This window comes from Heloderma suspectum, chromosome 5, assembly GCF_057233095.1.
Source record: "Heloderma suspectum isolate Gila_16-S chromosome 5, 16-S_ref, whole genome shotgun sequence".
NCBI classification, from domain to species: Eukaryota; Metazoa; Chordata; class Lepidosauria; order Squamata; family Helodermatidae; genus Heloderma; species Heloderma suspectum.
This window is the reverse complement of record NC_139462.1, coordinates 220,481,981-220,554,069: the sequence shown is the minus strand read 5'-3', so window position 1 is coordinate 220,554,069 and position 72,089 is coordinate 220,481,981. Positions and strand designations below refer to the sequence as shown.

General features: G+C 43.2%; 1 protein-coding gene across 5 annotated transcripts; it reads left to right on the top strand.

The window, feature by feature from the left end:
• Positions 1-20,255: 20,255 nt before the first annotated feature.
• ACTR3B (actin related protein 3B) lies at positions 20,256-67,373 on the top strand. 5 transcript variants are annotated; one of them, XM_084859332.1, is made up of 13 exons: positions 20,256-20,442; positions 29,954-30,009; positions 30,500-30,624; positions 32,014-32,172; positions 32,951-33,061; positions 38,233-38,328; positions 40,059-40,166; positions 42,206-42,349; positions 45,476-45,649; positions 46,434-46,526; positions 62,033-62,158; positions 63,233-63,316; positions 64,670-65,676. In XM_084859332.1, exons 1-13 carry the CDS (start codon positions 20,399-20,401, stop codon positions 64,763-64,765), a joined length of 1,416 nt encoding a protein of 471 aa, XP_084715458.1. In that variant the 5' UTR covers positions 20,256-20,398; the 3' UTR covers positions 64,766-65,676. The 5 variants fall into 5 exon arrangements, with proteins under 5 accessions (XP_084715458.1, XP_084715460.1, XP_084715459.1 ...); XM_084859334.1 differs by lacking the exon at positions 32,014-32,172 and having other exon boundaries at positions 64,670-67,373; XM_084859333.1 differs by lacking the exon at positions 32,014-32,172 and having other exon boundaries at positions 64,674-65,670.
• Positions 67,374-72,089: the final 4,716 nt, after the last annotated feature.

Sequence of the window (72,089 nt, the reverse complement as noted above, 5' to 3'; positions counted from 1 at the left end):
AGAAGTTCCAGAGCACATGCCCTGGTATGCCTATTCTAACAATACCCATGCCTCCAAGTTAGATTACTACAATGTGCTCTGCATGGGGCTGCCCTTGAAGAGTGTTTGGAGGTTGCAGCTTGTGCAAAATGCAGGGATTGATAGCAGGAACCAGAAGGTCTGAGCATATAATGCCGATGCTGGCCTGTTTGCATTGGCTGCATGTACATTTTCAAGCCCAGTTCAAGATGCTGATTTTAACCTATAAAGCCTTACATGGCTTGGGACCACAATATCTGACAGAGTGCCTCTCCTGATATAAACCTACCCGTACATGACGATCAACATCTGAGGCCCTCCTATGACAGCCCCCTCTGAGGGAGGTTCGGAAGATGGCAACAAGGGAGACGGCCTTCTCAGTGATAGTCTTGATTGTGAAATGCTCTCCCCGCTGAGATCTGCCTGGCACCAACATTGTCATCTTCTGGCTCCAGGTTGAAATTTTTCTCTACTCCCAGGCATTTGATGGCATAATGGGATTTTTAGCTATTTTATTGGGTTTGGGCATTTTATTGTGTTTTCATCTGTTTTTAAAAAATGTTTTAACCTTTGTATGTTAAACGTTATATTATGTTTCATTATGTTGTATTTGGGGCTGTACGTTTTGTGAACCACCCAGAGAGCTTTGGCTATTGGGTGGTATAGAAATGGAATGAATGAATGATTTCAGAGGGACTTACTCCCAAGAAAATGTGTATAAGGATTGCAGGCTTAAAACAGCAAATCCCTAACTTACAACGTTACAACAGCTCTCACAGCTGGGATTATGACATGGATATTCAGTTCAGAGTGTGATGTTTCCTGGAAAGCATGAGCTCTTGAAATTATGGAGCATGCCCATCACCTTTTAAAAGAGCGTGTGTGTTTTCCTGCACACACTGCTGGTCTGTTATTGTGTGCCGTCTGCTCCCCTGTGGGATTTGTGTTTATCTGACTTTTACCTTTAGAGGGCATTAAACAGATTCTCACCTAAAGCATTACATTAGGCAGGGATGCTGAGGAGTTTCACACAGCCTGCAGCAGCGCAATCACAGAACTTGACAGCAGCAGCTCTGAATTAATATTTAGAACCCACATGGTCTCTGCTTCCAACCTGCCATGAACAGAAAGTTAACTCACAGTCAGAGAAACTTACCAATCATCTTAACAAAGGCTGAGTTTGGTTCAAGATTTGTGTACTTAGCTGCGAAGGGGGAAATGAACTTTGAAATTTCTTTTTAACTGGTCATCATAAGATGATCATCATAATCAGTGCAGTTGTTATTCTTTGTATAATTTACTATTACTGCTCCTTCCTGTGTGTGAGAGAAGGATGCCTCTTCAATGACAGCACCCCTATAGTTTTTATAAGATTATAAAAAATAATATAAAATATTATTTAAATATTTAATCAAATATTTAAATATTAAAATAGTTATTTAAAAGAACTGCTGCCTGTTTAATCACAGGCACCATTTTAATCAGTCAAAACGATTTTTAAGTAATCAGTCTGAACAATAAGTTGACTAACATCACAATCCTGTACATGTGTACTCAGAAGTAAAACCCATTAAATTCAGTGGGGTTTATTCCTAGTTAAGTAGGTATAGAATTGCAGACTAAGTGTTGCGGCCCTAATTTAAATAGAAGTGCATATAGCACTTAACAGAATTATATAAACCAGGGGTGCAGAACATGTGGCCCTCCAGATGTTCTTGTGCAGCAACTCCCAAGCATAGCCAACAGTGAGAGATAATGGGAGTTGCAGTCCAACAACATCTGGAGGGCCACACATTCCCTATCCCTGATATGAGAAATATAAGACAGACCCCTGCTGCAAGAAGCTTACAATCAAATGGTTGACATGGTCAGGGAAGATCCATAATAACTCCATGAAATGCTGCAGTACAATGTGCATTTTGCTTTTGCACAGAAAGCACCTGCATGTAGGAAAACACATGAAACTCGCATACATTTACATATGAGAATCCAACACATGCATATTTCTTATTGCAGCCTTCCCCAACCTGGCACCCTGCAGACGTTTTGGACTTAAACTCCCCTTAGCCCCAATCAGCATGGGCAATGGTCTGGAATGCTGGGAGTTGTAGTCCAAACATCTGGAGGGCACCAGGTTGGGGAAAGCTGTCATATTGCACATATGCTATACAATGCTGGGGGAACTGGCAAAGAAGCTGGCTACTTGAAGCTTTTAAACACATATACCACAATAAATGTACATGTAAGAGTAGAAACTCTATTTTAACTGCTGCTGCTCAGTGACTGGAAGAAGGGAGCCTAGCTTTGCTCACCTCCCAGAGACTTGGGACGTCTCCACACAGAGGGTTTTTATCCCATGATTTTACCGGGGCTTCTGCTTCTGGATTCTTTGCGGGATTAAGATCAGCCCTTTACATGCTCTTCCCCTTCCCCCCTTTGTTCTCACTTTATCTGCGAGTTCTTTATGTTTCATTATACAGCCACCGGATGGCTCTGTTATAGCGCCACTTCCTCTTTAAACAGTCAAATTCAACCCGATTCAAAGTGCTTCTTTTTATTAGCTCATTATTTCCATTTCAAATTAAGCTGCAGAAATGGTTGGAAACCACAGAAGAGGCTCTGGAGGTTGAGGAGATCATGTAAAGGACCCACAAACTGCAGTGAGTAACTAATCGCAATCGCAGGATAAAAGCCCCATGTATGGTGTAGCCAGTGTGGTGTTGTGGCTAGAGTGTTGGACTGGGAGTCAGGAGATTCGAGTTCTAGTCCCCACTCGGCCATGAAAACTCACTGGGTGATTTTGGTCCAGTCACAGACTCTCAGCCCAACCCATCTCACAGGGTTGTTGTTGTGAGGATAAAAGGGAGGAGGAGGAGGATTATGTATGCCGCCTTGGGCTCCTTAAGGAAGAAAAAAAGTGGGATAGCATACAGAAGAAGCATATTCAGATGGAATTGGCAAGGGTGGAACATAGGAAGCGGGGGGCTTTCCCAGCCCTACCTGGAGATGCTGAGGATTGAACCTGGGATCTTCTGCAGGCCAAGTAGGTGCTCTGCCACATTGCTCTGGAGAAGTTCAAAGAGCAGCCAATGAAGCTGACAACAGAGCACCTAAAGGAAAAATAATATCCATTGAGCAACAGCAGAAGAATGGATGAGTTTCAAAGTACAACAGTGTCCCATTCACATGAAGATTCATTATGGTAAGGTGCTTTGACTTGGAGAGGAAACGCATAAAAACACATTCTAAATAAATAAATTAAATTAAACAAGTACATAGAATCATTACCTATGGCTATCCACATGCAAATATCATGATTTATTATCCTATATGCAAGTGCTGTCCATGTATGAAATGAATAACATGTGAAGCAGCACTGCGTTAGAAGTCTGGTCTTGCTTGAACAGAAGTTTATGTAACTCAAGAACATCTTTCCCTCTTTTTATTCTAGTAGATCTGACAGATTATCTCTATAGCTACTTATAATTTATACTTTCTAATCTAACTTATGGTGACACTTCACTTCCCAATATCCAACTGACATTTTTGATGTTTCTTTTGGACTGTTGCCTAAGTACATTTGCAAATAGTTTAGCGCTTGATTTAAAATGAATTCACTCCCAGAATTCCTTTTGCAATCTATTATTTATGGCTTACAAACGTTACAATCAAAAAGAAAAGAATCAGATGTATATTACAGTGTGGCATATGGCCCACTGGGATTACAAACCCCCAGAAACTTTAATGCTAAATTCTGTAAAAAGGAGAATTCATCTCTCTCCTGAAAATTCCAGAGTATGTTGCATTTCTTTACAAGGGGGAAAATCTATTCTTCTTGTGTTTTATCCACAGGCAAGAAAAAGTACACTTGACTACCCTATATTTATTTTATACACCACTAAATGAACCATTAGGGCAAATGTTATCCTTCTACATGCTCATCTATGTACATACTTGTGGGCCAAATTTAACCATTTGATAAATCTCTTACTCGCCTTACTGTGAAAGGTTCAAAGAGAAGTGTGTAATAATATCCCCGCCCTCTGTGTGTGTGTGTTTGTGTGTGTGTATATAGGTTGAACACAGAGCTTGTCACATTGCTTGGACTAGTTTAAATGTATTTCCTCCATCTAGCAAGGTAGCTCCAGTTGTGCAGCTGAGATAGGTATACATCTGGATATACATTTATATTGCCATGCTCATCTGTTCCGCACTGAATTTGCTGGCTGTGTCTGATGCAGATGTGGATAGGCATCTCCATCCAAGACCACTAGACACAAATTGTTACTAACAGAGATGGATGAGCTCTCCAGGAATTTTCAGGGTGGGGGGATGGGAAAATTAAAAAAAAAACTAATCTTACACTAATCTGAGGTTTTCGAAAACTGTCATCCCCATGCTAGTCCCTTCATTCCCAAACACACTACCCTCCTTTCCTTCCATTAAATTGGCAGCAGCATAGGAGTAGTGTAAAAGTGAGTGATACTAGAAGAACAAAGTCCCCCCCCCCCCGCCCCATTGCCCTGTTGTGCCAGCTAACAGCATGCTGGGGCATGGGGGACTGTGGGAGATGTAGTTCTGCCAAGGGCTCCTGCCATTGCATTGTGTTGGAAGACAGTGTTGGGGGGCAATTTTGGGAATATGGGAGGGCTGCTGAGGTGGGTAGGGAGCAGGGAATTATTTTTGAGCTTGGATTATAATCCAAGCTGGAAAAGAATTTGGAGACTTGTAAAGCTGACCTCTCATTTGGGGATGGGCTTTATGAGCTCCCAAAGTTCCTTTCTGAGCATGGCTCAGAACTTTGCAAGCCTCTTTAGCATTAGAGCTACTGTGGCTATTTTCTCCACACACCTCTCAGTTTCTTCAGCTTCCGTACCCCTGCCAGACATTCCAACCTCTGCACAGCTTTTGTGAATGAAATGAATTACATAAGATAATTTCAGGTCTTTATTTAATTGATTTTGATGATAGGATTTGGCTTTGCTGATTGCAATAGTTTGGATGTATTTGTGTAAAAATCTATACCTTGCATCAACACTTCTCAGAGATCAGGTCGAGAAGATCATGGAAAATGACATGAAAGAGTTGCATCATGAAAAAGCTCTGGAGAACTTTAACAATAGCCACATCAACTGTACCTTCATTGCTTGCCTGAGGACTTCATTTCTGTTGAATCCTCATTATCATTTCTCTATGATAAGCCCTAATTAGCAGTGCCAGGCCTGGCGTTTCACAACTTTGAAAGATGGGAAGATGAGATAAAATCTAATTTCATTTCTAGAATCATTCTTGGGGATTTCCCCACCAACTTAATACATTATTGGACTAATCAAGACATTGAATTGTTGGTGTGGCTGGAGATAAGTGCTTTGGAATCTGAAGATGAATTAGAATCAGTGTGCTTTGTTAGAATTCAGCTGAAGTACATGTATGGAGAATTTCCTGCAATAAAGTTGCTTCCCCATCAGTGTTAATAGTCTGAATTCACCGTTTGTTTACCTCCAAAGTGTGCTCCCCATCCCTTCGCTCTCTGTGCAAGTAAAGTTCTACCTTGCATCCACTGGTTAAATCCATTCCCACCCCCACACCCCCACCTATAAAGCACAAATATTTGCTAGCCTGGATTCCATGGAAACCAGTAGCTGTCATCAAGAGCAAATTTAGGGAGCAATCCTATCTGGATTGACGGTCGCCTCCGAGCCTGGGGGCGACCACCTGTCCAGTGCTGGAAGAGGGGAGTGGTGAGGAGCAGATCTCCTCCTTGCTCCCCCAACCCTGCTTTAAAGGCTAGACAGCTGATTTTGGCTGTCTAGCCATGGGACCTCAGAGCATGGGAAGTGGCAGCTGGACAACACATATGTCATACCGGCATTTCTGACGTCCCCGCCCCAGCCTGCCCCTGGGAATGTCCCATTTTCGCCGCTCTGTGTTGCTCTTCTGAGCGTGGGGCTGATCTGTGCTGCCTGTGAGGCAGCTCGGGGGGGGGGGTCGGTTTTCCGGGAACCGATCTATCTTATGGCTGTCTAGCCACTGACTAACGGCCATAGGATTGTGCCCCTGGATGATCAGAAAAAAGTGGCATAGTCCTCCTGGGACTCTGCCACTTCAGACTGCACTTGATATATGGGAAACCACCCCTGCCTTGGGCATGAAATTACTGACAGATGGAAAGACTTTTCTTAACTCTAGTAGTAGGTATGATGCATGCCTGTGCTTAGCTTAGTGATTTATCTGATCAGTTCCAATAATGAACAAGGCTTTGGCATGCAAACTCGTGCAAGCCTCAAATGTAAGTTATTTCTTCTTCCCATTTATGTTGGTTACTGTTTTATCTTCTGTTCCCCATTTCTGTTTTATTTTGTTGATTGTTACTTTGCTGTATGATGTCATATTATGAAATGCAAATCCCATGTGTTTAATTATAAATAATTAAAAATTTGGAAATATAAATAAATAAGTAAAATAAGTAATTTTAAACAAGTAAAAAATAGTAATTGGCTTAAACTCACATAAAGATGCATGCTGACTCACAATAAATTCTGGGTAACTGGCATAAAAAAATAGTTGTCAAAATGACCTGGATGGTTATCCAAAAAGAAAATGCAGAGTTAAAGTCCTATCACTTGGGCCAAAAGGTTGAGCAATGAACAGGTGTGAGACTGTATTATTCCAGGTCAATGTGTACTTTAAAGTTCTTGCTTATCAGTTAATGAGCAAAGAACATCGTGTAAGGTATACACATAAAAAAACTTGGTATACAGATATCTAGAAAAATTTATAGACTTAAGTTTAATGAGCAAATTTTGAGTAAGGAGTTATCTCCTCAAATTATTATTCGGAACTGGTGTCATTTAGCCTGAAAGGTATATTGTAAGCCATTTTTGTATGTTTTAATTTGGGGGGAATGTTGAGTAACAACAAGATAATTAAGGGTGCAATCCTATGCATGTTTAGACAGAAAAAAGTCCTACAACTCCTGGCATTCCCCAACCAGCTGGGAGTTGTAGGATTTTTTTAAATATCTAAACATGCATAGGACTGTGCCCTAAGACCATGAGCCCTAATTTATGGGACAGTTGCTAATATTAGCTATGAGGTAATCTCTACACAAAAAGGGTATAAGCATGTGCTGATTTTAGAATGAGGTAGCTTCTTATTAGAAGCTTACTGGGGTTGCGTACCTGTCAGCTAAGTATCTTACTCCGAACTGAATGGAGAACTTGGTACTTAGAATGAGAGCTCTCCTTTTTAAGTAGGGATGGGCGGATGGCTTACCTGCCATTCTGGGGGGGGGGGGTGTCCACAGGGGGGAGGGGATCCGTCCCACCCAGCCCCGGAATCTTGGCCGGCTGGATGCATTTAGCTTAAACTAAGACCTTTATGCCCGCTAAACTGCATTTAGCTTAAACATAAATGGCTGCATTTAGCTTAAACTAAGTCCTTTATGGCCGCAAGTGGCATAGTGGATGCCATGTGTGTCCACAGTCAATCAGCCCAGCCAGCAATGGCAGCCGTATCGCTGGCGCTTTGGAGCCGGCGGGTGGGGAAGATCCGGCTGGGGAGGATTCCTCCAGGAGGCAGAGGTAAGTCTTCCGATCCTCCACGGCCTCTGGATGCCAGATTCTTTTGAATCCGGCCTCACTAGGGTCTGCGGAGGATTTCTCCCCCATCCCTATTTTTAAGCTATTAAGGGTGTAATCATATGGCTGGGGAATGCTGGGAGTTGTAAGACTTTTTTTGTCTAAAAAAAGTATGCATGTATAGGATTCTGCCCTCAGACTAGAAGACTAAGACTTCCCCATTAGACTACTGCAATGCACTTTATGTGGGGCTGCCCTTGAAGATGACTCAGAAGTTGCAGCTAGTGCAAAATGTAGCAGCTAGAATGCTGATGAGAACACCTTATACAGATCATATAACACCTGTTTTAAAGGAATTGCACTGGCTGCCAATACGCTTCTGGTCAGAATTCAAGGTTTTGGTAATGACATTTAAAGCCCTAAGCGGCTTGGGGCCTCGATATTTGAGGGAGTGCCTCTCCCTATATATGCCTGCCCGAGGACTGAGATCTGTTGGAGGGGCCCTCCTCTGTGGACCACTAGTACAGGACATACACTATGGTGGGACGTGGGAGAGGGCCTTCTCTGCTGTGGCACCCCGGTTGTGGAATGCCCTCCCCGTGGAGGCCCAATTGACACTAGTCTCATTTCGGCACCAAGTAAAAACATGGCTTTTTACCCAAGCCTTTGAAGGCTAAATGCATTCCCTAGCACATCGTTTTAACTGTTTTGTTGTTTTAGATTGTAACTGGTATTAGCTTGTTTAATAGTTTAATATGTTTTTAGGTGTTTAAATTGATTTTATCTATACACCACCTTGAGATCTTAAGGCGGGATAGAAATTTGTTAAATAAATAAATTGAAATCTATGTAGCCACATCTTTTTTATTTTGTTGAAATTTTACAGTAAATAATAAATTTGAAAAAAGTTCAGGTCCCAATAAATCCATTCAGGTTTAAGGAGCAACAATACTATCGTCTCAATGTAGTACAGTTATTGTTTTGTTGTTGCTTTAAAAGCCCCTAACATATAACAGTAGTCATAATAAATAAATAATAAACAGAACTGTTTTAGTGGTTTTATACCTTCATTCTGTTTTATTTTGCTACTAATTTTACTTTCGTTTTATGAACTGCATTGTTTTTACCCTTTGTTGGTTTTATCTTTAGTATGTACAGTTTTTGTCATTGTTTATTACTTTATTTTTAAGAAATTGGTAACTCACAAAAGATACTTTTAATATTTTCTTTATCTTTATTATCGTTATGCTTTTTATTTTGTTTTAAAAAATCCTTTACCTGTACACTGTCCAAAAATTGTAGTTATTGGGTGATCTATAAGTGGACAAAATTAAATACCTTTGAAAGAAGTAGTACACATAGTAGTACTCAAAACAAATATTACAAATGCAAAGTACTATGACATTAACTGACATCTTTTCATGGACTTTAGAGTTGCAATCCTATACATACTTGCCTGGAAGTAAGTCCCATTGAAGTCAGTGGAGTTTTACTTCTGAGTAGACACATATATTAGTGCATTGTTAGTGACCAGATGCAAAGGAGACAGAGGCCCTGCACAATGCTGTATATTTCTTTCTAGGAATAAGTGGGAGTCAGCTCTATCAGGAAGCAGCTCCTAATCTGGAAGCAGTTCCCTTAATCCTTCATGTACTCGTCAATATACTGTTGAACTCACTCAGGCACATTAACCTGCTCTTTCTTTCTATGTTCTGGTCTGAGTCCTGGCGTTAAAAACAGGCCCTGACACATATGAAGCTCTAATCCTCTACCTGAATTAGTTGTGCAGAAAAAGAAATAAATGTTAGGCCCTGCAGTCTCCCCTCTCACTTTCATGTATTCTATATGTCTGTGATTGAACATGCATCAATAGTATAACTTTGGCTAAAATTTGGGAGAATGTTGGCTTTGCCTCTTGAAATGGAAGACTACGCCTCCAACAGTGAAAGTTATATTCCCAAACAAGAGGGTTCCTTATCCACACAGACACTTCCATAATAATTATGTATACTGAGGCCCAATGAATGGCCTGGGAGGGCCAAATGCTGCAGTATTGCTTAAGTTAAGAAGGTTTGGATCTGTTTCATTCCCTGAATGGGAGACCACTGGAAGCCCCTTGCAAGAATAAAAAAAGGACGGTATGAAACATTAATTTTCTATGAACAATGATACATGCATTGACCAGTAAGTAAGGATTGTATGTATTGTTTTAAAACAAATGACAACAGAAAGGGGTGGCCACGTAACCACTCAACACAATTTTCAATAGTTTTCGACAGTTTCAAGTAAATTTAGTAAGTCTGGTGACTACAGCCCCACAAGGAGGCAGCAGGTGATATTAACTATATATATTACGGATTTGGCCTTTGCGGAGTGTTTCAAAATATAGGTCCACTGGGTTATTGTTATTGTTTTTGAACCTTAGCAGCTCCTGTAGAGTTGGGAGTAGCAATAGTGGGTGGAGCTTATGCTAACTTCTTCACTTCTGTTTGTGCTGAATAAAGAGTGGTTGTGTTTGAGGCTTGCTGATTCCTGCAAGCATTCCTACTACCAATACAACACCTTGGCTGCCAGTTAACTATCTACAGCTAATTAATACACTTCAAACAAAGGGTACACCAGACTTTGCTCTAGGTGGATTCAATTTTGGTTGTATACTGTTAAGGAAATATCCAAGGCAGGTTAGGTTGAACAGTCAGAAATGTATTAAAGCACATCACGGCCATGGGAGAGGCAGATGAAACTGTGTCTCTCTCCCCCCTCCCCCCAAAAAGAAAAGAGGATGCATTTATACAGACTGAAAGTTGGAGGACAAAAAAAAAACACACTACGCATGCTCAGAAACCAATTAGTACTCAGCACAGTCTTATCAGCGCAGTGGCCTTATCTTTAGGGATGAGTTACTTAGGTGGACAGGAATTTCTTGCTTATGAGCAAATTATAACTACCTTCTCATGGTCACACATGTGACACACACACACTCCATGCCATCAGGCACTTCGCCTGAACCAAACTACTTACGAGGCCTACTCAGGCCTACTTCCACAATCTCCCCTTTGAGCCTATCAGGCTCACCATCTATGCTTGCATTGTTATCAGTTGTTTGATCTCTTTACTGCCGTCTTTCTGTTCTTTTCACATTTCTCTTTGCATTCTATTGACCATCGGGTGCAGTTCAGCTTTACGTATAGTTTTTGTAAGGAATTTGATACAACATTTAATCAAAGCAATGATCACATGGAACAAAACAATATAAACAACAATTATGCTTATTACATTGCACATCTTGCTAGGTGGCTGTTTCTGGTAGATCTAGGTAATAGGGCTTAATCATTTTAGTCTCATTTTGTGGAATTGGGATCATTGGTATGCTTCTATGAGCATGGACTGGCACATGGCTGCAGATCTAGCAGCTGGACACATTCAAGTCTACTTGAATCTGGTTCACTACTTTCAGGAAAGTATTCTTTGCTTTCATGCAACTAAAGATGTCACGCAGGAGCAGGATGCAGTTGGGTCACATCATGAAAATGTGTCTCTGGTGGAGGCTGAGACAACTCTTTTTTCACTAACAGGAGCTGGGCTCACTGTTAGGCTTATGCACACCTCACTAGCAAGTGCTTGGCTCATTACTGGTCCTTTAGAGGTGGCTATTTTGTAATCCTGCAAAGAAGGGCGATGCCAAAGAGTGTTCAAACTACCGTACAATTGTGCTCATTTCACATGCCAGCAAGGCGATGCTCAAAATCCTACAAGCTAGGCTTCAGCAGCATGTCAACCGAGAACTACCGGAAGTACAAGCTGGGTTTCAAAGAGGCAGAGGAACTAGTGATCAAATCGCCAACATTCGCTGGATCATGGAGAAAGCAAGAGAATTCCAGAAAAACGTCTATTTCTGCTTCATTGACTATGCTAAAGCCTTGGATTGTGTGGATCACAACAAACTGTGGCAAATTCTGAAAGAGATGGGAGTACCAGACCACCTTACCTGTCTCCTGAGAAACCTGTACGAGGGTCAAGAAGCAACAGTAAGAACCGGACATGGAACAACCGACTGGTTCAAAATTGGGAAAGGAGTACGACAAGGCTGTATATTGTTGTCCTGCTTATTTAACTTATATGCAGAGTACATCACGAGAAGCGCGGGGTTGGATGAATCACAGGTCGGAATTAAGATTGCTGGGAGAATTATCAACAACCTCAGATATGCAGATGATACCACCCTAATGGCAGAAAGCGAAGAGGATCTCAAGAGCCTCTTGTTGAGGGTGAAAGAGGAGAGTGCAAAAGCTGGTTTGAAACTCAACATTAAAAAAACGAAGATCATGGCATCTGGCCCCATCACTTCCTGGCATATAGAAGGGGAAGAAATGGAAGCAGTGACAGATTTTATTTTCTTGGGCTCCAAGATCACCGCCGACAGTGACTGTAGCCATGAAATTAAAAGACGCTTGCTCCTTGGGAGGAAAGCCATGGCAAACCTAGACAGCATAGTCAGAAGCAGAGACATCATCTTGCCGACAAAGGTCCGTCTAATGAAAGCTATGGTTTTCCCAGTAGTAACGTATGGCCGTGAGAGCTGGACTATAAGGAAGGCTGAGCGCCGAAGAATTGATGCTTTCGAACTGTGGTGCTGGAGAAGACTCTTACGAGTCCCCTGGACTGCAAGGAGGATAAATCAGTCAATCCTAAAGGAAATCAACCCTGAGTGCTCATTGGAAGGACAGATACTGAAGCTGAAGCTCAAATATTTTGGCCACCTAATGCGAAGAGAAAACTCCCTGGAAAAGACCCTGATGCTGGGAAAGATTGAAGGCAAAAGGAGATGGGAATGGCAGAGGATGAGATGGCTAGGTAGCATCACCGATGCAATTAATATGAACTTCAGCACACTCCGGGAGAGAGTGGAGGACAGGAAGGTGTGCTATGGTCCATGGGGTCACGAAGAGTCGGACACGACTTAACGACTGAACAACAACAACAACAATTTTGTAATCCAGAGGGTGGCTCTTTTGTAATCCAGAGGAGGCCAAAGTGCCCGAAGTCTAAAAAGATCTCACAAGATAGCAGGAAAAAGGGCAACAAGCTAGTACCACGACGGTGACCAGAGAGTTCTTCGCTTTCCAGGTCTAAAATGACTCAAAAGGCTGATGAACTCTGTGTTAGGGCACATCTAACATTGTCTGGTTCTAGGGTATGTAATCTCCAGAAGGCAACACTTTCTTGCAGTGGGATGTAGGGATCCAGGTAGGCTGTCTTTGCAGCTTCACAGTGGTGTGGGTGGTCAACAGCACCTGATGGGATCTTTTCCCATGTGGCCCAAGGGAAGACTTTTTCTGATGGACTCTGATGTAGACTCAATCTCTAGGCTACAGGTTGTGATGCTGTATTGTAGGAACATCTGGAAGCTCCTTTTTAACCTGTGAATGGAAAGCCTTCACACACTTCATTAATGCTTGGCAATAGTTCAACACAGTCTCATCCCTTAAATGCAAGTGAGTAAGATGTTCTTTAATAGGTGCTGAAGATGGGAGTCTCATGGACTTCTTTATAAGGATCTCATGGGCACTGAGCACAGTTTGTTGGTGTGAAGTGGCACGTATGTTTATCAGGGCCAAAGACAGAGCATCTGGCCATTTAAGGCCAGTTTTTAGCACAGATTTTGGCTAATTTGTTCATTAAGACACCATTCTTTTTTTCTTTCTACCAGCCTTGCTGGCTGGGGATGGTAGGGGCACTGGAAATGCTCTTGAATTTGCAGAGCTTTGTACACACAACTATTAATACATATTTAAAAGAACAACATTTCTTCATTTGAATGAAATCTATTTGTATGTTAAAAGAAAGCTTACACATCTCTTACCTCTCAGTTCAGTCCAGGGCTGGTTATCTGAGCAGATGGTGCACCTTCTTTCTCTCAGACTGAGAACAGATAACAGGCTAATTCACTCAGGATTTTATAGAGGAAGTCTCGCTAAGTTAGAAAACTGTCAGAAAGTACACACACTGCTGGCCCCCCTTCACCAAGGCCTTTCTCTTTTGGCAGCAAAATAAGTTTTCTCACAGTACGGAAAGAAATATTCCTTATCAGTTAGAAGGTATACAGTGTGAAGAGTGAGTACGGTGCATTATTTTAGCTTCTGTTAGTAGGAAAAACATGGCTTTCACTCTATGTGAATACAGCTATGAGAACAAACTCTAAAATCATGAAAATTGCTAACTTTTTAGCAAATTGGCGTACTTGTGCTATTGATTACTGCATTATTATTGCATATGATTCTGGGCAAATTCACACCTGACTGCTTGCTATTTTTTTGAAACAATCTAATGTACTCCTCACTTGCATTCTCACAGATTCTATATGCAGTTGTTTATTAAACAATTAAAACAAATTATTTATCGTTAAGCTTGTTAGGCTACATACAAAGCAAAAAGACAAAGCAAGAAAACAACAATAACTAACACAACAATGGGACAATGCACCAAACATAGGATTTCAAATCCACTGTTACCTCAGTGTACAAATATATCTCACCAGTGACTTTCAATAAAAGTTTACACTTACTTAGACCACTTTAACATCTCATTCTTGACAGCATCATTCTAGCACATGCAGCATCCCTCAACAAACATTCAGTTTAGCTTGCGTGTTCTTCTTTGTGAAGTAACATTTACTGATACACACAGAAGGTTGAGCCTAAGCTACAATACATGTTCAAACACATTAGCTAATACATGACCATACAGACGGGCCTCAGCTAACACTCACTCTCTATGGCCAGTCACACACAGTCATTGCATCTTGATTTTTTATACGGGAGAAGCTGATGCTATTTGTAGGTTTTAGGTGGCATATAGGACAATCAGTCTAGCAGACTCAAAGGACAGGCATTTGATGACTAAGAGGAATAAAAAGCTCACACTTTCACATAGCAAGAACAATAGCCACAAATACAGATATAAAAACATTTTCTCTAGAAGCAAAAGCAAAGTTACTGAGTACATTGAACACATTATTCACATTTATGCAACTTGCTTTATCTAAATCATTGCGGCACCTTCACCTCTTCAGGGATTGACTCAATCAACTCTACCCTTCTTATCTGCTACTACAAGGTGGAGACGAAGGACCATGGGCACTACCAGGCGGTCGTCCAGGGAGCACCACAAATGGTCAGTGTACTGAGGGCAACCAGCCAGCCTCTACTTTTTCAACATTTGGGCCTGATTTTGGAGTTGTGCAACATCTTCAAAAGTTGCCATGGGAGACTGGTTTATTGCTGAAAGGCAGTAGCCCTAGAAAGGGCAAAAAGTTCTGCCAGTTAAGCAGAAGTACAGTTAGGCAAAAGAATTTTGTTCTATTACAATATGGGAAGTACACACAGCGTATCTCTTTAGCATTTCTTTGACAAGACCCATCCACAAAATATACACAATCTACATTAGTCAGTGGCTCATCTGACAAGTCTGGACGTGGCTTTGCTAGGTGCTCAGCCACTTCTAAACATCATAAGGGATACTTTCAGAAGCATCAGGCAGCAAAGAAGCAGGATTTAGAGCGGAACAACATTGCACTGTAATATAAATGCTAGAGAGAAGCAAAATGTCATACCTGAAGAGGCGTGACTGAGACAGGTGCTGAGTCTTTGCTTTAAGTAGAAGAGCTGCCACTGAGGTACACAAAAAGTTAAAGGAGAACATAGCACAATATTTTCAGAGGCTTGAACAAGGAAGGCAGCGGCTGCAGAATCAAGGGAAGTACTGTGATATGTTACTGGTCAGTTTTTATTTCCATGCTTTTAGGTAAACACACTAAGAGCACAAGAATTTTTTTATAACAAAAGAGCCCAAGTTATTTAGAACATTGCTTGTTTTGGAGCAGTGGAAGCAGATTCAGCTTCAGAAGACCAGGGAAGTGGCTCAGGAATATCTGAATATACTCTGTCAGGAAACAAAGACAGTGCAACCAAGTTTACACAAAAGGTCTCTAGTCAATAGAAAGAAAAAGTTACAAACCTCTCAGAAGTTTTGAGAAGGAGGGGGGGGAGGGGGAAGCTGCTCAGAGGTGTGAAGTATGTCCGTCAGCTGGCCAGGCTGGTGGGGACACTTATTTTTCTAATGCTCAGCTTGGCTACAGAAAAGTGGCAGCAATGCTTGAATATTTTTTTCAAAAATGTCTTTAGACAATCCATGTAGTCTGCTGTAGTCTCACTTTTGTTTTGCTTACAATTGATGATTTTAAATTTTTTTTTAGCCTAATCAGTTTTCTGCAGCATCTAATGCGCGCTTGGTCTAAAGTATTAAGATCAGCTGGTTCTTGATTTGTCCAGTTTGCTTGTTCCTTTAATCTAGTGCACAGTTCTTGGGGCAAAATAACTCGCATGAGTTGGTTCATGCTAGCACAATTGGGATTTTAACAAGTAATCACTGTTTTTCTAAAAAAAATTGTGGCTTTTCTGACATTTCAAAATTTGACCTGGTCTTTCAGTTTTTCTGGGGAGTCCTTAAGACTCCGCTCCCCGGGACTTAGGTGACTTGTTGTTGTTGTTGTGGTTGTTGTTGATGTCTCAACATACCAATCAAAGGATGCATTCTCATTGAACTCGTGATTCCAAGGCTTGCTTTAAATGCACAGTTCTGTACAAACCAAGGGAAATTGGATGGGTCAAGTGCCATTTATCCAAAACTTGCAAATCTTAGGTCTGTAATTCCTATACATGTACATTGAAGGCATCCCTTTTGGGGCTATGGAATTTCTTTGGAAGAATCCGACCCCATCCTCAATTCACACAGGAGCACACAGGAAATCAAGAGGTCTCCACAGGCTGCAAGAAACGAAAGGTGCTGCCAAATGCCGAGGTACAATCAGAGACCAACTCTCACTGAATTGGAGGCACGATCAGTAACTCACGGTCTAGGGAGCTCATACCATGGCAGGGAATGAAGGAAAGGTCGGGGCACTCATTCCGATCACCGTTCATTCAGGAATTATTTATTCAGGAGGCCCATGCCTTGTCAGCCGGCTCGTACCATGGAGGGAAGGAGGAAAATGCACTCACACAAGGTTCCAGTGACGATAATTTGCCCTGTTCCTTTTTACCTCAATTCATACCAGGCAACTCTCGTTCTATTCTTTTCCTCAGTTCACACAAGGCAACTCTCATTAACCTGATGCCATATCCCATGGACCTCTGTAACCCCCCAAAACAAACAAAAACAAAAACTTACCAAGTGCTTAAATTACTGACTGTCTCTTTAAAGGCAGTATCCCATCAGCCAAGGCAGAATTATCCCACGGGCAGCCTCACACTGAGTCCCAGACTTAGAGATTTCAAAAGGTCTCTTACCTTGGTGTGCGCTTCTGCGATATTCAGTGAATGGCGGTCCAAATTGCTTCGATTTCCTCAGCATTTGGGATCCGAGTCACAGCACCAAATTGTTAAGGAAATATCCAAGGCAGGTTAGGTTGAACAGTCAGAAATTTATTAAAGCACATCACGGACGTGGGAGAAACAGACAAAACTGTGTCTCTTCCCACAAAAGAAAAGAGGATGCATTTATAAAGACTGAAAGTTGGAGAACAAAGAAAAACACACTACACATGCTCAGAAACTAATTAGTACTCAGCACAGTCTTATCAACACAGTGGCTTTCTTATCTTTAGGGATGAGGTACTTAGGTGGATAGGAATTTCTTTTCTATGAGCAAATTATAACTACCTTCTCATGGTCACACATGCGCGTGCACACACAGACACACTCAATCCCATCAGGCACTTCACCTGAACCAAACTATTTATGAGGCCTAGTCAGGCCTACTTTCACAATACTAACAAGAATTAATAAGGGAAAAACCTTTGATCCTTTATTTTTATCAAAAACTAGCTGATATACCTGGCGGTGCCCGGGATGTAATTTTGTCATAGGCGCTATTTGTTAGAAACACATTAAGGAAGGTTTAGGCTTCTTGGAAAAGCCCCATAAGAAAGGTGAAAAGTTGAATCCACCAGACTTGATTTAAAAAGCACAACAATTATAATGAGCAGATTGAATAAGAAACACTACTAAAAATGCAAAAGACTGAATCTGTAAGCACTACTACAATATAATCCACACTGAATCTCATACCACTATTAAAATGTTCAACAGAGGCTTCCTTGCTGGATAAAAAAACACACAAACCCCCCAAAATTCAGCTACATGTAAAACTCCACTATTTTGCCCTTCATTTTGCAATTGCCTTCTCAGTTCCCCCCAGTTCACTCATTTATGGATAAAGCTCTAAGTCTCCACTCCACTGTGTCATCCCAGCCCCTCAGACAGGAGAGCACACACCACACCACATTTCACATTAGTGTTAATCACACACTACTAACAAATACATCTGGCATTGAAAGGGGTAAAGATATTTAACACTAACTTGCTTGCTCGCTGGATATTGGAGGAAGAGGGGAGAGAAACTAAATGCTCTGCACAGTCAGAAAAGAAACCATGAATAAAGGGGAGGGAACAAACAGCAGTCAGCCAATCCAAGATGAAGGAAGTCAGAGTGAATGGGAGAGAGACCAATAGAATGAAAGATGGCCAGTAGGATGACTCATAGCTGAAATCAGAAACCTGGCCTGTACCATGATTGAGAGGGTGTACTTGTTACTAAGGGAAAGTATAAACAAAGTAATAATGTAAGCCAGTGACTCCTGTCATACACTCTGGCTAGTGAGAATATGAAGTAAAAAGGGGCAGCAACTGTAGGGCCCAAATGACAGGCTCAGTGGGCCCCTACAGTGTGATTACACCCAGGGCAATTCCCCCTTATTCCCTGCATTACAGATGGCCCTGCAGCCAGCCACAAACACACACACAATGTTTGGCTTTTATATAGAGAGAAGATATACTTGTAACATCACATCAAAATATAACTTGCATAAAATAAAATAAAAACATTTCTCGTTAAACGGAGCATTCCTAAGGATTCTTAGTTCTTAGACTTTCATAAACTTTTTTTGTTCTTATTTATTTATTTATTTAAAATATTTGTATCCCGCCCTTCTTTCCTCAGCTACTTGTAAAGCCTCATCAGACAGCCACTTGGCTTTCTTGCATTTCGTTTTCTTTGGGATGGATTTCGTTGCTGCCTCCTGAACAATGTTATGAACCTCCGTCCATGGTTCCTCAGGCACTCTGTCTATCAGGTCTAATCCCTTAAATCTATTCATCACCTCCACTGTATATTCATAAGGGATATGATTTAGGTCATACCTGAATGGTTTAGTGGTTTTCCCTACGTTCTTCCATTTAAACCGAAATGTTGCAATAAGAAGCTCAAGATCTGAGCCACAGTCAGCTCCAGGTCTTGTTTTTACTGACTGTATAGAGCTTCTCCATCTTTGGCTGCAAAGGACATAATCAATCTGATTTCGATATTGACCATCTGGTGATGTCCATGTGTAGAGTCGCCTCTTGCGCTGTTGGAAAAGAGTGTTTGCTATGATCAGCGTGTTCTCTTGGCAAAACTCTATTAGCCTTTGTCCTGCTTTATTTTGTACACCAAGGCCATGCCTGCCTGTTATCCCGGTGATTTCTTGGCTTCCTACTTTAGCATTCCAATCCCCTATGATGAAGAGGACATCTTTTTTTGGTGTTAGTTCTAGAAGGTGTTGTAGGTCTTCATAGAACCGATCAACCTCAGATTCTTCAGCCTCAGTGGTTGGGGCGTAGACTTGAATTACTGTGATGCTGAATGGTTTGCCTTGGATTCATTCTGAGATCATTCTATCGTTTTTGAGATTGTACCCCAGTACTGCTTTTCCCACCCTTTTGTTGACTATGAGTGTTACTCCATTTCTTCTAAGAGATTCTTGCCCACAGTAGTAGATAAGATGGTCACCTGAATTCAATTCGCCCATGCCTGTCCATTTTAGTTCGCTGATTCCTAAGATGTCGATGTTCAATCTTGCCATCTCATGTTTGACCACCTCCAGCTTACCTGGATTCACTGATCTTACCTTCCAAGTTCCTAAACAATATTGTTCTTTACAGGGTCGGATTTTCTTTTCACCACCAGACACATCCACAGCTGAGTGTCCTTTCGGCTTTGGCCCAGCCGCTTCACTCTCTCTGGCGCTACTTGGAAATTCCCTCTGCTCTTCCCCAGTAGTATATTGGACACCCTCTGACATGAGGGGCTCATCTTCCGGCATCGTCTCTTTTAGCCTTGTGATATGTTCCATGGGGTTTTCTTGGCAAGAATACTGGAGTGGGTGGCCATTTCCTTCTCCAGCAGACCACATTTTGTCAGAACTCTCCGCCATGACCTGTCCGCCTTGGGTGGCCCTGCACGGCATAGCTTATGGCTTCACTGAGTTACGCAAGCCCCTTCGCCACAGCGAGGCAGTGATCCACGAAGGAGATAGGTAGCAGGTAGATAATTTAAAGACCACGTACATCAGTAAATACGAGGGAGTGTTCCAATACAAAATTCATCCATATACCGCCACCTCTCGCTAGGTGACCACTGACCCCACGTCGGGGAAGGGTTAGAAGAAGGGCAGAAGCCTAGCTGTGCCCATCCCAAAATGGCCGCCAGGGGGGCACCGCAGGTCGCTAACGTGTTTTTTTTTAATCACGTGGATTGGGCGGCGGGGCGGGGCGGGGAGAATGAGAAGCGTGGGTTTGGCGCAAGCGTGTTGCGGCCGGCGCTGTCAGCCCAGTCGGCGGCTCAGGGCTGCTGAGGCGGCGGGTGCGGCCGGGGCTTCCCCGGCAGGGAGGGCTCCCTCTCCTCCTCTTTCCCCCGCCCCGAAAATGGCGAGGCACCTGCCCCCGTGCGTCGTTGACGGCGGCACCGGGTGAGTGACCGCGACCGCGGGCTCCGCGCTTCGCGCGGCACTGCCCGCCTCCTCAGCCCGGGCGCCCGACTGCGCCCTTCGACTCTCCCTTCTCCGCCCGCCCCTGCCCTCGCCCCCTTTCCTTGCCCGGCCCCCGGTTAAGACCTTGCCCCAAACGGGCATCTTGCCTCGGAGAAGCCATGATTTGCCTCTCCCTGTACTAGAACGGGGTGTGTGTGCACCTTTTCCGGGCGGAGCAGCCTTCTTCACCAGCGCTACGGGCTGGCTTTTCCTTGTGACCTTTTCTTCCCCGGAACCAGCTCCCCTAGCCTCCTTCACCTCGGGACGCCTGTTCTGCCCTCTCCCTCCCTATGTGGCGGTTCTCCCGCCTCCCAGGGCCGGTACCGTTTCAGAACCTCACGCAAGAAGAGCTATGCCCATCTTCGTGCGTGTGTTTTAATCCCCCGCCCCCGCGAGTGCTGTTGCTGTCATTGTTGTTGTTGTTCAGTCGTTCAGTCGTGTCCGACTCTTCGTGACCCCATGGACCATAGCACGCCAGGCCTTCCTGTCCTGCGCTCTCTCCCGGAGCGTGCTCAAGTTCATATTCATTGCATCCGTGATGCTATCTAGCCATCTCATCCTCTGCCGTCCCCTTCTCCTTTGGCCTTCAGTCTTTCCCAGCATCAGGGTCTTTTCCAGGGAGTTTTCTCTTCGCATTAGGTGGCCAAAATATTGGAGCTTCAGCTTCAGTATCTGTCCTTCCAATGAGCACTCAGGGTTGATTTCCTTTAGGATGGACTGATTTGACCTCCTTGAAGTCCAGGGGACTCGTAAGAGTCTTCTCCAGCACCACAGTTCGAAAGCATCAATTCTTCGGCGCTCAGCCTTCCTTATAGTCCAGCTCTCACAGCCATACATTACTACTGGGAAAACCATAGCTTTGATTAGACGGACCTTTGTCGGCAAGGTGATGTCTCTGCTTCTTACTATGCTGTCTAGGTTGGCCATAGCTTTCCTCCCCAGGAGCAAGCGTCTTTTAATTTCATGGCTACAGTCACCGTCTGCGGTGATCTTGGAGCCCAAGAAAGTAAAATCTGTCACTGCTTCCATTTCTTCCCCTTCTATATGCCAGGAAGTGATGGGGCCAGATGCCATGATCTTCGTTTGTTGCTGTCATACCGAACAATAACTTGGTATCTGACGCCGTTCTCCTCAGGATTTATTTATGTATTACATCTATATCCCGCCTTTCCTCCTCAAGGAACCCAAGGCGGTGTACCTAATTCTCCTCCTCTCCATTTTATCCTCACAACAGCAACCCTGTGAAGTAGGTTGGGCTGAGAGCCTGTGACTGGCCCAAAGTCACCCAGTGAGCTTCCATGGCTGAGTGGGGACTAGAACCCAGATCTCCGGACTCCCGGTCCGACGCGCTTGTTTTTGTCCTCCCCAGATTCCAGTGCGGGAACAGTCTCGAAAATGGTTTTTGCTCCTTCCGTCCTCTTTCTGTCCCTGGCCCCAACCCTACCCTGTGGTACTTCCCCGTAAGGGTAGGGTACCCTGTAGTACTTCCCTGACAAATTCCCAGCCTCAAAGTGGCAGATCTCTCTTGTTACACCCACCCACACCCATTCCATCAGCTTTTATTGTCTATTCCTTGGAAACAGTTTAGAGAGATTTGGGATGGACTGTACAGTTCTGTCTGTCATTTATGTGTTTATTATATTTATATCCCGCCTTTTTCCCAATACTGGGACTTTTTCCTGTTCTGATGCCCTTAATGATATCCGATACTATCTGCCTCACCTTATCTATTGTTACAACTGCCCCCTGTTCCCCACTCTCTTAAGACACAATTCTTTAGCCTTGTTTTTCCCTCTTTTAAAAAGAATGGACAGATTCTGCAATAATATTTCTTTGTTCTGCCTTTGTTCCTCTGGACCCAACCTGCCCTCTCTTCCCAGGAGTGGTATAATACTTGGGCCCAGTTTGCTCATGGCTTTGAGTCACCCCCAGCCTTGCATGCCTTCTATTGATTTCTTCTGCCTGCCATCCGCAGTTTCACATCTTGAAAATTATCCTGTCTCTAGGGTTTCCACATTACTGATATCCCTTTTATTCTCCTGGTATTTACTACTATAGAGGGTCCCCTGAAGTTTTTCTCACAGCTATATTTTGCAAGCTTTCCTATCCCTTAACTTTTCCTCCAGCCTCACGTTTCACATATTTTGGTGTGATGACGTATATATTCAGAAAATAAGATTTGAGAACATGGTACTTATGTTAATGTGTTGATGGCTCCCCCTTCTCATCTTTGTCAGCTTGTGGGTTTTGTTCTACTTGCCATCTGTTGCATCAGGTTTGTAGTGATCAGATGCAGATGGATGAGGAGTTCATTGTAGGAAGTAGGAACAGTTTTACAAGTGCTCTGGATGCTGTTATGTTTCTCCTCTTCTCCCCCTTCACTTGAGCAAGACAGGGTTAAAGTAGAAATTCATTTCAGAATCCATAAACCAGAATAGAGACGTTCTGTCTTAGATTTCCTGCGCCCTCCCCCAACCTCCATGTTTACTTGCTTAAGGAAAAGAATTACTCCTGTAGAAGAGTATAAGGCTACAGAAGCTGAAGTCTTTGGTTCTCACATTTGTTATCTGATAAATTTCAAGTCAATACTGACCATATTTAATTTATACTTCTGCAGTGTAAATGCTGTAACTACTTGGGGGATGTCTGGAAATGTACACGTATAGCCACAGGTGTATGCCATAGGGTGCATAGCCTGTGGTATATAAATTGGGCGGGGTCTTGTGTATTCAGCTTTCACGTAAAAGAAAAATACCAAGTTTTAACTCATGTGATTTTAAAGAATATTCTGCTAAAGTACTCTTGTGGGGTTTTGTGATGGGTGGGTAAAACCATAGGTGCCCTCCAGATGTTTTGGACTACAACTCCCAGCATTCCTGACCATTGGCAATGCTAGCTGGGGCTGTTGGGAGTTAAAGTCCAAAACCACCTGGACGGCACCAGGGTAGGGAAGCTGAACTAGACTAAATTAGTTACATTTAGGTCCCATTGAAATCAATGGGACTTAAGTTAGCCACAATTGATTTATTTCAGTAGGAACTGAGGGAGATTCCAGATGGGGGACTCCTAGTAATACCAACTGGGAGGTATTCTGCAGCCTTTTTTCCCTTAACAAATTTTCTGTGGTAAGGAAAAAGACAGAAGAAGTGGTAGGAAAATATGGGAGGGTTACAAGTGGATGACATTGTCATCTGCATCCCCTGTAAAATTCTGTGAATGAGATAGGGCGATGGCACCACAAAAGCCTTGTCTGGATGGAAGCACCCCCAGTGCAATTAACCTGTAGAAAATAAGAATCATGGGGTGAATTCAAGTAGTCACAAGATAAGAGATGTTGACAGTATAATTCACCTACACCTAGGATGACCAGATGCGGCAGAGGAAAGGACCTTTAATAGGAAGAGGAACTTCATGTGCAGAAGAACAACTTGGGCGGATGTAGCTTGTCATGTCCTAGTGTTGCCGGGGTGAGAAAAGATACGCCTTCTGGAATTCCCTCTTCACCGCCAAAGGTCCTCTGTTGTATCTGGTCATTAGATGGTCCATGGTCTAGTTCTCCCTGCCCTATAACTTTCCACGTTATAACTTTTCAGAGTTCTCCCCCCCTTTTCCCTCCCCCCTTTCTCTCACACATGTGTGCACACACAAACACAGCCATTCCACCCTCAAATCCCACAACTACAAGTCTTGCCCAGATCTTGCCCTGTCCAACTTAACCCACACACATTCTGCAATTGTATGATCGGGCAGACTCAACAAGAGGTGAAACACCATCAGTCATGAGTTATTCCTGAGCCAGATGTTAGACACTGGCCACTTCCACGCATCTGGCAAATGCTGGATGGGAACATGGATTTCCTGGATGGGCTCACTAGATTTGAGGATTCTGTTAGGAAATACATCTGCCAAGTGTATACCAAAACATTGGCCAATGGCTTTTGGTCAAGATGTTTGGGTGAGCTCTCCCCAAATCAGCTCATGTCCTAGATGAGCAAGTAAGGCAGCATCCTGGGACAATCTTCACCTGCAACTCAGAAGAGCGTATCAAACCCCTAAACACTGTGAAGATGATTGACTTTGATAGCATCTTTGGTATCATGGTTCCTTTGACGCTTTGCCTCTTCCAGCATCTCTCCCTCATTGCTCTGCTACATTTATTTTAGGTCTTTCCCTTTAAACATAACATGACCAATAAATGACTAACCAGTCTGTTTAAAAAAAAATGCCAAGGAAAAAAAGGCCGGGATTTGAATATGTTTATAAGTGCCCTCAACACTTGTCCAATGGAGCTTTTGACTTTTGGCAGCACAGCCCCGAAATATAGACTGCTTTTAAAATTTCACTTCTGAAAGAGGCTTGCCATGCAAGATGGACTGCTCTCTGAAATGTGCAAGTCCAGAGCCCTGCTGAATACACAGAGCTGATTGCACAGTTCTTGAGAGCCAGGCCATTTGGTTTGAAATATGCAAATTAAGTGTAAGCGCACAGTTTGCATAATATTCTGATCTCAGATGTTGGATTTTGTGCTTGCAGACAAAATTGTGGGTTTTTTCTGTTAGTATAGAATTCTGGAGTCCTAGATGCCATAGTTTTGTTCTTTAGATGTCATGTGTAATATGTACACGAGCTGTTCTTGTCCCAAATAAATAATCTGAGTTCTTGGATGGAGAGGGTTTTTTCTTTTCCCGTTAAAGTGGCTGTTCCTATTTCTTCTTCTTCTTCCAAAAATGTGGAGGATCTGTTTATTTTGATATATGGTATTCTTTATCCTGAAGACGCAAGGCAGACAGCATTTTAATAATATAAAGATTTCATTCTGCAGGATAAAACTGCACCAATTCAGTCCCCATCCATCTGCTGATTTAATCCTGATCCCTTAAATCCAGCCTCAAAAGAGAGTTCTTAGAATATTAATGCAAAATTTTCAGGGTTAGACTTGGCGAACTTCCAGTGAGAGGGGTTTCATAAGTGGGAGAGTAACTGAAAATGCCTTTCTGTGTGCCCTTCTATTTGGACAGTGCAAAGATGGCATCTGTGATGGATCTTGGAGATCACAGTGGGACATTATGCACAAAGTACTCTCCCAGGTATGTTAGGCCTAAGCTGTTTAGTCCAGCCTTCCACAACCTGATGCCCTCCAGATGTGTTGGATTGCTGTCTGAGAATGATGGGAGTTGCAGTCCAACACATCTAGAGGATACCAGGTTGGGGGAGAGTGGTTTTAGAGACTAATGCTCAAATTATAAGGGCCCCAGAGGGCTGTAGCCACTACATGACCTGTCAAGTGCTAAGCAGTCCCCAGATGTAAGTCCTGTAGGTTGTAGGCAGGGTATATGCTAATAGCACACACATGTGTTTCATCGGTGGAATCCAAAACTGTTTTGGTGACTGTTTGATCCTTTGATTAATGATCCCTTGTCCTGTATCTAATTCCCAAGCCACAATTGGAATATTTTACAGCTTTTTCTTTCCTTTGTCCAATAATGTTTAGATATCTTTTAATATCTACAAGAACACACTACACTGTCTATTTGGTTGTATAATCCTCTCTGTCCTCTGACAGCTTTCCTTAGCGATCAGTTTACATGCTGACCCTCATGGGACAGAGTGATCTATTTTTAAACTGTCTGGGATGACATGCTTCTCTGATGTTAAAGTCAAACTGTCTTCAGTAGCATTTCATATTCACTTTTAATTTCAGCGAATGGACATATTCCTCGCTATTATAACTTTGGGGGTGTTCTAACTTTGCCATGTTGATGCCCTGCTGCATTTGTGATGAGGGGTATACTCCTGAACATAAACACTTGGGAGCAAGACTCATTGAACTCAGTAGGACTGACTGTGCAGAAGTCAGTGCTCAGGATCATGACGTAAATCAATACAAGTTCTCAAAGTGAAGTTGAAGTATAAGATCAAAGCCCTGTACATCATGATGTACACCATAGACAGCTTTAACTCCAGTGACCAAGTCTTTTGAGAGAGAGAGAGAGAGAGAGAGAGAGATTATATTAGATTGATTTCACATAACATGCCAAAACATCTTTGAGCTTCTCATTCAAAATTTCTGCCACACGCAAAAGTTCTTAGAATTTGGAAGAGAGATTCATTATAAGTTTTCTCTGGTGATGGTTTTGTGTTTGTATAATGATTTCAGTGTGATTTAAGAAAGTCCCAACTTAAGCCTTACATCTGAAAATGCCCTTCAACTTGTTCAGGGTAGCTGTAATGTCTGGAGGCTCTGAAAGCTTGATGGGATAGGATGAGAGGCACAGGGGTCCTTGATGTGACCCTCAGGCTGTCTCTTGAAGAACATGGGGAAACTGTAGCCTTGTGGAATAGTTATAAATTTTTGCCTGGTTGAAAGGTGGTGTTGGTGTTTGAAATAATACTAAGCCATGTGGGAGCATATTATAATGTCAAAACAATAAATCCTACACTTAAAGTTCTGTTGCAACATGAAATTATTCTTGTCTGACTCTTCAGATATGTGGATTCATCCACAGATGAAATTTTTAGAGGCCATAACTCAGTGGTAGAGAACATGTTTTGCATACAGAATGTCCCAAGTTCGATCCCTGTCATTTCTAGTTAGAAGGGTCTCTGAAAAGTCTTGAAAAGATTTATGGACATTGGTGAATTGCTGCCAATCAGCATAGGGAGAACACTGGGCTAGCTGGACCAGTGATGTTAGTGCCACGTATAAAGCTGGTGCTGTACTTTGGTGTCCAAACTAGCCTTGTAAATTTATTTAAAATGTGTATAGGCTGTCTTTTAGGATCAAAGGCAGCTTCCAACAATAAACAAGCAATCCAATTAAAATCATAACACCATGTGTTGGATTTAGGCTAAGTTATATATCCTGATTGCTGGGGCTTAGGGCCCATGAGGGAAGAGGCAAGCTATGTCAGACAGATCTGATTAAATCAAGTAGATTATGTTGAGTCACTGTAATTTAGCAATTCAACCTGGTCACAGTAAGTTGTCATAACTCTGGCTACATCAGGTTAGAGTTGATCAGATCACAATGAGTCAGGACAGGTCAAGACAAGCCAGGTCCACTACTAGCTTAGTGTTGGTAGATTCAGGCAAACAGGACCATGGATAGTTCCCAGTGTCCTCAGTTAGCTGAGCTGGAAAAATGTTGTCTCAGCAAAGGACTGGAGTCAAATGAGGCCTTAAAAAGGTAGGTAGAGCCTGGTCTTCCAGTTGCTTCACTCTTGCTGGATACTGTCTGTAATTCTTAAAGGGCCTGTGGGTGTTTCTGCAGCAGGGGAATCATTCTCAGAGTCAGAAGTTGATGGGAGAGCTGTGTCCTCAGGCTGGGAAGGTATAAAAGGGAGTGCCGCAAGCTCCCCCCATGTGGCCTGTCTGAATGCAAGCCTTTCTTGGGTTGACACTAGGCCTTGGAAGCAGGAGACATGACATCCCATTAAAATCAATGGGGCTTAATTTAGTCCTGGCTAACTTGTCCAATAGATTTTAGTGGGGCTGAAGTATGACTAACTTAGTCTGGATTCAACCCTATAACAATAAAATTAATAATAGACAGGCAATAACAGTAATCACAAAAAATATTCAGTCCACTAGGAACAATTACATCAAATAAATAATTAAAACTAAGCAGCAGCATATCATATAGCAACCTAGTATGATCCTTCTTTATGAGAATGCAATTTTAAACAATTGGGACTTAGGACTCCACTTTAAGGCCTCTAATTATGGGGTCACATGCATTTCAACTGGGACAGAGTTTCACATGTGTGGAGCCACAACTGAGAAAACTCTGTCCCTCATAACTATGAACATAATCTACATCACAGGCAGACACACAAGGAGGGCTTTTGAAGTTTATCTCAGAATGTGGGCAGACTGATAACCAGTGACCTTCAAGTAACCTGCTGCCAAATGTTTAGGGATCTAAAGGTCAATATCAACACTTTAAATTGTTTTTGGAAATGCACTGGCAACCAGTGCAACTAGTACAATGTAGGTGTCGCATATTCCAACCACTTGGCCCCCACCAACATCTGGGTGACTGCATTCCGCACCAGTTGTAGTTTCCAAACCATCTCTAAAGGTAGCCCTTTGTAGAGTGTATTACAGTAGTCTAGCCTAAATGTCACTAGCGCATGACTAACTGAAGCAAGGTCTGTCTTCTCCAGATAGGGCCACAGGTGGTATACCAGGCTAAGCTGGTAAAAAGCACTCCTGGCCACTGCTACCACCAGAGCTTCCCCAGATAGGGCTGAGTCCAGAAGAATTCTCAAACTGTGTGATTAGACCATGTTCTAGCCCCATTCATCTTGGATTCTGTAGAAAGTCATTCAAGTCAGTACAGAGGTGGGTGACTTTATCTGCAACATGCACAGAAATTTTGTCACAGTAGCCCTTCAAGGCTTACCGCTCTTGAATCCCAGAGCCTACGACAAGGGTGGTTACTCACTATTGGCTAGGCTGGCTAGGACTGATGAGAGTTGTAGGTCAAAACATTTGGAGGGCCACAAGTTGCCCACCACTGGCCTATGCCAAAGAAGCCCTTCTTTGGGCTTCTTTGGCATAGGCCAGACACTAAAAAGATCAGCTGGACGACATTGAGCGGATGCAATGGCGATGGAGAAGTAAGATTCCTTTGCCATCATCACTACCACAGAATAATTTTGAAGATGGATTCTCACCTGTGTCCAGTCATATTTGTTAAGAGTCTTCTGCCATTTGTGTTTTAATTATCAGCCTAGTCATTTCATTGCCCTCAGCGCCCAAAGGGCTGGCATGGCTCTATGATGGGATCAAGGACATTTGGAAGCAATCATATTGATAGCCCAAATCATCCCTGCTTTTCAAGTGTAGACCACGGCTTTGGCAGGCTTGCTAGCTAAATCCCCAAGAGACTTCATGAAATTCACTAGATTTATCAGTCTCTGGGGCCAGGCCACAATAAGTCCACAGGAGTTACTAGCTTGCAAATTATTTTTACTATCCTGCTAAGAGGCTAGTAGCCTGCATTTCCATGTTAGGGGGAGCTCACTCCTCCATGGGCAGCATGGATATACAGGATAGCCTCTTTGCAGACTAGCAAAAAATAAATTCTCAAACAAACGAGGGAGGAAGTGAGCTCTCCTTCGTGTGCCAGCCCTCTGTGTTTCTATATGGGTCACAGAGGAAGGAGCTTTCCTTTTTCCATGGCTAGCACAGAAACAAAACAATCTGGCAGAAGAGGGACTGTGTGATTTGTCCCTCTGGCAGCCCGCTCACTGACCTGCATGTAATTTCTGATCACCTGTAGCTACCAGGTTAGTTGCTGATACAAGGCTGGTCCAAACACCATGTGTAGAATAAGTCACTTGTTTTGCTTTGTGCAGTAGATTTGTATAAATGCAGCCTTGTTTCCGCCCCCCCCCCCCCCGGGCCATAATATGCATTTTAAGACTGCTTAACTTTCTTGTTTTAGGTATACAAAACTGGGTTATGCAGGGAATACAGAGCCACAATTCATTCTCCCATCATGTAAGTCATTCTTGCTCTACCTTCTATAATATGTGCTCATTGATAAAAATAGATGACTAATTTGCTGCTCAGCTCTTGAGCTCAGCTTTGTTTGGGTGGGTTGTGTATCTCTCATTCTGGGAAATGGTGTTTACTACGCTAGCGTCCTTGGCTAGTGTATAACTGAAGAGAAAAGCTTGCTTTTCTTCTTGCCAGTACCGGCCCTCATTAAACCATTTTCTGGTTGCTATGACAAGGCCTGTTTCCTTCCTATCTCTATTATGTTGCTGCCAGGGATCTGCCTTAGCAAACAAGTGACTTCCTCTTTACCTGACACCATGGATACAACTTGAATAATCTCATGGGAGTCTTCCGGTCAATTTAAATACTGAATTGCAGATGCCACCTGGCTGTGGGATTGTACATATTTGAACTGGCTAGGATTTTAGAGTTTTAAAAGTTTCCTTATTTGTGTGTTAATGGGATTGTTTCTTGTAATTCTTTAATTTAGGTATTGCAATAAGAGAATCAGCAAAAGTAGGTGACCAAGCACAGAGGAGGCTGACACAGGGAGTTGATGATCTAGACTTTTTCATTGGAGATGAAGCTCTAGATAAGCCCACCTATGCTACAAAGGTAAAGCTGGGGCAAACTTTGAAGCACCCTTCTAAATGAGCCTATTGGTAGGCAGATCTTTACTGTTACAAGATATAGCTAAAGCATTAAATGTTCTGTAGTTTAAACAATCCTGCTCCATGATACATCTTTTATGGATGAATGGCTAGGATGTAATTAGTAACTTCAAAGTGGGTATGACTAATGCACAGAACTGATTTGGATATTTCAGGGTTTCGACTTGATCAGCTTCTGCTGCTCAAATGTCTCTTGCTCCTTTAAGCGACTCCACTCTTTCTCCTTTACTGTCCTTTGTGCTTGCTGTCCCTTCTCAATATGATGTGCCATTTCTCTGCCTTCAAATCTCTCCTCAAAATCCTTGAAGTCTTTAGCTCAACCCCTAGTCCTTTACCCTGACTGAAATGAAGCCAAAGTATGGGTAACTATATTTGTGTATTTTCATCCTCTGTTACCTTGTTTTTTTTTCTTTCCTCCTCCTTTCCTTCCCTCTCCTTCTTGTCTTTCCCACTGTTGCAAGCTCCTTGGTGGCAGGGAACGGTCTATCTGTGTTTCTGTAAAGCACCATGTACAGTGCTGGCTGTAGTCTTAGGTTCAAATTAACATAGACTGTCTCTTGACCAGGCAGATGCCAATCAGTGTCAAGTTTCTCTGCTTCAGTAGTCCTATCTACAGTCTCTGTTCAGGTTTCTCATGCTACTGCTACCATATCTGGGGCTCGTAATTAGGGATGTCAGAGAATTCCACCATGGATCTTGGTGAGGCCAAATGCCAGTGCATGCGGCCCCCTGAAATCTGTGGCGGAATGGCGTGCCGCCCCCCTCCCCGCGGATCCCCCCCGGGACGAGACTTAACTGGGGCGGATGTTCCAGGTGGCGCCAGCAGCAGCTGGTCTTCTGACCAGCTGCCGCCGCCGCCATTTGCAGTCTTGTTGTTGTTGTTGTTGTTGTTTTTTACAGAGACGTGATAGGCTACGTAAAGATTTACGTAGCCTATCACGGCTGGGTTTTAAAAAAAAAAACGCGTACGCAAATGGCGGTGGCTATGGCCGCCGCCATTTGCGTTCCTTATTTTTCGCTGTCTTAGTCTATGTAAATACTTACGTAGACTATTATGGCAAAAATAAAGGGGAACGCAAATAGCGTAGTGGGCGCTATTTGCGTCTCTTTTTGATTCGCCATTTTAGCCTACGTAAATATTTACATAGGCTAAAACGGCGAATCAAAAGGGACGCAAATAGTGCCTGCTACGCTATTTGCGTTCCCCCTTATTTTCGCCATAATAGTCTACATAAGTATTTACGTAGACTAAGACGGCAAAAAATAAGGAACGCAAATGGCGGCGGCTGTAGCCGCCACCATTTGCATACGTGGTTGTGTTTTTTTTACCCAGAGCCCTCCGTGGCTGGAAATCCGGCTGTGGATGGCTCTGGCCTGGGCCTGGCTGGCTGCTCCATGGAGCCGCCGCGGAGCACAGCTGGCCGTCGAGGATTCCAGGGGGGAGGAACGGAACGCCTCCCCCCCCTCCACCATGAACATGATCTGCGGAAAGGTAAGTGACTTTCGTACATCCCTACTCGTAATGCACATGCATCATCTGCTCCTTGGAAGGCATTCACAAAACAGATGATTGAGGAAACAGAGATGTATTTATAGGACTAATGCCAGCTTTTGCGGGGCCTTGAGGAACTTGTCATGAGTGGGGTTAACGGTTGGAAGGAAGATGGTGTTGGTGAGAATCAGAGGGTAGTGGGATGCAGAGACTGAAAGAATGCCTGAGAGCCCCCTAAGCTGTGCTGTTGCGAAGGATGTTGAGAGTGTTCTCATTTAATGTGGGGCCTGGCAAGGTTAGAAGTAGCATGTGGTGCCCCAACCTACTCAGGTTCCTTGCTAATTGAAAGCCAAAAGAATGATGCTAGCTATCAGCTGGCAGCCCCTATAATGGGTATAGGCTCTAGAATTGACCCCTCCCACAATCTCTTGTATTGGCCACTAACCTTTAAACCTAGTAGTAACTTTGTACTATTTTGTTTGGGCTTGCACCTATGCCCTGAAGCTCCACTGAATACACATCAGTCAGAGTTCAGTGCACAGAACTTGGCATGCAAAGGGACTGCTCCCTTCATTTCAGCGTCATGCATGATGTAGTTCCTTACATGGAAGTCAATGGGGCAGGCCCTGCTCGTGATGAGCTTCTTGTGCAAAATATCATCTCTTTATGTACCATGTCTGCTGGACTGAAACAATGGAATAGACCCCTCTCATATTAAGTAAATGTGATATGCTCATTCACTAGTATGCTACCTTGCTTCCATTCATCTTTGCTTCAGTGGCCAGTACGGCATGGCATTGTGGAAGACTGGGATCTTATGGAAAGGTTCATGGAGCAGGTCATTTTTAAATATCTTCGAGCTGAACCAGAGGATCACTATTTCTTAATGGTAAGACTAACAGGTGAATGTTATGTCATTCTTAACTTAGTTTTATAGCCTCAGAGAAGTTTCAAACATTATGCTAAAAAAGGTAAAGGTAAAGGTGTCCCCAACCAGTCATGTCCGACTCTAGGGTGTGGTGCTCATCTCCATTTCTAAGCCGAAGAGCCAGCGTTCTCTGAAGACGCTTCCGTGGTCATGTGGCCGGCATGACTGAACACCGAGGTGCACGGAACGCTGTTACCTTTCCTGCCGAAGCGGTACCTATTTATCTACTTGCAATTTCTTGCTTTCAAAGTGCTAGGTTGGCAGAAGCTGGGACTGAAGACGGGAGCTCACTCTGTCACGCAGCACTCGGATCTAAAACTGCTGTCCTGCCGACCTTCCAGTTTGCAGTTCAGCGTCTGGTTACACCCAAATCTCCTATTGAATCAGCCAGTCCTAACTTCCTGATATATGTACCTGTATGATGTACTTTTTGCAGCATTCACCTGTTACATGTTTATGTGTACAGTTAAAATACCTTATGTGAAGGAGAAGGAGGGGGTTGCTCTTGCTCCTGGCACTGTAGGCTGAGGCAAACAATTACTGAAGTAGGCTGCCACCACCCCTTATGTCCACCCCAGCCTGAGCTGGGGGACTCTCAGAAGACACCCCTAGGGTTTAGAAATAAAGGCTCAAACAGGCACCCTCTGTTTGAAGCCCTAAGCCTGATACTTTAAACAGTAGTGATAACGAAACAGAAGGCTCTGGATTTAGTACCAGGACTTACTGGGAAGGAAGCACACACAACTCTTGAAGTTGGTGTTAAGTTTATTTACATAAGGTAAGGGGGAAAGGGAATTAAAAGGCATACAAGAACCAGAGTAACATTTGGAAACAACACTTCAGGCAAAAATAACAAAAGAAACTCAATCTGCCCTATATGTTACCTAAGTATGGATCTTCCAATAGGACAGGGCCCAACCCAAGATCCAGAGAATCACAAGCCCGAAAGCAAGTGGAAGCATGAAGATAAATGAAACCAAACGAAGACAGAAAACCAACCTTAGCCCCTCTTGCTCTATACCCACAAGCCTTTGACAAATGTGAGGTGAGCCTCTTTAGCCAATCCCTAGCTGGCTGAATAATGTCTTCAGAGGTGAACCTCCTTAGCCAATCCCTAGCTGGCTGAATAATTTCCACAGGCTCGTGGGAGGCAGGGGATGGAAAGTCTCACAGCAGCCCAGCTAAAATCATTCAGTGTAATTTGGCAAGAGGTCTGTTCTGGCTTTGAAGGCCTTGAAGCTAGAACCACATGACATAACACACGCAGGTGGCTTAATGTGTGCGTGCAGGCCCATGTCCACAAAATCAAGTTTTTACAGGCAGCTGCCTGTCAAAAAGAAAATGGATTTCTTGACACCTTAGTTTTACACTAAGTGTATGAAGACCTCCCTCAGAAGGCTTTTCATCGTGTTATGTTTTCATTCACTTTTACTGCTGGAGGAACAATTTATAAAGTCACACGAGAACTGTATTCCAATAAATTTGTTTAGCAGGCCGCTTGGCGTGAGTGCTTTTAATAATAATAAAAAGCTTTGGGTAGCTTGATTAGATTACAGATGCTGCAGGAAGTCATTGGTTGATTTTTACTTAAACAAAGGAGAGCATTACAGCAAAATGGGGCAAAATGTCACTTGCCAATATGCTGTATAGCAGCTATGTCCACAATTATGTATGGCCTTCTGTAAAAGCTTTTCACTGCAGATGATGTGAAATTACATCAATGTAAGATATTTTCTGAAGATGCAATCAGTGATTTTTATGTTTATGTAAGGAAGTAATATGTACAATTAACTCTGCTCTTTAGGTTTTGTTTTTTTTTAATGAATGTATATAAGTAACCAAAGTACCAAATCAGTTCTGCCTTCAGGCTTGTAAATGGCTGCATTTCATTCATCCCCTTTGCTCCCGTTTTGCCCTCTTTTTTCGACATGAATTGACTGCAGCGTTCTTGGGTACTGTAATTGGTCTGTCATTATTTCATAAGAAGAACCTTACCAGATCAGGCCAAAGGTGGATCTAGTTTGTTGTTGTTGTTCAGTCGTTCAGTCGTGTCCGACACTTCGTGACCCCATGGACCATAGCACGCCAGGCCTTCCTGTCCTGCACTCTCTCCCGGAGCATGCTCAAGTTCATCTTCATTGCATCAGTGATGCTATCTAGCCATCTCATCCTCTGCCGTCCCCTTCTCCTTTTGCCCTCAGTCTTTCCCAGCATCAGGGTCTTTTCCAGAGAGTTTTCTCTTCACATTAGGTGGCCAAAATATTTGAGCTTCAGTTTCAGTATCTGCCCTTCCAATGAGCACTCAGGGTTGAGTTCCTTTAGGATGGACTGATTTGACCTCCTTGCAGTCCAGGGGACTCGTAAGAGTCTTCTCCAGCACCACAGTTCGAAAGCATCAATTCTTCGGCGCTCAGCCTTGCTTATAGTCCAGCTCTCACAGCCATACGTTACTACTGGGAAAACCATAGCTTTGATTAGACGGACCTTTGTCGGCAAGGTGATGTCTCTGCTTCTGACTATGCTATCTAGGTTTGCCATAGCTTTCCTCCCAAGGAGCAAGCATCTTTTAATTTCATGGCTACAGTCACCATCTGCGGTGATCTTGGAGCCCAAGAAAATAAAATCTGTCACTGCTTCCATTTCTTCCCCTTCGATATGCCCGGAAGTGATGGGGCCAGATGCCATGATCTTCGTTTTTTTAATGTTGAGTTTCAAACCAGCTTTTGCACTCTCCTCTTTCACCCTCAACAAGAGGCTCTTTAGATCCTCTTCACTTTCTGCCATTAGGGTGGTATCATCTGCGTATCTGAGGTTGTTGATAATTCTCCCGGCAATCTTAATTCCGACCTGTGATTCATCCAACCCGGCGTTTCTCATGATGTACTCTGCATATAAGTTAAATAAGCAGGGCGACAATATGCAGCCTTGTCGTGCTCCTTTCCCAATTTTGAACGAATTGGTTGTTCCATGTCTGGTTCTTACTGTTGCTTCTTGACCCTCGTACAGGTTTCTCAGGAGACAGGTAAGGTGGTCTGGCACCCCCATCTCTTTCAGAATTTGCCAGAGTTTGTTGTGATCTACACAATCAAAGGCTGTAGCGTAGTCAATGAAGCAGAAATAGACGTTTCTCTGGAATTCTCTTGCTTTCTCCATGATCCAGCGAAAGTTGGTGATTTGATCTCTAGTTCCTCTGCCTCTTCGAAACCCAGCTTGTACTTCCGGTAGTTCTCGGTTTGCATACTGCTGAAGCCTAGCTTGTAGGATTGCTGGCCAGACTTCCAAGCTAGGAAGGGTCTTGAAACTCAGATGTAACTTCCGCTCATGTGGCATATGACAAATGCATGCCCCTAAACCCTTGGTTTCTACAGTAGTGTAGATATAGATTTGGGGGAGCATTTGCAGGGGAGGATTGGTTGGAGGGGGTAGATATTCTATCTCCCACTCTGCCCTGCCATATCTCCCCAATCAGTCTTGAAGCTCAGCTGTGGAAAAAACAAGCATAAAAACTGCCTATAGGGTATTTGGAGGGGAGAATCAGTATGTGAGTGTAAAGTTAAACTCTGTCTGCCAACCCTGCAAATGGCTTCCAGTCCACACATTAGTGCTGGGAGACAAACGTTGCATCCCATGACTATTGATTCCATTTGACCTCAAAGTTTATTCATAGACTTTGACTTATACTAGGAGTGGGCAATTGTTTTGCCCCTGACGGCACATGCAATGATGGGTAGTGGGTTGGGGGATGTGCTTGCATACAGTGACGCAGACAGACGTGCACATAGCCTTCCCCTCCCCTGTTATGTTGTCTGAACCGAGCTGCGATAACAAACCATGATTTCTTAACCACAAACAATCCACAGTTCACAACCCAACCACAAGCCATGGTTCTCTTCACGGGTAGTTAGTAGTTAACAAACCATGGTTTGTTAGTGTGGCTGGGTTCAGACAACACGACAACCCACATTTCAATAACAACCCACAGTTCAACGGCAACCCACATTCAACCCATTCTCAACCTTGAGTGTGGTTATCATGTGTGAACCCAGTCAATAAGTTGGAGAACATTAATTCACAAATAACAAAGAAATCTATTCTGGAGGAAGAAGCCTCAACAATGCTTCCTGCTGACCAGCATCTCTATATAGTAACTCAAGGAAGAGTCCGCAACCCTTTTAATTAGCTGAAATAATTATTTTAGGGCAGGGCTGGGCAATCTTTTTGCTTTACCTGCCGCATGCAGTGCCGGGTGGTTAGTTGAAGGCTGCATGCATGTGTGCACATACATGAGTATGCATGTGTGCGCACACACACACTGTTCTGCATATGCACCCATATCTCAGCATGCAGGGGTTTGGAGGTTTAAATCTCCCCTCCCTTCCTGCTGAGATCAGGGGATGGGGTCACTATGGAGGAGTTTACAGACTCTCCCTCCCACCCCCAGCAATCCTGATCCAGATATCTGATTTCCTGCTGCTCATAGCAGCAGGGAACCAGCAATCTGTCCCATGCCCCCCAGCTGATGGCTGATCAGCTGGGTGGTGGGGAAAAGAAGGTGGGACTGTAGGCTGCAGGTTGTCCACCTGTGTTTTAGGAAAGTAGTTTAGAGCCCTATTGTCTTTCCCCAAGTATTCTTTTGATCGGTGCAGACATAAGGAAAGCCATTTGTTTCCGCCCTCCCACAAAAATAACGTCTGCAAGCACTGATAGAATCATTTATGTTTTAGTAAATGGTATCCTCAGGTAAACTTTGTTTATACAGAGAACTGGACCCTGTGTGCCTGATAAAATTCCAAATTCAATATTCTGGCCTGGCTTTTGAGTTACACCGGTTATTGAGGTCAGTAGATTAAGCAGACCTCTAATATTAAATAACAGTCAAACATGTGCCAAAAGTGTATCATTCAAGATCTACCCTTCACACATGCAACCAAATATTTATATATATATTTAGGAACAGTATAAGAACTTTTATTTTTAGACTGGGGATTCACACTCCAGGTTTTACATAGGACTTTCCTGTCCTTCACTTTTTAGTATTCTGAGAACCTCAATAAACTTTCTGGTATCAAGACCAGACTTAATAAAATACGTTTTATATGTCTTTGTAACGTAATAATGTCATTTACAAACAGACTGAACCACCACTGAACACTCCTGAAAACAGAGAATACCTTGCCGAAATCATGTTTGAATCTTTTAATGTACCAGGACTTTACATTGCTGTTCAGGTAAAAAATTAATCTATCTTTTCTGGAGTAATGCCTTAACAGAGGAAAGAATGGACTTTGCTATGCGTATTACCTAAGGAATATCTTATTTTGATGGTGAAACTGTTGCTAAATATGATGATCCTTTAAAAAAATATTATGTATTTGTTTTAAGCATTCTTACCCCGGGCTGCTTCTGGTCTCGAGCCCCTAACTGCAGAGGCATTGCTCTTGTGCGATATGCAGGAAGCAGAATAGCCACTTTGGTTCCACATTGCATCTAATATAGTGCTTTACCCCACAGTAAAGGCAAAAGCGAGTGGGCTCTTTAATCATGTTCTAAAATGGTTTCCTTACTCCTTCCTCTGCATTTCTGGGCTCCTCCCCCACTTCCAATCCAGGAGGATGTTTTATCCACAATAGACAGGGTATCTCCCAGATGGAGTGGGGGTTGAGGGAGACAGGTGGTTGAGGAAGCAAATTTGAGGAGGAGCAGATAGGGTGGAAGAAGGGCTTATTCCTGGGCTTTAAAAAAATTGCACTTCCTTGTTCTGTTGGAGCACAAGTACCACAACAAATTAATATTTGTTTACATTGTTGCACACTTTGAAGCTCCTAGCTGGGAGTGGAGGCTCAGCCAGATGTTTTGTAAACCACTGCAGAGTAGGTACAGGTGAGAGGGATGCCCTCCTCCCTTCTTCAAGCCTTCTCTGACTCTCACAATGCTGAGAATTTTTGAAAGCCCCCTGTCCCCCAATTAGTGCCTCGACAGAGGCTAACGTTTTGAGTCGGTCCCTTTGTGCAGGTGTGGTTAGCCCCCTCCCCTGCCCCCTCCCAAGGCAGTGTCTTGTTAGGTCAAGGCAGTCCGCCTGGTACCACCAATACATGCGCAGAACCAAGATGGAAGGAAGGAGGAGCAGCTCTCTGCTCCAACAGATGCTGCACTAACTGGTATAGGGCAGCATGGGGGGCGGATGCCATGATCCCTTTCTTTACTACTGATGGTGCTGCAACTGCATCTAGAGGCTGTTCTTGTTTTACTTACACTTAGTGAGACTTGTTCTTTGGGGGTGGCACCTATGATACAGTGTTAGCATTGTTGGTGTAAACACGTAAAACAATAAATTTTGCATCTGGGGAGGCCTTGACCCAGATGACATTGTAAATCTAATGATACTGGGGCAGGACCTTCTTAGAATGGCATCACAAGATGCCATTCGAAGAAAATCCCAGTGACTTTCCTGTGGTCCAAACTAGATGTGATGTTAATTGTGTGAATACAATTAATGTGCACATTTTTTGTTATGTTAATAGCAGCCTCAGGACCCTGGGGATGGGAAGGAGAAGTTAACTCTTTGTCTGCCTGCCACTGTCCAGGGAAAGTTTGCCTCTCCAAAGCTGCTATTTGCATTTCAAGAGAAATCTGCATTGGGGCCAATAGAAGTTTCTCTTCAAATGCAAATAGCAGTTTTGGCTGCTCAGGCTTCTCCTTGGCTGGCATTTACACAACAAAAATGTGCAGGTTAATTGAATGCAAACAGTTAGTGTCTAATTTAGCTCTAAGGCTACCTGATAACTGATTCTGGATTTGAACTTGGGGCTTCCTGCTTCACAGCTAGGACTCTTAGACAGTAAGCTATACAAGCTCTCAGGCTTTTAATCTTTATCTGTTGGTTCTTACTTTGGCTGGAAATTTGGGTGATGATTATGGATGTTGTATTGCTGTGGTTGTATTCTTTAATCCCATTCAGGCGGTGTTAGCCTTAGCTGCATCTTGGACTTCACGACAAGTTGGGGATCGTACCTTAACGGGAACAGTCATTGACAGTGGTGATGGTGTGACCCATGTAATTCCAGTGGTATGTGGTATATATGCTCAGCATCATCTGTGTTCAGTGTTTGGGGCTTTGCTTACCATTAGTTAAAAAGCACAGGCTCATTATTTTGTGAATTTGTAGAAGAATAAGAGAAGCAAAGATTTATTAAACGAATGTGTTTAACATTCAGTATAAAAATGCAAGGAACACATATATCAAACAAGATCATAATGTTTTCAAGTTCACTATGCAAACAAATATGAAGTTGTTGTTTGCCCTTTAAAGAATATGAGCATGTATCTTGAAGAAAGAACTCAGTTGTCCAGGATCTAAGCATCTATGCCTTAGATCCATGCATCTAGTGATAATTTGATTTCCTGTTTCTTGAACAGGAGCCTCCCACTTTAAATAGTAAGCAATTTTTGAAGCTCCATTCAGTTTTAAAAGTAGTTTATTTGTTTTACTCCACAAGGGCCCCCAAAATGGCTTCCATTTAAAATTAAAAATTAAGAGCAAATACAATAAATGTTAAGAGTATAAAAAAGCAAAATAAATAATTAAAACTGGAGCCAGCACATTAAACCAAAAACAGCAGAGCAGGAAAAACAATTAGCACAGACCAAATTCCTACATAAATAAAATTGTCTTAACAATGCATGTAAGCTTCGTAACAGAAGGGGCCAACCCACCCTCTTTGGGAAGGGAGTCCCATTGTCTGGGTGCCACAACTGAGAAGTGCAAATCTTGTGTCCCTGACAACAGCACCTTCAAAGCTGGTGGAACATAGACCAGGGTTGCAGATGTTGAATGCGCTGGGCAGACAGATTCATTTAGGAGGAGGTGGTCCTTCATACATCTTAGTCCCAAACAATTTAGTACTTTGTAGGTTATAATAAGCACTTCAACCAGAAGTGACCTAGAAGCAGGGGAGATTGTTCAAAACTGGAGTAATATGCCCCACAAAGCAAGGTCCAGAGTTTGTTTCAGTTGCTGCATTTTGCACCAGCTGTAGTTTCCAAATGCTTTTCAAAGTCAGCCCTACATAGAGTGCACTGCAGTAATTTGTGGTGCAGTATAGGAAAGGGGCCTGCTGGTGAAAGAAAAAGGCAAAAATCCCACTGGGCATATGCAAACCCTTAGGTACTCAAAAAGTAGCTTTTTGGATTCAAGCCCAGGTTGATTAAAATAGCTCTTTCTCCCTTAAGGCGTGCTTTAAAACTGTGTTGCTAGTTTAATTCGTTTGGGACTCTGAAGAAGCTAAAATTCCCTTTGCAGAATGAAAGTCAAATTGGAGTCATATAACCGTACTGCTTGCATCTGCCCCCGACTTTTTAGCCTGAATTACACCGCACATTTGACAAATGGATTGTTCTGATAATTTGTCATGAGCACAAGCCATGTTTTTGCATTCCTGTTGATGCCTGCCTAATTTTCTTTGGTGACACCAATGCCAAATTGAGGTTTCTGGTCATGAGGTGGTATTTCAGGGACTGATATGCTATGGCTGTGGTGCAGTCCAGGTCAGGAGAGAAAACGTTGCCCACCTGCAAGAGTAGTTGTATAAATAGGCTTTCACATAATACCTAGAGAACTTATAGGGGTTTAACAAATAATAACTTTGTGGCTGCGATCCCATACCCACTTGGGAGTAAACCCCATTGAACTAAATAGGATTTACATCTGAGTAGACATATGTAGCCTTGTAAACCCTGAGGAGGTTATATTGCCACCCTCTTTAATGTGCTTCCAATGGGCAGTGAAGATGGTTTCATTCTATAAAGATTTTAATGGTGTTTAACATCTCTCTCTAATTTTAATGTCATTCTTTATTTTTTATATTAATTTTATGGTACTGAAGTATTTTTTTGGACCTATGATTTTATGATTTGAGTTTTATTATTGCATTATTTGATTTCTGTATCACCTTATGTGCCTATTAGGCAGAGGGGCAATTAGTAAATGTATTAATTCAATCAATAATATTAATAAATACTGTCAATGTGGTTTCTTTGAGCTAAGATGGCTAAGTAACAGCAAATGTTGTATTCGTTGCTGTTCATGAAGTTTTTTTCCTCCTATAGGCAGAAGGCTATGTAATTGGCAGTTGCATCAAACATATCCCCATTGCAGGTAGAGATATTACGTATTTCATTCAACATCTCCTCAGGGAGAGGGAGGTGGGAATTCCGCCTGAACAATCGTTGGAGACAGCTAAGGCCATAAAGGTAAACACTTTTGTGAAACTAACCTGATTCCCCAGAAATATCTAAGAGATTGTCAGTGAATCATTTTAATATGAACAACAAAGAGTCTTGTGGCATCTTAAAGACTAACAAATTTATTATGAATTCAGGGGTTAAGTGTAGCGCACATATAGACTAACTATGAACGTTTAGACAGAAAAGAGTCCTACAAGTCCTAGCATTCTCTAGCCAACATGGCTAGCTGGGGAATGCTGGGAGTTGTAGGACTTCTTTCTGTCTAAACATGCATAGGATTGTGGCTGTAGTTGTTCAGATATTTTAATAAATTAACATGAGCTTTGGTGAGTTACATCCCACTTCATCAGATGCTTGTAGGACTTGTTCCACTTGTAGCATCTGATGAAGTGGGTTGTAACCCATGAAAGATCATGCCAGTTTATTAAAATATCTGAACAACTAAAATGGTCTATATGTGTGCTACACTTAACCCTTGAATTTGTAAACAGAATGCTTAGGCGGTTATACTATACATTTATTATGATAATTTGTTAACCCTAAAGGTGCCACAAGACACGGTTGTTTTTGCTGCAAGAGACTAACAAAGAGACTAACCCAACCTCTGGAAATTATTTAAATAAAATAACTTTGTTGTAACTGAACTTCCACTGTTTAGTTCAGTATTTCCCCCACCCCTGAAATATTTTATTAATAGTGGCTGCCTTCTGCCATGGCTGTAGCACAGAGGCAGGCAGTGTCTTTTGGTCCAGGGCTCGATTGCTCCCCCTTCCCGGATCAAGCCAGTGGGCTGGATGATATCAAGAGGGCGTGGCCCTCCCCAAAGCCCTTCCGCAGCAGTGACATCATCTAACCCCACCCTGCATTATTTTCTCCCTTTGTACCTCTCTATGCATGGAGAAAGGGACTTGGCCAGTGTTTGCAAGTCAGCTCCTATGATGCCAGCCTAGTTGGGTGTCTCTTTGTGCTGCTTGTGTCACAATTGGGGCATGAGCCCCGTAGGAAAGGACTTGCCCAGGGCTTGTAGGAACCATCTGAGTCTGGGGGGAATCCCCTTGTTATCTCTGATAACAGGAAAGAATTCCTTTCCCCCACCTCCTCCCCAGGCTTTCAAGCCAGGGGATAGGGTTGGGGAGGGGAGATGCCCATAGAGGGTGCCCAACCCTCCACAGGCCAAATTAGGCTCACAGGCCTTAGGTTGCTCTCCCTGCTGTGCCGTCCATGCTGTTAGAGCTATTGGAACTAGGGGAAAAGAATAGACAGGATCAGCTCCTGTCACCTTGTGTAGAATCTTGTGTCTTTTTTTGGCTCATAAGGAACATGGTTGATAGCAGAAATATGTAACAAAAGGGAAACCATTCTTGAAAGCAAGAGGAGATGGAACCCAAATTGCTGCTATGGGAGAATTTTATTATTTATTTATTACATTTCTGTACTGCCGAATACGAAGATCATGGCATCTGGCCCCATCACTTCCTGGCATATAGAAGGGGAAGAAATGGAAGCTGTGACAGATTTTATTTTCTTGGGCTCCAAGATCACCGCAGGTGGTGACTGTAGCCATGAAATTAAAAGACGCTTGCTCCTTGGGAGGAAAGCTATGGCAAACCTAGACAGCATAGTGAGAAGCAGAGACATCGCCTTGCCGACAAAGGTCCGTCTAATCAAAGCTATGGTTTTCCCAGTAGTAATGTATGGCTGTGAGAGCTGGACTATAAGGAAGGCTGAGCGCCGAAGAATTGATGCTTTCGAACTGTGGTGCTGGAGAAGACTTTTACGAGTCCCCTGGACTGCAAGGAGGTCAAATCAGTCCATCCTAAAGGAACTCAACCCTGAGTGCTCATTGGAAGGACAGATACTGAAGCTGAAGCTCAAATATTTTGGCCACCTAATGCGAAGAGAAAACTCCCTGGAAAAGACCCTGATGCTGGGAAAGACTGAAGGCAAAAGGAGAAGGGGACGGCAGAGGCCAGCGTGGTGTAGTGGTGAGAGTGTTGGACTAGGAGCTGGGAGATCCGGGTTCTAGTCCCCACTTGGCCATGGAAGCTCACTGGGTGACTTTGGGCCAGTCACAGACTCTCAGCCCAACCCACCTCACAGGGTTGTTGTTGTGAGGATAAAATGGAGAGGAGGAGGATAATGTAAGCCACCTTGGGTTCCTTGCAAGAGGAAAAAAGGCGGGGTATAAATGGAATAAATAAATAAATAAATAAACGTGCAAAGTATTTTTGACAAACATATCTCTCTCAAGGGCAATGGGTCTGTATGTTCTATTTCAACAAGATGTCTTCAGAGTTCTAGTCCTTTTGCGCTTTATGATAAAAAGAGATTTTGGTGAGTGTGGCAAAGCCAGCCAGCTAACTTTGTCCCACTTGACAGGCATACTAAAGGACATTAACATCAATGGCACAAGTCCCAACGGTCTTAGGGATCCCGTCACAGTGACAGATATGGCTAGAAGCAATTCATGAATCCATGCGTGCATGTCTGTATTTTTTTTAGCTGCCACAGTCATGGGAATTGCTGCTGGCCAGAATTGCCCATAGGAGCATGTACCCAAGGCTGGTGTGATTGGTATCATGGAGGAAGTATATATTATGTGAACAGACACAAAGATATGCTGCATCTCCACTCACTTTGATGGAAAACTCAATTCTATGCTTAACTTGAGCCAAGGGTTTGAACCCCTGAATTGGATTAGATGGCAAACTCTTGACACTCGAGTTTCCTATATTGCTCTGTTGGATGGGACTATCTCTTTTCTTCATCTGCAGATCACTTGAAGATGATAGTACTTCTTAACATGTGCAGAGTGTGTTTTTCTCACAAGTAGTTGACTGTAGCATATTTCAGCTAGGATGAAAGACGATTGTTTCTAGCTGCTCTGGATCCAGTTGCCTCTCTTTTCTCAGTTGCAAGTCTAGGGCCACAATCCTATGCATACTTACTTGGGAGTAACACTATTGCATTGAAGTGGACTTACTACCAAGTAAACATGCACAGAATATGCAATATTTTCTATTTAAACCTGGTTTGGGCTTCTCCAGCTATGTTTCAGAATCAACCTTTGGCAGACTATCCTTCTAATCCAATAAAATAAATGTATTTCTTCTTCATTGTATTTCTTAACAGGAAAAGTACTGTTACATTTGCCCTGACATAGCAAAAGAATTTGCCAAGTATGATATAGATCCACGCAAGTGGGTAAAGCAATATACAGGCATCCATGCAATCAACAGAAATAAATTTATTATAGATGTTGGCTATGAAAGATTCCTTGGGCCAGAAATCTTCTTTCATCCAGAGGTAAGCCTGCTGCAATAATAGTACTAGTAGTAATATGAAGAGAGATGTAATAGAACCTCTGGAGGCAGAGCACCACCTTGTGGCCAAATAATAGCAAGATGTATTACAAAATGCCCTTCCTCATATTGCTTTAGTTGAAATTACTGCAGATGCATTCTGTGGTGCTTGAACTGATGATAATTCTTGACAGCAGTTAGTTAACAACCTCTGATTATCTATAGGGTGAAACTGTTGGTAGGCCAGCGGTGTTAATGGCTATTATGGCTGTGCATGTGAGGCTTAAGATGCAAAGAGCTGCAATTGCAGAGTCAGCTGGGTAGATCTGATGAAATAGGCTCTTGGCTGCAAATGGTCATGCTGGGACACCTTGTTAGTCTTCAGAATGCCACAGGACTCTTAACTGTGTCTTGGTACAATAGGCTAACACACTCCCCTAGTTTTTGTCTCTTTAACTCAGGCTTGTAAATCAGCCCCCCAAAGTTTCTAGCCTGCACAATATTTTATTAGCTTGCTGGGGTGAGGGACAGGGGAGAGAGATGGCTCTCCTCCAGCAACCCAGCACATTTCTATGCAGTGTGCAGAGAAGGGGGCTTCCTCCTGGCAGCCTGCCTGCTTTCTGTGCCAGCCCACTCATCTGCATGCACCTGTGCCTAATACCTGTTTCATGTGCCTACCAGGGGAGTGCTTAAAAGCAAGGCTTCTCTAGCCTTTTGACTTCTCCTATGTCGCTGTGCTTGTATAATTTAGCCAATCATGGTGTCTCTGCCCACATATATTTTTTTAGTTTGCCAACCCAGACTTCATGGAGTCCATTTCAGATGTGGTTGATGAAGTTATACAGAACTGTCCCATTGATGTTCGGCGCCCTTTATATAAGGTATAGTTTTAGGGTAGATTTTGGGGGGTTGGAGAATTACTAATGTATATTTGGTTGAAAACTGCAAACCCACACTTGGGTTATACTGGCCTCTTAAGCCAGTCCCACACATTTTGAGAAGATGATGACTAGATCATGATTTTCGAAGCATTCATGCCGGTGGAGCTCACTTGATTTCTGTTTCATTCCATCAGTGTGAATAGTTCTGATCACTGCTGGTCTCTAGAGGGCAAGGAGGTAGCTAACAGCTGACTTTCCTCATGCCACAGCAAGCTTCAATATAGTATATCATACATTGATGTGGAAAAAATGCCTGGCTTATTTTACGTATTTTTAGTTGCTTTACTATACATAGTTGCTTACCCAAATTTAGAGTGCTCTCTCGTGTACCTGCTGTACACGAGACTGTACCTGCTGGTGGAAGGAATTAAGGGTGAAGGCCTGGCAGGTCTCCCTAGGGAGCAGGTTCCACAGTGTAAACGCCACCATATTTATTTTTAAAAATTTATTTATTAGATTTATTAGCTGCCCATCTGGCCGGCTATCCGGCCACTCTAGGTGGCGTACAATACAAATAACAATGTGAAATACAATAAATTTACATAATCAACTGAACAAAACAACATTGCTCAAAAAACAAACAAACCCCTAACCCACCCCAAATGCCCACCTGAACAGCCAGGTTTTCAAAGCCCAGCAGAAGGTCATCAAAGAGGGGGCATGTTGGAGGTCACTAGGGAGGGAATTCCACAGAGTGGGGACCACCACAGAAAAGGCCCTCTCCCTAGTCCTCACCAGCCTAGCTGTCCTGGCAGATGGGACAGACAGAAGGTCTTCCAAGGCTGATCTCATTGAGCAGTGTCCCTGGTGTTGTTGGAGGCGCTCCTTAAGATAGACTGGGCCGGAACCATATAGGGTTTTAAAGGTCAATGCCAACACCTTGAATCAGGTGTTGGCATTGACCTTTAATCAGGTGGGCCGCCATGTTCTGCACCAGCTGCAACTTCCGAACCATCTTCAAGGGCAACCGCACGTAGAGTGCATTACAGAGGTCTAGGCGAGAGGAGACGAGGACATGAACTACTGATGGGTGCAGATGGTTAGGGAGGTAGGGGTGCAGCTGCTGTATCAGATGGAGCTGGTGCAGCACCACCTGGCTCACGGCTGACACCTGAGCCTCCATGGACAGCTGGGAATCTAAAATGACCCGCAGACTGCGGACCTGGTCCTTCAGGGGCAGCTGCACCCCACCGAACACCAGGCCAACCTCCCCCAACCTCCCCTTGTCTCCCACAAAAAGTACTTTGGTTTTGTCAGGGTTCAGTTTCAACTTAGTCCTTTCCATCCAGCCACTCACCAACTCCAGTCACTCGGACAGGGTTTCTATAGCCAACCTTGGCGAGGGTTTAAATGAGAGGTAGAGTTGCGTGTCATCTGCATATTAGTGACACTCCACCCCAAACCTCCTGAAAGCCCCCGGCGACTTCACATAGGTGTTAAATAACATCTGGGAGAGAATAGAACCCTGTGGCACCCTGCAAGTGAGCAGCCAAGGGTCTGAAGTCTCCTCCCCCAGAGCTACCCTCTGATACCTGCCAGAGAGGAAGGAACGGAACCACTGTAATACGGTGTCCCCTATGCCCAACCCCTCCAGGCGGTCCAGGAGGACACTGTGGTTGATGGTATCAAAAGCCACTGAGAGATGGAGGAGAACAAGGAAGGAGCATTTGTCCCTATCCAGAGCTTTTCCCATATCATCCACCAAGGCAACCAAGGCTGTTTCTGTCCCATGCCCAAGCCTGAAGCCCAACTGAAATGGATCCAGATAATCAGCTTCTTCCAAGTGTACCTGCAACTGCAAAGCCACCACCCCCTCAATCACCTTGCCCCAAAACGGCAGATTTGAGACTGGGCGAAAGTTGTTCAAGCCTTGGGGATCCAAGGAGGGCTTCTTTAGCAGTGGTCTTATCACCGCCTCCTTGAGGGCTGATGGCATCGCTCCCTCCGCCTTGATCCCCTCCCTAAGTCTCTCCCTGCAGCTTATAATGAGCCAAGATGGGCAAGGATTGAGTAATCTGGTGATCAGCCTTAAAGATGAAAGCACCTTGTCCACTTCCTCAGAAGGAAGAAGCTGGAACCGATCCCACACAACCGGTCTGCCACTGGCCGCCCCTCGTTCACTAACTGTATCCACAGCGCATGGAATAGCACTCCTGATCTGGTCGATTTTATCTGCAAAGTGCTTTGCAAACTCATCACAGGAGGCCTTAGAATGCTCCATAGAGAAAGCTTTGTTCTGTGTCCTAACTGACCTAGTTTATAATGGGATATGGAGCAAGGTCTCATCCACAGATCTCAAAAAGACAGGGAAAGCTGCCTTATACTGATCATTGATCCATCTAGGCAGTATTGTCTACACTGACAGTCTGATTTCGTATTACTTCTACGAGTAATACGAAAGCCATTTGAGGTGAGATGGTCATTTCTGGGTTTCCAGCCTGCAGCTTCTGCCAACCAAAATATGTCCTAAAGTTAATTTTGCAACATGTGTACATACATAAGCACACAAACATTACAGAAGCGTTTGGCTTCTCCATTGACATGGATGCCAGTAATGAGACAATAAACTTCTTAAGGAATCATTGATTTGACTTGTTCATTTCAAACTGACTTGTTATATTTATTAAACATATGTAGAAATTGGATATACAGTAGTTTGACACAGCTGTGTTCTACACAGTGTTACTCAACTAAATTGTTCCAGTAGACCATCCCATCTCCTTCTTGGTGCAGATGCTTCTCAAGATGGTGCCTGGAAGCCAGTACAGGCTGCCATGCTTCCGCAGGATACTTTGCTTACTGGGACTAGGTGACAACTGGGCAGCCATGGGGAGCTCAGATGCAGGTGCATAGAGGGGGAGGCACTGAGGCATAGTGGCTTGATTGGAGAAATGTGATAAGTGGCCTACTGAGGAACAGAGCTTTAAAACATGGTCTTCAGTGGTACTATCTTCTCTTAACAGAAAGTGTACCATCTCTTACATCTATTCTGATGGACTCCTCTGCACTTGGGTAGGGATACCACCAACAGAGTTTCTCTAATCATATAGGGCAATATCCAATGCTTCTACTCTGCTTATACCATTGACATAGTGCTAGTGTAAGTGGCCTCTAGCTCAATGTCAGTAGCGTATGCTGGAGTGATGGATTTTCCAGAAAAATCTGTGGCTCCAGCATATACTATTGGCATTGTGCTACAGGTTGCTTATGCTAGTGCTATGTCACTGGTGCAAGCAGAACGACAGCACTGGATACTCCGCGTTACTCTATGTAGTTAGTGAGAATATGTGTTATGAATTTTGGACTTCACTGAGTGTTGTCAATCTATAGTTCCTGTTAGGAAGCCTTTGGCTGCTGGTTAACCATATATAGATAATTAAGGGTGCAACTCTATTGGATCTGCCCTTGTTACTCATAAGCCTTTGAACTCAGAGACTTATGAGTATCCTGTGCAGAGTGGGAGACTCTATAGTGTCCCACTCTGCACATCTATAACACTATAGATGGTGACGGAGGCAATCATCACCTCTGCTGCGCCTCCCCCTCTGCATTTCAGCAAGATGGGCTTTTTCGTTTGTCTAGCTGAGCTGTCGTAGAGGCGGAGGGAAGGAGGCTGGGGTGGCCTGTGGATATGGCATCAGCCAGCCTCTCCAGTCCCGTCCCCTCCCACAGGGACACCCTTTACCTTCCCTCCGAAGGAGAGGCAGCTGGCACGGTTCTCTCCACTCCAGCTGCAAGGGGAAGGGGGAGGGGGCTTGGATTCCTGGCTCTGAGGTTGGAACAGTGTCTCTGACCTCAGATCCAGGAATCTGAAATATCCTATGGCCCCGCCAGACTCTGTCCACAGCCCATAGGATTGTTCCCCAATACGCTTTAAACAAAGCCTACATCAAAACATGTTTTAGATGAGTTCATCCTCTGGTCTTGTACTAACAAGGGCGAGTAAGGGATTATCTCATATCTACTGTCCCATAAATTAAGGCTCATAGTCTTAATTAACTCATTGTTACTAAACATTCCTATAGAATTAAAACATCTCCCTATAAAGGTCTAAATATATACCTTTCAAGGTAGATAAGATCAATTCTGAATCATACCTTTAAGAAGACAACTCCTTTCTCAAAATTGGCTAATTGAACCTAAGTATATAAATTCTTCTGGACATCTATATATCAAGCTTTTTGGCGTGTATTCCTTATACAAAATTAATAAGCAAAAACTTTAAATACACTTTTGACCTTGAATAATACAGTCTCACACCTCTTCATTACTCAAGTGACTCTTTGACCCAAGTGATGGGGCTTTACAATCCAACGCTGCATGTACGGACAACATGCTCATACATCTCACAACTTATTAAACTAGGATATGATTCACCAAATGCAGTCAGTGGTGCAAAGGGGGGAAGAATTGAAACTTTGACAGATGCTTCACACATTGCTTTTCCTTAAGATGTGTAAGGAAGTAGGTGAAAAATATCTGGAGGAGAGAATAAACTGTAAATTCGACGTGTTTTTGACTGGTTTGCAAGTCACTTCTCCAGGCTGATTCTCAGGGTATTCGTTAGCGTGGTAAACTTGACATATGGCTATTTTTATATTCATATTAATGTGGTGAGTATTTCATGGCATTGTGTGGCAAGATCTCGCATTACCAGCTTACCCCATCACTGAGGTCATCAGATGAAGTGCTCCTGGTAGTTCTGCATGGACCTGCAGTCCATTCGGTATCCATTCGAAGTAGAGATTTCAGTGTATTGGCTCCCTTTTTGTGGAACTCCGTGCCAGCTAATGTCAGGCAGGCGCCAACACTGTTTTGTTTTCGGTGCCAGCTTAAGACATTTTTATTTAAACAAACTTTTCCTGAATGACCAGGCATAGTTTTATTGGCATTAACCTGATTTTAAATATTTTTGTTCTGTATTTTGATTCTTTTTCTCTTTTGATTGTTCACTGCTTGGGAATCTTGCTAGGTACAGACTGGGTTCTCATGATCACCATAGCCACTGTGGGTTGCGGTGCTTGCTAGTGGCCATTTTGAATATTCAAGCCATGGTGGACAGGTGCTTATTGTGTTGTGCGAACCCAGCGAGGGTGGCTTATGTGAGGGTTCAACAACATGGATTGTTTTAGGGTTATGTGAGGGTTGGTTAACCCTTGCATAAGCCAGTCTTGCTGGGTGCACATGACACAATAAGCCACAGCAACCACTTGCCATGGCTTGAATATTCAAAAGGGTGGCCTGCACACTCCTTAACCCACTGTGGCTTAAATAAGCCACAGTGGGCTGCAGTAATCATGCAAACCGGCCCATAGAGTGTTCTATACATTTTGTAAGTAGGTAAATAAATAAATTTGCATGTTTCTGGCTGGCCATGAATTTCTCGTGTAATGTAAACACCAATACTATCTTTCAGGGAACTTACTAAATAGCTGAATGTTCAGAGGTACAGTACCTCTATATGTAGAGGTTCTGTTTACTTACCATGGCTAATAATGGCTGTTGATAGATCTTCCCCACCCCCAATGAATTTGTCTAATTCCACCTAAGCTAGCGGCTATCTTGCGGTAGTGAATTCTATAAGTTAATTATGCATTGTGTGAAGAAGTGGCCTTTGAACTTGTCTGGCTGTTCATGAGTTAGAATTTGCCCATCTCTGGGTGCTATTTGGCCACTTCCCTATATGTGTCTTAAGGATGGAAATAGGGAAAAATAAGATGGAAGGCAGCCCTGAGGGAAAAGAACAGAAGGAATATGAGAGCTTCATTGTCATGTGAACTCTCTGTGAAGAAACTGATTGTTAGCACTTTGGTAATAACAAAGAGTGCTGCTCCTTCCCTGCTGGCAGTCTTTTTTTGCGTTTTAAGTATTTCTGGGGTATGTTAGTCATTTAAATGCTAAATGCTGTATTTGGGAGTCCCACTGCACTCTCCCTAGCTGGAAGCCTAGTAGAGTCTGCTTTTATTAATTTCAGCCTTTCCTTTGATTCCTCTTTCTTCAATCTCTTCCAACTGGGATTAAATTACTTAGGTCTTCCCTGGAGTGCTCCATATTTTTTTTTAATGTTATTCTGCTTTCTGAACAGTGGTCAATGTTCTCTTATGTTTGGCTCACAAAATGTGGTCTTCTGGCCACATGAGGAAGCAATCAAAGGCGATAAATTGAGTTCTGTATCTCAGAGTGGCCCACATCCTCACAACCTTAAGGGGTTCTTGTCACCCTAATTTTTGTCACTGTCTCTCTTCTTTTTTTAAAATACTATTTAAATAGTAATTTATTTGGAAATTGCTGTTACTGTCTGGTCATGAATTTATACAGTAGCAAATGCAAACTTACTGGAGGATCAATTTATTTATTTATTTATTTCATTTCTATACTGCCCAATAGTCGAAGCTTTCTGGGCAGTTCACAAAAATCAAAAAGCACACAGTAAAACAATATAAAATATAAAAACATTAAAACCACAATATAACAATACAACCAGAATAAAACCAGAGTAAAACCTAGCAGCAATGCAGAGATTTAAAATACAGATTTAAAACTGCAAAGCTAAAAGTCTACAAAGCTAAAATGCCTGGGAAAATAAAAAGGTCTTCACCAGAAGGAATACAATGTAGGTGCCAAGTAGGGATGGACGAAAGTCCCTTACCTTATCCCGCAGCTTGCTTCGCGGTGGGGGGGAGGCGCTCCGTCCCTCCCCCTGAAATTCTGGGCGGGGTGGGAGGCACCCCATCCCTCCCCGCCGAAATTCTGGCCAGGGGGGAGGCGCCCCGTCCCTTCGACCGAAATTCTGGCCGGGGGGGAGGCGCCCCGTCCCTCCGGCTGAAATTCTGCCCGGGGGGGAGGCGTCCCGTCCCTCCGGCCGCGAATCTCATCTCCTGCCAGGACACAAATGGCGGCGGCCGTAGCCGCCGCCGTTTGCGTCCCTGCAGTCAGCCGTGATAGGCTACGTAAATCCTTACGTAGCCTGTCATGGCTGACTTTGGGGGGAAAAAAAAGCGTGTACACAAATGGCGGCGCCCATGGGCGCTGCCATTTGCATTCCTTATTTGGGCATGTGTAGTCTACGTAAACATTTACGTAGACTACAGCAAAAACAAGGGCAACGCTATTTGCGTTGCCCTTATTTTCGCCGTAGTCTACGTAAATGTTTACGTAGACTACCTGTGCCCAAATAAGAAACGCAAATGGCGGCGCCCAAGGGCTCCGCCATTTGCGTACGTGCTTCCCCCCCCCTCCCAAAGTCAGCCGTGATAGGCTACGTAAGGATTTACGTAGCCTATCATGGTGTTTTTTGAAAATCTAGCCGTGATAGGCTACGTAAATCTTTACGTAGCCTATCACGTTTGTTGTCGTTGTTTTTTTTTTACTGGGAAATGGTGGCGGCAGCTGGTCGGAAGACGGGCCACCGCCGCCGGGAGCCGCCAGCACCAGGGACATTCGACAAAGGTAAGTCCCATTCCGGGGGGGTGGCGGGGGGATGGCGGACCGTTTCTCCACCAATTTCTCCACCTCCCGGAGATTCGTGGAGAAATTCTCCGACATCCCTAGTGCCAAGCGAACCTCACTAGAGAGCTCATTCCACAGCTGGGGTGCCACAGCAGAAAATGCTCTCCTCCTAGTAGCCACCTGCCTCACTTCCTTTGGCAGGGGCTCACAGAGAAGGGCTGCTGAGGATGATCTTAAGGTCCAGGCAGGCACATATGGGAGGAGGCGATCCTTCACATAACCTGGCCCCAAGCTGTTAAGGGCTTTGAATGTTAATACCAACACTTTGAATCGGGCCTGGAAATGGATTGGCAGCCAGTGCAGCTGGAAAAGTACCAGCGAAATATGAGCTTGTTGGCCAGTCCCTGTTAACAATCTTGCTATCCTGTTTTGGACCAGCTGACGTTTCCAGACCATTTTCAAAGGCAGCCCCATGTATAACACATTGCAGTAATCCAGACGAGAAGTTATCAGAGCATGGATAACTGTATCTAGGCTAACTCTGTCCAGATAAGGGCGTAGTTGGTATACCAGCCTAAGCTCATAAAAAGTGCTCCGTGCCACTGAGTTCACCTGTGCCTCAAGTGACAGTTCTGGGTCCAAGAGCACCCCCAAACTACAAACCTGATTCTTTAGAGGGAGTGCAACCCCCTCCAGAACAGGTTGAATATCTCCTAGCCAGGCAGACGAACCACTCACTAACAGTACCTCCGTCTCATCTGGATTGAGTTTCAGTTTATTCAGATCAACTGCAGCAAGATGTTAGAGGTGAAAAAGCAACAAAACAAGGGAGGATGAATATCATAGTATGAATGGAAATCAATAATATGTATTTGAATTATTTATATACTACCAGGAAAAAAAGGACACAATCCTATGGGATTAATGCTCTGCGGACAGAGGAGTGCTCCATCTGTCTTGCAACGCAGTGGGTTAGGAGCGACAGAGGCATTTTCATTCCCCATTCATTCTCTGTGCAGTTTTTACCTATATGGGCCTTTCAGCCTGTCTAGCTTGCCTACCTTTCCAGGGGTGGGAATGAAAGCCAAGAGGCTTGTGGATGTAGTGGATCCATGTCTGTTCTCTCCTCTCCCCGCCCACCATCACGCCCCATTTTCTCCCTCCCTGACCTCTTCCGAGGTGGCTGTTGCAACCTCAGAAGGTTGCAACAGTGGTTGGGAGGGGGCAGTTGGGCAGATCCCCACTTGGATTCTCTGAGGTCATAGCTCTGTCTATGGCCTCGGGGGGAGGAAGTCCGTCATATCCTATGGCTCCTCAGACACCATCTGAGGAGCTGTATGATTTCACTGTTAGTGGTGAAGTACTAAGGCTGATGACTGATGTCATTAAAAATATACCGTACTTATATCCCTCATTATGAGAGCTGTCTGGGATAGTTATGCTATGAATTTTGGCTTTGCTGGATGTTATCAATGTATAATTCCAGTGTTTAGGAAACCTTAGGCTGCCCATTAACTATAACAAGTGAATACACTGTTACAGAAAAAATGGTTTAAGGTGGGTTTAATTTTGGTTTTGTACTAACAAGGACTAGTAAAAGGAAAATGTTAGAATCCATTTTACCTTCTTATACACACGTCCTGTCCAATAAACATATCAAAATATACATATCAAAATTATTTGTTCCCTGAGTTGAAATATAATTGTTCTTTAGCAAAAATAAATGTTTAAGATTCAAGAACTTGATAGTATAGCAGGAGAGACTACATCTAAGTACCAGCTCATACCCGGCTTTGTTTAAGTTGTTCCACCTGGCAGGTACACAGGCATGATCTTATGAGCGAATATTCTCTAACTTAAGAGCAAATTTATATTTCCTTGTGTACATTACCTCATATTATAATAATCCATTAGCTGTCCTATAAATTAGGCTCATAGCCTTAACCTATTCCTTTGTTGCTAAATATTTGACCAGTTTAGACATATGACACACATTTAATTAGGGTGCTTCCAGACAGATGACTCCTAGTGCTACCAATCAAAAGACATTGTGCTGCTATTCTGTCATTCTGCCTTTTCCTCCTTAACATATTTTTTTGTGGAAAGAAAAATAAATGGAAGAAACGCTGAGAAAACATGGGACGGTTACAAGTGGAAGGCTATGAGATCTTGGCACCCCATAAAATTCTGTGAAAGAGGCAGGTCGATTGCATAATAAAAGCTTCATGACATGTCTTAGTTCAAAGTTCATTATGGTCTTGTAATCACAATATGAGTATACATCAACTTTTAATACCATAAGCAGAACTCTAAGCAAACGTTTGAACCTGAATGATAGATTGGTCATCCAAAAAACTTAAGTTAAACCTCTTACCTTTATCATTAGAGTTTTATAGCTCATTGTTAACTCAAATAACTGATCCTGAATGAAAGGACTCAACATAGATGTTAACTAGACTCCTTTGTGCATATAAGTTCAAATACATTATACAGAATTCATTGTGAACCTGATTTGTGTGTTCCCTCAATGCAATCAGCTCCTTTTATTGTTATTTATTTATTTATTTATTTATTTGATCATTACATTTTACTTATTTAGTTCTCAAATTCTTACTCATGTCTTATGAACCATTTTCAGTTGGCTTGCTATTTCATAACAAGACATCTTATATTGCTTTGAGGAAGTGACTTAGCAATTTCTTAGTAGCCTACCTGGCAATTCCAAGAAGGCTAAACTAACTATTTGCACAAAATCCACCTTAGTCAATTGTATTTTAATTGGTATTAGTTATCGTAAGCCACCCTGTGGGAGCTGACACCCTAAAGGGTGGGGTATTAAATATATTCAATAAATAAGTAAATAAAATCCTGCTCTGTATCCCTCCGCTAGTTGAGGTACAGAAGGTGGAGTATGTGGGATGCAGCCTTCTCAGTGGTGATACCTGCTTTGTGGAATTCTTTATCCCAGAATATCTGGTCACTTTCCTCCCTACCTTCAGACACCCACTCAAGATGCTGTTTCTTGCCCTGGGCAACAACTGACTGGTCCTCTTATAAGGGATTTTCTGGTTTTGTTGCTTCTTTCTTTCGATTTTGTTGATTGGTGTTTTATTTGTAATGGTGATGTATATCATTAAGGTATATGTTGTGTTTTAAGACTGATTGGTGCATTGAGGGCCCTCATGGTTGGAAAGCTGGGATAAAAGTATGTTAAACTGTTGCTCCATTAGCAGAGCATAGGCTGCAGTCCTGAGCATGCTCACTAGAGTTACTCACCGAGATCTACATCACTTAGGGCACAATCCTATGGAGATAGGTGGCTGCCTCCGAACTTGGAGGCGACCGCCTATCCAATGCAGGGCAGGAGAAGCATGGAGGGGATCGTTCTGTCCACACTTCTCCTGCCCTGCATTTGTGGCTAGACAGCTGATTTCATCTGTCTAGCCACGGGATGGCAGAGCGAGGGAGGAGGCTGCCGGACGACACATAGGATGTGTCATACCTGCATTTCCGCCTTCCCCGCCCTGGAATGCCGCCTGGCATGCCCCATTTTGGCCGCTCCGTGCTCCTCTTCTGAGCATAGAGCACGGGGTTATTCCGTGCTGCCTGCAAGGCAGTGAGGAAGGGGGGGAAGGTCGGTTCCCGGAAACCCACATATCCTATGGCCGTCTAGCTGCTGACTAGCAGCCATAGGATTGCTCCCTCCACTTTCCAACTGTTTAGGATTAGGGTATAAGATTTCATCACTTTAAAGGACTTGCTGGACATCAGGCTTTTTCTTTTGGAGGAAATATATATTTTGGATAAAAATACAAGTCCTAAATGTTGAAGATTGATGGCAAAAAATGCCTTCAAGACTATTAAGCCTGTTCAAAGTGGTGGCTTAAAAACCAGGCATGATAGATAGGTGGCACTGTCTGATCATCATGACATACCTAGCTGGAGTGTCTAATAATTAAATGTTGGTATTCTTCTGACTATAACGGGTGGCTTTTTCAAAAGTTTCCCTTTTGGCCCTTATTTTGGGTTAGTATGGCACTCATGTTAGATAAGATGCTTGAGAACATCTTGAATGTTCTTATGCAGCATAGCTAAAACCTCAGCAGGATGTAGACTCCATATGCAAGACACTGGAATGAAGACAGGTTGGTTCAGTGTCTTTTGTTGATTTGAAAGCAGTCCAAGGAGAGAAGCGGGGAATTATGCAGCCTTGGATGCAAACAGACTCTCACCATTGAGACAGTCATAATGCAGCAACTTTGGAGCACTGTGGAGATATTCTGAGGCTTCATAAACATACTGCACTTTTTTGTTCACTCTGTTAACATACTGTAACTTTTGACTCAAATTTGGAATCCCTTGAAGAAAATATAGGCTGTTGCTATGGGAGACAGGCATATGGGAGACTGATATCCTCCTTCCCCTATTTGTTTTAAGGATTATGAATACGAAAAGAAACTATAATACATGAAGAATGCAAACAATAAACCTCTTTGCACTGTATGTTACAAAAGACACTTTATAGCATTGAAAAAACCTAAGTGCGCATGATCTCCTATAAATGTTCCTTACTCTAGTACATTGATTTTGTTTCTTAACAAAAAAGCTATATATTAAACCTGCCAGATCACAGCTTAATTAATGTGATGGATTTGCACAGGACTGTAACCATCCAAGCCTTCCTACAGCATTCTGTCAATGATGTTTTAGGTTTTCTCTTTTGTAGCATGATTCTTTAAACTATTTCAGATATAAAACATAAGAGCATACCCCGTCATATTATCTGCAATATCTCTACCCATAAATTCTCCATCAGGTATGCAAAGATTCAGCATCTTATTTGCTTAATGTCCCAGAGGTTGTGCTATACTTTCCTCTTGTTTGGAGATTTCTCCAATCCGTAGAGAAGGTCCCTTTATTTAGTTCCTGATCTTGATTGAGATGTTGAGGGGTATCTCAGTGATCTTAGCATGACCACGCAGTCCTTAGGTGGGAACTTAGTATAATAGATATATAGTACCACTTGTCATATTATCCATTATCAAATACAGCAAGCGGTATTTTGGAGCCCAAAGTATACTCTTTTGGTACATGTTGGTGTGTTGAACTGGTTTTATGAATGCTGTGAGGCATGTCTAGATTGCAATGTGCAGATCCTGGGGTGGGAGGATGCTGAATGATGTGCTGGATGATGTGATGTGTTGTGAACATTCACAAGTGTGGTTCAAAGTGCCAAAATCTGCTGCAGTGTAGATAACTTGTGCCTGGAAATGGACATATGAATGGCTCCCGGACTGCTGGATTTCTGCTCTTGCTTCTGAAGACACTTCTACTGATGCTCTGTAGGACTTGTGTTGCAGCTGCACTATTTTCCTCATCTCAATGGCTATGTTTACATACAGATTTTTGAATAACACTACTACTAACACCTTGTTGGGGACCCAGACATGGCTGCACTGAGTGTTCAGCCAAGTGTGGACTGCAGTAATCTTGGCTTAAGCGCTAGTCACTTGCTCAGCTTCTCTAAGGAACAAGTGTGATTGAATACATGATACTGCATAGTAATTCTTACTAGCAGATATTGGCTGCATTCGGCTGGCACGTAATGGTAAACCAGGATTTAGTGTTATGTGCACAAGCCTCTGTGAGGCTGAGCAAAGCCTCAGGCTCATACTCTTCACCTCCCATATTTCCTCCTCCCATAACTTGCTGAGTTTAGTGTCAGTCTCCCCAATTCCTAGCTTGTCCTTACATACGAATCAGGAATTGTGGTTTAGAACAAACTCTAATTTGTTAAAGAAGCCAGCAAAACGATCCAGAGTTTGTTGTTAGCTTGTTTAACAGTTAACTAGAGGGGTAGGCAACCTGGTGCCCTCCAGATGTTCTGGACTACAACTCTGATAATTCCTGGCTATTGGTCAATTCCTAGCTATTGGTTCCAGGTTGCCTACCCCGGTAGTGTTTTGTTTTATACCATAGTTCCTGATTTGTGCATAACAAGAGAAACTAAACTCAGCATGAGTCGAGGGGGGAGTGCATGGGTCTGAGAGCTTGTGCACATAACACTAAATCTTGGCTTAGTGGTACCTGAGAACCAGCTCATTTAATGCACTTTGACAAACACTATTTGGTTTCTCCCCAGTAATTGTCAGCTGTGTCTTCTTTCCAACCATATACTAAGGTGCACTCCTGTGGACTGAACCCTCGCCACCTGGAAACCCCCAAACCCGGGAGCTTCCAAGACTCCTATGCCCTGCTGGGCTGAATCCAGCAGGGAAGGAGGAGCAGCAGAGGCAACCTCCCTGTCTTCTGATCTCCTGTATTTTCGCTAGATGGGCTCCAAAACGCTGTTGCTTTTCTAGCTATGTCGCTTTGGAAAGGGGAGGGAAGGAGGCTTGAGGAAGCTCAGGATAACTCATATCCTGGCTTCTGTGGTCTCCTCCTCTCCCTGCCCACTGGAACGCCCCCTTTCCTCCTCCGAGGTCAGTTCACCAACCTCGAAGAAGCAGCCAGCAAGGTTCTTTCTGTGCCAGCTGTGAGGGGCAGGGGTCGGATCTCTGATTCCTCCTTGCAAGATCAGAGCACTGTTTCCGACCTCGGAGGGGTTTCCCAAGCCATCCTATGGTCCCTGGGACACTCGCCCAGGGACCATTGGATTGCTTTCTTAGTGGCCACAAGATTTTCTTGCATGTTGGGGGACAGTACTAGGATTAATTCTAGAGATTATGTTTTGTTTGACACATCCAAGCTGGATACTGTTGAATGACCACCTCCGGACAAGATGTGGCCTTCTAACATTAAACAAAATAAAACATATTTGAATTTGCTGCCATTCCAATAAGAGGGTGAAAGAACCTTTTAGACTTTTGAAACAGGAAGGTCCCTCTTGGAAAATGATGGCTTCTGGTTGAATGAAGAAACTATGGGAACACTTTCTCTTTGGGAAGAGTTGCAGTAAGAAGTGTTGACGCAAAGGTCCCGATCCTTAGTTTTAAGAAGTGGTTTGTTTTTAGTTGTGGGAATTGATATATTAAAAACCAATGCACACATAGGTTCTCTCTGTGTGTGCCAAAGTGGACATGGCACCATTTATGCAATTAGCAATTGCATGTATATTTTATTTTTAAAAAGTAAATAGCATGGGAAGACCTGACAGGATTCAGGAATTTTCTATGGGAATGCTGCACATACACTGCCCTTGGTGGGAGGGCTTTGCCACACTAATTCCAGATCCCCCCCCTCTCTCAACACATACACACACACACACATACACACCTGCTGCTATTGGTGGCAAATTTGGTAGCACAGTGGCAAGGGTGAGTGGCGGCTGCAAAAAAGGCCTGGGGGCCCATATCCAGCTCATGGGGTATTTGTTTCCCATCCCTATCTGGAGAAAAAGCTTTAATTGTTGCCTGGTGCATCCCCCCTTGATCCAGATTTGAACAGTGGAAAGAGCAAAGGGTTAAAGCCCCTTCCTTCTTCATGGTCTCAAATCCAGATCAGCCTCCCTGTGCCTGCTATTTACTTTTTTAAAAATCACATAATTGCTAGTTGTGTGAATGATGTCGCATCTAGTTTGGTTGTGTGTGTGTATAAGAGAGAGCACTATCTCAGCACTTTTTGACTGCATTCCTTTTCTTTAAACAGTTCTCCAATTGGTTTTCAAAGTCTTGAGTGAAATGATCTGTCTGCATGTTGTGTCAAGGCTGAGGGCAGGTTTACACAAGCCCAAATCAGCCTTGAGCATACAGTGAAGTTATAGCACTTTATAGCTGTCAGGTTAGTAAACTGGTTGTCCAGTCATGGACACAGGATGGGCCACGAGCATGACCCTTTGGCCATATGGCCGAGTGAGACATGATGTACCACATTTGTATCCTGCCTTCCTCCAAGTATTCCCATAGAAAATCCCCATATACTTAATTTTTCATGTTCCCAGTGTCATTTCCAGGTCATATAGCCTGAAAGGCAAAAATTGTTCTTTCTTTGCCCTGTAGAATGTGGTTCTTTCAGGAGGATCCACTATGTTCAGGGATTTTGGACGCCGACTACAGAGAGACTTGAAAAGAGTAGTAGATGCTCGACTGAAGATCAGCGAAGAGCTCAGTGGTCGTCGGATAAAGGTAAACGGCTTTACTACCTATTAAATGCCTGAATGAGCAAAGCAAATGCACGTGTAGCTATTAACAAGGCCTGTAAATCAGATGACATTTTTACTAGTGTACTAAAAGCACCCATTCAAGGCAAAGTTCAGTCCTGAGATGCTGTGGCAAAGGTTAAATGACTTCGATACATGAGGGTGTGATGAGATGACCACTGTATCTGACTGTCTTTTGATTTCCCCCAATCCAAAGGAGTTCCAGCATATGGAGAGTGGCTTTTGAAGTTTCTGCCTAAGAGACATGCTGCTTTATAACTAAACTGTACCTCTTCAGTAGTTGGAGGTACGGTTGTGAAACTTTTAGACCAAAAGGACCTCCACTGTTGTTAATGTGGAAATGATATAAGCAGGGATACATGGGCTGTCCCTTATCCATTCCTGTGAACTGCAGGCGGCAATGACGTGATTCTAGAAGGAGAACAGAAGAACATGGGACATGGAAGGAGTTCAGAATGTGTTTTGAGATGTTCAGATCTGGCATGTGCAGTTATGCCCCTTCCTTGCAGCAGGGTGTGGGACTCAGAGGGAGACCCCCAGTCTTGGAGCTGGGCAAAGAGATGCAATAATCTGTGTGAAGAGCTGCCCGATAAGGCAGTGGAGGCTGGTGGCTCCGATGTCAGAGGGGCAGTGAATCGCATTGCGGTCAGAACCAGTCAGAACTCTGAAGGAGCTATCCAAGGCATGAAACACCTTGGGTAGTTCCCTTAGGGTTCTGACTGGTTCTGACTGAAACCCAGAGCAGATCCCCTGCCCCACTGTTACCGGAGCCACCAGCCTCCACTGATAAAGGAATCTGTACCAGCCTCTGCAGTCCTGCACGGTTAGGTAGTCAGACTCCTTTTTCTTCTCTCTTCTCTCTTCTCTCTTCTCTTTTTTCCCCTCTCCTCTCCTCTCCTCTCCTCTCCTCTCATAGCAATTGCTTGAAACATAGGGTCAAGGCACAATTTCTGTTCCTACCAGTGAGCAGGCCTGGATAATCAAGGCTGTACAGTGTTTTGATAATAATACTGAATTGGAGGTTGTGTTTCCTTTACAGCCCAAACCTGTTGAAGTTCAAGTGATAAGTCATCACATGCAGCGCCATGCAGTCTGGTTTGGAGGATCCATGCTTGCCTCAACAGTATGTCTCTTATGTAACCACTTTGTTGTAGAATAGCTGTACTGGATGACATCCTCTGCTCCAGTGCTGTGCAGAGAGATGGGATTCTCTTATATCAATCTCCACTGCAGATTAGCTTTAGCTCAGTGTTTTTTTCCCATTGCTGGGCATGCTTTAATTTTGCATGAATAACACACAGGCTCCTTCTCTTTCTTGGACCAGATCTGAAATTATACATTCATACTTCCTCCCCCTAGCAAAATTTTGCAATTAATTCAAAGTTAGTATGATTTGATCAGCCTCAGTTTAGAACATATTTTTTGTAATATGGGTCACAGGCTGTGATGGCATGAGTTAAAGGATAGCCATGACTTCTTCTTTGGGGGTCTGAAGTTGACGCAACCAGCCACTATTGCTTATAAAGCCAAGTCTCTTTGCTTCTACCACCTTCTCCAACCCCAGGCCTTGGCTAGCCATTCACAGTACAGGAATTGTTCTTATTTTGCACTTTTTACACGTCCATATATTATGCAAGAAGGTGAGAGAAGGATAATACACAGATGCATTCTGCATGTGGAGTTTGCTGGGGTCAATGTAGTGTGATCCCTCTGTTTCTAATTGTTTCTTCCTGGTTGTTTGCCTTAGCAGCAGATGTAGTAGAGGTCAACAAATGGTGGTGTGTGTGTATGGAAGATGAGGATAAGCCATAGAATGCGTACGTGTGTGTGTTTTCTCTTTTTGTTCACACACATGTGGAATACAACAATGCTAAAGAGCAACCACACCAGTAATATCTATGCCCATGCTAAGCCAATTGCATATGGATAGAAAAATGGGAACTCTTTTCCAGAAAGGCTCTTTGCTGAATTATGAAGTCATAGCGATGCTTATTATAGAAGAGGAGTTGAGCAGATTGCACTCCAGATACGTATTCTGAATGGCATGACATGTACTGTGGGTGGGATGGAGCCTGTTAACTTTTGGATTCTTCAGGCTTTGTGTACTACTTTATTTAGATTTCTATTCCCTCTCCAAATTGCTTGTGGTGTGTAATACCTTAAATATATCTGTATCTTGCTTTTTTAAATTAAGCTGGTGAAGTGCCTTAGGCCTGGATCTTCTGTGTGTAAACACAACACTGTGCAGTGGGAGTTTAATGGATATTATTGCCGATGTTTCCAAATGGGATAATGTAAAAATCTGTGCCAGAGTAGCCTATCTGGCTCCTGCTGGTGCACATTCTTTTCTGCCTTCTGAGCAGCGTGTGTTGTGGAGGTGACTGTGCTACACAAGTTCGTACTCTTAAGTGGCTTTGCCATCATCTTGGTTCGTGTACTTATTCATATGCAGCTTCTCGCCTTCATTTTTTCTCAGCCAGAGTTCTTCGAAGTCTGTCACACCAAGAAAGACTATGAGGAATATGGTCCTAGTATTTGCCGTCACAATCCTGTTTTTGGAGTTATGTCTTAATGCTCATTGTGGAGTGCTCTCTGCTCTTGTGCCTGATGGAGATCCTTTTGCTGGTGGGGAGAAGGGAGCGCTTGGTGTAAATACCAGAACACAGTGTGGTGTGGATGCCCACTTGCCTTGAGGAAGACTATTTTGATCCCACAACGTGCACTGGAATCAGGCATTGCAATGCAATGGACAACCCAGAATCCTCTGAACAGAAGCCACTTGTACCCTGACTATTTTAGTCTCTCCTCTAACTTATGAGCAAAACTCCTATTTGGGGAGACTGTGGAAACAGGAATTGCAGGGAGAAATAGAAGCAAGAAAATAAGCCAAAATGTTGTCACTGTCAAACTCCTTCTGGAACAGGGAAGAATGCTTAACAGTTTCCTACATTGGTCTCAACCCTGCAATCCAAGCTGCAATAATGAGACTGTGTTTGTAAATCACTGCATTGGTTTCAGGGGGACTTGTTGCCCTAATGGTCGTCTCTAAATAGATTAGATTGTAAAATGGGGCCTTAATTTGTAAAATCAAAGCAAAACTCTAATCTTGCAGTACAAATATTTTGTTTTGAGAATTTTGTTCTTCATTATAATTACTGAGGTGGGTTTTCTGGGCTGAGCATAACTGGCTAGTGATGCCATGAAGTTGCTGGAAGTGATACAAGTTTCCAGTTGAGGCATATACTGGAAAGTCTTGTTGGTAAAATAACAGGCAACCCAAGGGCCCTCTTTGAGTATATAAATGTGCTTTTACAAAATGGTAGTGCATTTATTTGAATGAAGTTTTTAAGCCTCTGAAAGTAACGTATGATATTTATTATTGCTATTTATTTACATTTTAGTTTTAAATTTGGGAACTGGTGAGTAGTAGATGAAAAGTTGTTGGCTATTGATGAAATAAAAGCTGTTAACATGTTCACCCAGATAGCTACACTACTGCGTGATCCCTTGTTGCTGAAGTCTTTTTTTCAAGAAAATTCTGTATTTGCTTAGAAATGGGGCTAATTTTTCAATACATGTTTGGGGAAGGGCATCTTCCCCAAATATCAGAGGCGTCAGATATGGCCACTAATGATAACTAGCCACAAAATAAGTGGAGAAATCTCACTGATAAGCAGTCATGAACCAATGGCAGCAATCTAAGGGGATGTGGTACATTTAACGTGCAATCCTATGCATATTTAGACAGAAAAGGTCCTACAACTTCTGATGCTTGGAGTTGTAGGACTTCTTTTCTGTCTAAATATGCATAGGATTGCACCTTTAATTGGGTAGCACTGCTGTCTTGATGGAGTATCTACATAACCTCAGGATGGCACATGGTTTTAAATAAGCCTCCTTTCCCCACTACTGCCTTGTGTTGTGAATTTACTCATGAATTTGGGAAATAGGAGAGAGATGGTACAAATTTGAAATCAGTATCAACATTTAGTCATGGCTTCAGTACCATTGCTTTCAATGATGACTAAGTGCAATTCATTTAAGAACATAAGAAGAGCCAGTCCAAAGGCCTATCCAGTCCAGCATTTTGCTCACTTAGTAGCCAACCAGCTGCCTGTGGGAAGCTCTGTTCAAGAAGAACATGAATTCAATAGCACCCTCCTGCAACTGGTGTATAGCAACTGATATACAGAGGTATGCTGTCTTTGATAATGGACGTAATATATAGCCATCATGAATAGTAGCTGTTGATAGCCTAGTTGATAGCCTCTAACTGAATCAGAACCCAACCCATGTTGTCTAATACACAATTCTAAAAGAATGTAAAGTCCAAAATACCAACTATTTTATGGAATGTCTTGTGGGTAAATATTTGCTTATGGTGCCTCCCTAGTTAATCTCAAATGATTTATATGAACAGTAAATTCAGAGACCCAAGCCTCTGCTTCTGCTAGAATGATGAAGCCTAGTCTCTGGTCCCATAAAGTTAACAAAACACTCAGTCTTTTGCTCCTACTGCCTACGTCATGTGTCTTTAACCTTGAGAAGGATGAAAGCTAATGGAATTCATCCTGATAGGGAAAAACTGGCAGTAGTTGGACAGTCTGGCAAATCCATGCAACCAAGCTGGCTCTAGATATATTGACTTCTACTCTTCCTTTGGATCCAGGCTGGACAAGAGGCCTCCTAACATGCTGGGCAAGTTTAATGTTGAATTTACTCCCCAGAGTAGTTACCTACTATGAGACCCTGGCACAGGATGAACTATAAATCCATACTAAATGTGTTCAAATCTTTTGTCACCCTGTGGCAAAGGATTTATGAAGAGCTTAATTGATATAAGTTGCGTTGCCTTAAGAACCTGAGGAGATGGAATAGGAAGCAAGTGAACTGGTTGAAACTTTCTCTCCTTTTTTCAGCCTTATTCTGGAAGCTTACACAGTAATTGGAAGAGAGGATGGACAAGTCAGCTGAAAGTGTTTAGTAATGACTTTTGTAAATTATCTTGAGCTGGATATTTTTTAATCTTGTGAACTAGAGGCGGCTGGCTTTCCATCCCATCAGCCCGTCCATCGGGCTGTCTCACTGGTAAATGTTTAATAACTTCAGTTTCCGTGTTATAAATCTGAAAACTTTATGCATATGTCTTGCCATGGAACTTTCAATTAAATACAATTAGCAAAGCCTTGTTGTGACTTGAAGTGCTGATCTTCCTGAAAATAATTTACTCTTTATGATCATGCTGTTCTCTCTCATCTGGAAAAATAACACAGTTGTGCCAAACAAGTGTCTGAAGATGCTAGAGCGAAAAGCTTGCTCAAAACCACCAGGGAGAGAGATGGAAATAGGAATATATAATCTTCTGCTTAATTGAAAAGCATTACATAATGTCAGAGTTGCTGTGAAATGATGCTATGAAGTAAAACTGTCTATATGGTTGTGACCAGGTGTGGGTTTTCTTTTGAACAGAATTTGTTTAAATGAATTTTTGTTAAAGCTTTGTGGAAGGACAACTGGAAGCAAGAGGAGTCTGGTGGGGTTGATGGGAACAGTTGATGTAACACTGGAATTTCAGAAAGGACTTTGATATACTCATAACAGAGTTTGAGAAAGGTAACTACAAGAAATAAACTGTATGATGGTGTACATACGATTAAAATATATATTCAAAGGGTAATAATAGCTCTGATGACATCAGACTGAAAAGAGGTATTCAGCAATATTGTGGTGAGGTTGGAGCTCTTAAGTAATTTTATTAATGAGCTGGATGAGAGAGTGCATATTAAACAGAGGAGGATTGCAAACACCTTAAGAGGATGGGCTAAAATTCAAAATGATCTCCAACAGAATAGGTAGGAACAGAATGAAAGACCGGAAGTGCGAATGCTCCATGTAGTTCCATGTAGTAAAAAAGAAACAAATGCACAAATAAAAGGTATGGAAATAATAGGTTAGTGTTAACATGTATGTTGACTAATTTGCATGTGTCTCCATACCCTAAATATATGTAGAGAATCTTTTAACCCTAAGGCACTGCACACCATTTGAAAATGGGCATCAGGGTATTAGAACAACAAGGAAGGCAGAGACCAAGACTTGAAAGGCGAGTAAGGGGAGACATTTTATTTGTTTATTTATTGCTTGCTTGCACTTATATCCCACCTTTCTTCCATTGTGGAACTCAAGTTGGCTACATGTGGTTCCCAGGTAGTCTCCCCTCCAAGCACTGACCAGACCCAGACCTGCTTAGATTCAGCAAGGTGGCTGCCTCATGTGCCTTCAGACCATGTCTTGGGACAGGATAGATATGGTGTACATATGATAGAAAATAAATACTTAAAGGGTAATAATTGCTTTGTTGACATCAAACTGAAAATTATGCCTGGTGTGGAGAAAATGGATAGGGACACATTTTTCTCCCTTTCTTGTAATACTAGAACCCAATGGGATCATCCCATGAAGCTGATTCGAGATTCAGGACAGATAAAAGGAAGGACCTCTTCATACAGCACATAGTTAAACTATGGAATTTGCTACCACAAGATGTAGTGATGGCCACCCATTTGGATGGCTTTAAAAGGGGATTGGACAAATTTCTGGAGAAGGCTATCAATGGCTACTAGTCCTGATGACTGTGAGCTACCTCCAGAACCAGAGGCAGTGAGCCTATGTACATCAGTTGCTCGGGAACATGGGTGGGAGGGTGCTGTTGCGCTCATGCCCTGCTTGTGGGTTCCTGGTCGACAGCTGGTTGGCCACTCTGTGAACAGAATGCGGAACTAGATGGACCCTTGGTCTGATCCAGCAGGATCATGTTCTTATGTTCTTATGTGACGTTTATTAGAATAATTAAGAAATAAAACATTAGGAAAAAGTCGGCAACTTATTTTTAAGGCATTAAAATAAGTATCGAAATTTAGGGTGCAATCCTATGTATGTTTAGACAGAGAAAAGGTCTACAGCTCCCAGCATTCCCCAGCCAGCCTTGCTGGCTGGGGAATGCTGGAAGTTGTAGGCCTTTTCTCTGTCTAAACATGCATAGGATTGTGCCCTTACTGGGTTAACAATAGAATAAGGCTAGCATAGACATTAGCAATCCTAGAAAGAACCAGATAAAACAGTGACTAGTAAAAAGGGACCTGAACCATATGCCTTTCCTTGCAAGGTGTGCGTGTGTGTGTGTAAATACAGGAGAGAGACAATGGGAAAAAGGGAGATGGACATAGTTCTGTTCCAGTCTAGGGATCTTAAGGTGATGACCTTGCAAATAAGGAAGATCAGGCAAGCATGGCCTTGGTGTACAAAACGAAGCAGGACAAAGGCTAATAGAGTTTTGCCAAGAGAACACGCTGATCATAGCGAACACTCTTTTCCAACAGCACAAGAGGCGACTCTACACATGAACATCAGCAGATGGTCAATATCGAAATCAGATTGATTATGTCCTTTGCACCCAAAGATGGAGAAGCTCTATACTGTCAGTAAAAACAAGACCTGGAGCTGACTGTGGCTTAGATCATGAGCTTCTTGTTGCAAAATTTCGGCTTCAGTTGAAGAACATAGGGAAAACCACTAAACCATTCAGGTATGACCTAAATCATATCCCTTATGAATATACAGTGGAGGTGATGGATAGATTTAAGGGATTAGACCTGATAGACAGAGTACCTGAGGAACTATGGACGGAGGTCTGTAACATTGTTCAGGAGGCAGCAACTCAATCCATCCCAAAGAAAAAGAGATGCAAGAAAGCAAAGTGGCTGTCCGATGAGGCTTTACAAGTAGCTGAGGAAAGAAGGGAAGTGAAAAGCAAGGGAGGAAGGGGAAGATATATCCAACTGAATGCAGAGTTCCAGAGAATAGCAAGGAGAGACAAGAAGGCCTTCTTAAATGAACAATGCAAGGAAATCGAGGAAAACAATAGAATGGGAAAGACTAGAGATCTTGTCAAGAAAATCGCAGATATCAAGGGAACGTTTTGTGCAAAAACGGGCATGATAAAGGACAAAGAAGGCAGGGACCTAACAGAAGCAGATGAGATTAAGAAGAGGTGGCAAGAATACACAGAAGAACTATACAGGAAAGATCTGAATGTCCCTGATAGCCATGATAGTGCAGTCACTGAACTTGAGCTGGACATCCTCGAGAGTGAAGTCTAGTGGGCCTTAGGAAGCATTAGTAACAACAAAGCTAGCGGAGATGACAGTATTCCAGCTGAGCTATTTAAGATCCTAAAAGATGATGCTGTTAAAGTGCTGCACTCAATATGCCAGCAAATTTGGAACACTCAACAGTGGCCACAAGACTGGAAAAGGTCAGTTTACATTCCAATTCCAAAGAAGGGCAATGCCAAAGAGTGTTCAAACTACCGTACAATTACGCTCATTTCACATGCCAGCAAGGTTATGCTCAAAATCCTACAAGCTAGGCTTCAGCAGTATGTGAACCGAGAACTACCAGAAGTACAAGCTGGGTTTCAAAGAGGTAGAGAAACTAGAGATCAAATCGCCAACATTCGCTGCATCATGGAGAAGCAAGAGAATTCCAGAAAAACGTCTATTTCTGCTTCATTGACTATGCTAAAGCCTTTGATTGTGTGGATCACAACAAACTGTGGCAAATTCTTAAAGAGATGGGAGTACCAGACCACCATACCTGTCTCCTGAGAAACCTGTACAAGGGTCAAGAAGCAACAGTAAGAACTGGACATGGAACAACCAATTGGTTCAAAATTGGGAAAGGAGTACAACAAGGCTGCATATTGTCGCCCTACTTATTTAATTTATATGCAGAGTACATCATGAGAAATGCCGGGTTGGATGAATCACAGGTCGGAATTAAGATTGCCGGGAGAATTATCAACAACCTCAGATACACAGACGATACCACCCTAATGGCAGAAAGCGAAGAGGATCTGAAGAACCTCTTGTTGAGGTTGAAAGTGGAGAGTGCAAAAGCTGGTTTGAAACTCAACATTAAAAAACACTAAGATCATGGCATCTGGCTCCATCACTTCCTGACATATAGAAGGGGAAGAAATGGAAGCAGTGACAGATTTTATTTTCTTGGGCTCCAAGATCACCGCAGACGGTGACTGTAGCCATGAAATTAAAAGATGCTTGCTCCTTGGGAGGAAAACTATGGCAAACCTGGACAGCATAGTAAGAAGCAGAGACATCACCTTGCTAACAAAGATTCGTATGATCAAAGCTATGGTTTTCCCAGTAGCAACGTATGTCTGTGACAGCTGGACTATAAGGAAGGCTGAGCACCAAAGAACCGATGCCTTCGAACTGTGGTGCTGGAGAAGACTCTTATGAGTCCCCTGGACTACAAGGAGGTCAATGTCAGGGTGGACACTGAGCCCATAGAATCCCAGAGTAGTTCTGATTCTGAGGAAGAGCAGCTGCTCCTGGGAGAGGAGCACATTCATCCTTCCCAGGGCAACAGCTGGCAGAGATTCCTCCCACCGGCATTCCTGGCATAGATAGCAGTCCCGGGAGTGAGAGAGCACGGGAAGAAGACTTGCTGGACGCGCGACGCTGACGCAGAGAGCGGTGCCAAATGGAGGGCGCGGAAAGGAGGCGTAGTGCCCAGTTGGCGCGCAGACAACGGTTGCGCCCAGAGGATCCAAGGGAAAAGGGGAGGGACTCTCCCTAGCACATAAGTTCAGGGTCTGCCAATGATTCTCCTTCAAATGGGGACTAACTGTTCCAACGTAGGGCATAGGTACTCTGCTGCTCATATCTAGTTGCTAACAGTAGAGTTTTTAAGTTGTAAAAGAGGAATAAAGCTTTGAAAAGAATCCTTTTGTCTGTGTCTGGACTTGGCTACTGGATTAAACTGAGAGAGGCCGCCAAAAAGCCCTTGACAGTCAAATCAGTCAATCCTAAAGG

What these genes read in the sequence shown, in the direction of transcription:
- ACTR3B (XM_084859332.1), top strand. Translation starts at nt 20,399, where the DNA reads ATGGCGAGGCACCTGCCCCCGTGCGTCGTTGACGGCGGCACCGG. An exon ending in GTCGTTGACGGCGGCACCGG is followed by an intron (nt 20,443 to 29,953) that starts GTGAGTGACCGC and finishes TTCTTGTTTTAG; the next exon opens with GTATACAAAACTGGGTTATG. An exon ending in TCAGTGGTCGTCGGATAAAG is followed by an intron (nt 62,159 to 63,232) that starts GTAAACGGCTTT and finishes TTTCCTTTACAG; the next exon opens with CCCAAACCTGTTGAAGTTCA.